The sequence below is a fragment of the Narcine bancroftii genome, chromosome 4 (genome assembly GCF_036971445.1).
Source record: "Narcine bancroftii isolate sNarBan1 chromosome 4, sNarBan1.hap1, whole genome shotgun sequence".
NCBI lineage: Eukaryota > Metazoa > Chordata > Chondrichthyes > Torpediniformes > Narcinidae > Narcine > Narcine bancroftii.
The window spans coordinates 282579923-282652011 of record NC_091472.1 but is presented as its reverse complement, the minus strand read 5'-3'; the positions used below and the strand labels follow the sequence as shown (position 1 = coordinate 282652011).

Here is a 72089-nt window from a genome sequence, read left to right as displayed (position 1 = left end):
AACAGATGCAAGCTTAAGTACGAGAAGTGCATATTTAAAAGTAATCTACTGGCTGTGGTGAGTTTCATATTGCCTTTCATGTCAAAATGATTTCTAAACTAATCTATGTTGTCTCAATCCAATTTGTAGTGAGCCAAAGCCCGCAGCAAAATAAAACCTCTTAATTCAGCACTAATTGGAAATGTTAGTCTGTGGGTGATTGGGTGTGGGAAATGAAGTGTCACATTGATACATATTATTAAGTCATAGTTTCTGTCAGTGATTAGTCATTACTTAAGCCTTTGCCTTCTCAAACCATTTGCTGATGAAGGAAGAAAATTTGATGATAATAATAGGAATGGGTGTTTTTAGAAAATTAACATTTTAAAGTGTCTGTATACTTATTGAAAACATAGCATTCCTAATTGCAATGCTATCAAATTTTCCCAAACACTGACATTTCAAGAACTCATAGGCATGAGTGCAGTGGTTCAATAAGTGTACTATAATGTTCTTTACTAATATGTATCAGTTCACTGATCCTGATGGAACAAGCTGTGTGGATGGTAATAATCGTTAACATCGGTACAATTGGCAGAGTTGTACTAGCTTTATTTGAATTTGTTTAGTTCCTGTCATGAATTGAGAAGTCAGGTGGAATCTTAATGGTGGAACCTTAAACAGTGCAGCAGACCCTTACTATTATTCGGGAATGTCAGGCAAGAATCGTGTCTTCAAGTGCTTGCGGTGAATTAGAACTACCAACTGTGCGACAGCTAACACTCTAATTTCAATTGTTCTGCTAATTCTGGGTTGAGTCGACTGTGACACATTTTGTGAGATGGCATTTCCCTTGGAGCAAGCAAATTCATGCAGAACTGATAGCTTCTTTTAAAATGATGATGCTTTTTTTTCCTCAAATTCCCATTCTGCTCCCCCATTTGACAATAAAAGGCATAATGAGCTATTTCAGAAACCTGACAAAGTTCTTAGGGAATTTTTCAAACATTTAAATGTTAAGTTTTAAAGTAAGCTGATCACATGAATAGTAGCAAGCATTAAATGACAATTTCACATAAAAGTAGGAAAACTTCAGGTAGCCTTTTTAAGATAACTTACATTGATAAAGATATCTTTAACATGGCAGAGCAACCCAAAGTCCTTCCCTTTTGGAGATCTTGATTGCTTCATGTAGCGTGAATAAAAGCTCTCATAACTGAAGGGAGAACAATGCTTTTATTAGCTTATAACTGAGGGTAGGGTCTTACAGTCATCTTCAGAAGGGTTCTGGATGTGGGCAAGAAACGGTTATATGTGAGCAGATGGAGGCGGAGCCAGCCATGAGCAAACACACCACCGGCAAATCCCAGTTCACTGCACTTCATAATTATCCCTTGTTGTTACATTCCAACATAGATCTCCAATGGCAAACTTAAAAAATTATTAGTAAATATTGCACTACATTATTTAAAAGGAACTAACCAAAATAGAAATGGAATCACATGGACTAAATGCAGGAAATAATCCTTGCACATGAGTGAGGTCAATTTGATCATGAATGTCAGGCTTTTTCTTACTTCTCTTGAACAAGATGTCACAGAGAGAACCAACTGAAATGAGCAACTCCTAAGTTTGCATCTTGACAGCAATATGCCAAACTGGAGTGGTTAATCGAGGAACACAAACTCAAAATGGAGGGTGTAGACTGCAGCCTAAACTGATGAGATTGAATCATTGAATTTCGTGGGGAAGTGGATCATCCCTACAGTATTCAATCCAAAAGGCTTATGCCAAAGGAAAGGAAAGCATCAAAGAGGAGACAGTAATAAGTAAGAATTAACAACCTAAATGGAGAGGAAAGGTTCGGATTTTATTTGGTTCCCCAATCCCCACCCCCACTGCCTACTTAATCTTCTACTGTCCAGGTACAAAAGTCTCAGCATCTCCATGTAATTCAATCCCCAAATTCTTGGCAGATTTTCATGAATTGTTTCTGTATAATTTCCAGGTTAATGAAACCTTTCCTGTAGCAGGTTGACCAAAACTATGCACAATATCCCCTATGTGATCTCACTAATGTCCTGTACAATTACATTATGATTTCTCTACTCCAGAGTACCCAATGAGCTGACCAATAAAGGCAAGTGTGCCAAATGCCATCTATATCATCCTGTCTACCTGTGTTGCCACTTTCATGGATGTGCAGACCTTTATCCCCAACACTCTCTGCAGCCCTGCCATTCACCAGGCCAGCTCTGCCCTGATTTAACCTGCCAAAATGCTAAAGTGCAACAAATTCCTTTCCTTAGTCCACTTTCCCAGTCCATCTACATCATGTTATACCCTTGGATAATAATCTTGACTTTCCACACCACCAATTTTAGTGCAATCCGCAAACTTACAAATTATGTGACCTACATTGTTTTCTTCTGTCAAAAACCTTATCGTGTGTATGCATTCACACAATTAAGACTCGGAGATTTGATGCTTTCTCATCCTTTACTTCTATTAGACTAACATGGCTACTGACACACGGGGTTATATATATGGAAGGGCGACATCATGATGTCCAGCAGAGGCCAGGCTTATACCCCACACCTATTACCTCTTGGCCCATCCTCAGGTCTTTCTCCCTCTTCTTTTTTCCCACTTTATATATTTGCTATCTCCCTTCCTACACTAGACTCAATAAAGGATCCTTATCTGGAACTTTGACTTAAAACACAATCTCCTGAAGGAGCTTTGTTGGTCGAGTAGCATCAGTGGGAGAAAAAATAATTCTCATTCTAGGGATTTTTATGGTATAATGCTGCCTTGAAGGTGGCTCAACGTAAATAAAAATGTTGAACTTACCTTTTTATGGAGAAGGTCTACTAGGCGGATCCAGCATTGCTTTCTTGCTGAGCAGCATCCAGAGCTGTCTTTCAGAGCTGAAGGAGATGGGGCAAGTGGTGCAGCAGCCCCGCCCATTGCTGTGATATCATCCACATGCGTCGAGAAGGGAAAGAAGCCTACACCCAAAATGGTGACTGAGGAGAAGGTAAGAGTGCTGGTGGAGATCTGTTCAAGGAGACTTAGGACTCAGATAGATCTCCTGCACAACATAATTAGCTATATTACGGCATATGGGATTTTAAAAAAATCACTCCTGGATCGCGGGCTGACAACATCATGGAGATATTATCGGCCTGCCCCTTCGCACCCACTTTCAGCAGCATTGCCTTCAAGGAGGAGGTGGAGAGAGTCACTCCAACTTTCAGTCTACCCCCCCAGGTGGATCTGAGTCTCCCTCCTAAATCTGCCCTCAGAGCTTTCAACAGGGTAAGTTAAGTGATATAAAGACAGAGAATATTTGCCTTTACATTTGCTTTTTTTCACTATGAAAGGGCCTACTGAGAGCGCAGAGGGGAGAGAGCTAGTATCTTTCACTCGACATTTCTCTCTGCTTGACCAACTATGTCACTCCAGCCAAGGGAGGAGATATTGTGTGTTCACCATAGGTCACTAGTTAAGTGAACTCCAAGGAACTTGGTGTTCTCCACTCTCTTATCTACTAACATATACATGTGTAGTCGAGGTTAGTCATTCCTGGTCCTCCTGAAACCCATGATCACCTCCTTCATTTCATTCATGTTGAGACTCACATTGTTACTATCACAACATAAAATGAGATTTTCCACCTCTTTGCTGTTGTATCATCTGCAAACTTGATGACATTGTTGAAGCTGGATCTGGCGATGCTGTTGTGGGTCAGTAGTGTGAACAAGAGTGGGCTGAGCACACAGCCCTGAGGTGTGCCAGTGCACAGCGTGATGGTGCCAGATAGTTGGAAATTCCAGAATCCAGTTATCGAGAGGGGTTTTGAGACCCATAGTTGATAGCTTCTCTCCCAGACTCTGGGATATGATGGTATTAAATGCTGAGCTGGCATTTCAACAGCAGTCTGGCGAATGAGGTGTCGTTGTTCTGGTGGGTCAGGACAGAGTGAAAAGAAAAGCCTATGGCATCGTCTGTGGAACTCTTTCTTCTACAGGCAAATTGAAATGGGTTCCAGTGTCTCTGAGAGATGTGTTCCATCACTAGACACTCAAATCATTTCACAGTGGTGGAGGTCAGTGCCACAGGGCAGTCGGTAGTTGTTATTGTCATCCACTTGGGTAGTGATGGTGGCAGTTGCAGTGAGGGGTTGAAAATGTCTGTGAAGACCTCCGTCAATTGGTCTATGCAGTTTTTCAGTACCTGACCAGGTATGTTATAGTTAGTGTCGTGCAGTCTGGGTTGATAAATCAGAATACAAACCAACTCATGATATCATAGACATCAATAATGGTGTATAGCCACTGAGGGCTGGTAGGTGATGATTAGATTCCAGCTTCCTACTTGAAGCTCACCTTTAATATTTAATATGATTTGAACATCAAAGAACTACACATAACTTCAAGAACAGGAGGGAACGAATGTAATCGCAAATGTGGCTTGCTCATTAAGACATGGCATTGAACAACCGGGAGCAGACTGCATTTTTCCGATACTGTCTTTTATGGCATTATGGGTAAATGTGTTCCACCCACGGGGATGAGAACGTGGAGATGAAGGCCCAAAACAATGAGAGGGCATGAGAATACTGCCCAGAGCAAACTCAGTATGGTAGAATATGTAATAAGCTCGTGTGACTTAAGATCAGTTCACTAATTGTCAACTGGTATTTCTCAGGATCTGCATTACGAACAGAGTACAAGCCATATTGCTCACTACCAAAATATCTCTATTTATCAGGTGGCAGTGCCTCATCCAGACATCTCACATTTCATTACATGCCATCTGTCTAACCATAATGACCACATCCCCAATACATTGTATTGCATTCATTCATGAGCTTTTCTCTTTTTTGTTGGAGGGAAAAAAAAATACAATTGGCAATGACAACTGCGGATCCACTGCTTAGGAGGAGGTAACATAGTCAGAGCAGATCTGTTGTGGGGCTGAAAACTGTTGAGGATGACAGAACTCTCATTCCCAATCCTCCTGGTGTCCCATCAAAATCTTTCCTGATTTACACATCATTTACATTTTTACACAGGGCCTTCACAATAAACTTAAAATTTTGTCTCGTCCACACTTTCCAAGCACCTCTGAAATGTAACTTGCATTAGAAATTTGAAGATGACGCAGTATCTCTGACGCTTTCAAAAGTTTGCAACTGTCAGCACAGACACTGGCAACTTGCATACTGCAGAGGAATGTGTGGTGATAAGTTTCCTCCATTGTATATCGTTATTGTTGGTGCTGGCCTGCCCACTGATGACTCAAACCCTACGACTCCTCTCCATGGTCTTGGGCCATGAAGGTCGAGCCGCCTCACCCTTCCCTCCATTCCTATACCTGGTTCTTCTGTAAATTAAAGCCTATTGTTCCCTCAGCCTAGTCTTGGTGGTTACTGATAGTGCACAACACAGTGTATAGAGGCATGACCTTCTTGTAGTGAGATGCCAGGCATGTGGCCTACATTTAAGGGGAGAAAATGAAAGGGCACATTAAGTGTCCACTACAGAGAACCTGGTAAAAGACTGCTCTGTGGTAGCATGGAAAAGGCTGATAAGCCCAATGGAATGCTTGAAGCATGGAGAAGACTTGCAAAAGGCTACACACATTCAAGCGGTATTTAGGAACCCAGCACAACATTCTCACATGCTTGGAGCCACATTTTCCATTACTGAAGTGGGAGGCAGTGCCATTTGAACACTGTTGATGTCAGTATAACTGTACAGATGGCCAATGTCTCACTTGCATGGCCAAACTAGTTGTAGCTAGACACAAGTGTTCTGAAGTGAAATTTCAGACTGTTGCTATCACAACTCTAATTACCAGTGTTCAGGGAGGCTTTGAGTGCGTTACCTCAATCCTACAATCTATGCTGCAAAAGACTCCAATGACTACTTGTGGAGGACGAGCAGAATCAGGCCTTCTCTCAATTAGGATAATGCAGCCACAAAGAAACTCAGAGTGCTGATAAAACAACATGTGAAAACAGCAAGCAGAGCAGACAAGAGAGAAGGAGATAAATGTTGACTCTGGAATTAGATACATGTATCCCCTACACAAGAATCTGATATTTAGAAATGAATTAATTAAAACAGATAACGCTGGAAACAGTCAGTGGGTCAGGCAGTGTGCACTCTGCAGAAACCAATAAAAATAATAAATACGTTGATGAATGATAATCCTTTTAAATCAGTGGTTTTCAAACTACACCCCCCCCCCCCCCAACTTGTATTCCACTTTAAGTAATTCCTATGCCTTAGGCGGTCTGTGATTAGTAGGGGATTGCTTAAGGTGGTATGTAGGTGGAAAGAAAAAGTTTGAAAACCACTGTTTTAATCGTACCTAATTGACTCATTTTGTCCATGGTTTCATCACTTCAAAGGAAATGGGCCAATTACCATTTTCTCAAGCAAAATATTTCAGTAACAACTGGGTCTAGAGCAGTGATTCTCAACCTTCCCTTCCCACTCACATATCACCTTGAGCAATCCTTTACTAATCACAGATTGCGTAAGGTGGAATGTGAGTCAAGGGGGGTAGTTTGAAAAGCACTGCTTTAAATAATTCAGAGAGATACCCTTCCTGTGTAAACAATGAGCTCCTGGAGGAACATAGCTAGTCAGCCAGTATTCATGGATAGAAATGGTCAGTTAACATTTTGTCCAGACCCTTAATAGAGAGGAAGAAATATTTCTGCTCCTGAACACTTAATTCTCCATGTAAATTCAACACATGGCATTATCTGCATAAAAAACAAAAATGCCTTCAAACTGATCAGGTCAGTCAGCATCCGTGGAAAGAGAAAGAGTTCAAATTTTACTTCAGACTTCCAGGACAGCAGTTTTTTTTCTCTCTGTGTGCTTTAAATAAGGTGCATTGCAAATATCTAATTTGTCACTGCTTTAAAATTTTTTGTATTTGGTTAACATCAGTTTAAATAATCTCCAAACCTGTCAAGAGCATTAAGAGATAAAACTTTTTCTTTGGTCCAATTTGCAATATCCACGCATATGAACTTCATATGACAAATTGGAAACAAGTCAATACACTCAGCACAGTATGTAGCCATCCCAAAGTATTTATATGTACATATTTTAAATTATATCTTTATGTATATAGGTGATTATGGTTTGTGTGTGTGTGTGTGTGTGTGTGTGTGTGTGTGTGTGTGTGTGTGTGTGTGTGTGTGTGTGTGTGTGTGTGTGTGTGTGTGTGTGTGTGAGAGTGGGGGATGTGTGGGTGCACCGTTTGTGTGTGGGTGTGTGCGTGCACACTATGGGCTGGAAAAACTCTTTCATCTGGTAAAGTTGAACTTGCAATGGTAAGGAACGCAGGAATTAATGAAAATGCAATTTCCCCTCTTCTCTTTTTCAGTCCTCAAATGATCTAGCACCAATCCTGACCAAATGTACAGATTATAAACCCTTTATCTATATGTCCATTTTGATAATATCTTACCATTGTCTGATGTGTGCTGCTTCCAGAGTTAGTATGCATCTGTGATGTCATTTTGCCGAAGGCCTTCAAGTTTTAATGTTTTTCTTTAATAGTTTAATGTTTCAAGTACTATTGGGAAAGGAAACTATCACAGCAAAAAAAAAATAAAAGGCCTGTTTATCTTAAAGGATATGCAGTTTATGTTAGATCTAAAAACTGGATAACATCAATGGTTCGTTATAGTTCATTATGATAGCTATTCATAAAATCCTTTTATGCCTAGCTTCAGCCTTTACTATTTGCTGAATAAATAATGTAAAATGTTATGGTATGACATTCTGGAATGATTATAAAAATTGTGCTTTTCGAGTAGGAAAGAAACATTTTCTATAATTCATCAAAGATGATTTTTCTTTTTCTGGCCGTGTTGTGTACACTGAGTCCAAACTGTTTTCCCATGATATGGCTCATGGGTAATATGAAATTTGGAGTGAAATTGAAATGTTCAGTTGCTAACCTGGCCTGCCTGTTTAGAGAATTTGAAAACAAGCCCTTCTATCACACAGTTGTTGACAGTGTTGGCAGACAGTAATAATTGGCCAGGCTGGAATTGTCTTGCTTTACGTTGACAGTTTAGATATCAACAGCGTTCCACTTTGTTGGATATATGCCAGTGACATTGCTGTACTTGAATAGCTTGCATAAAGGTGTCAATAATTATAAAACATAAATCTTCACCTTAGAGTCAGATATTGGGATTTATGACTTTTGTGAATTCAACTATTCCTTGATATTTAAGTGGACTAAAATATATTGGCTGAAGATTGTCTTTTGAAGTGGAAAGGAGCCCTAGAAATGATAATAAATGGTCCTCTCAGCACTTCACACTGACAGTGATTGCAAAAGCCTTGTCTATAGAACAGAATAGTGCAGCAGGGTATCAATATTGAAATTGTCTTATATCATCAGATTAAATATGTTGAAGAATCTTTGTTGTGGTGCAGAAGAAGTGGAAGATAGAATATTGGCTGAAAGGCATGAAATTGTGGTTATGGCACATGTCAGGTATCTACAGTTGTTGGAGAGAAGAACTTTACAGGGTTGATAAAAAACAGACCTTGTACCCAGCAGACATAGAGTACCTGATGGTGAAATGCAGATCCTTCTAATTGCCCAGAGAATTCATAACCACACTGATTATCGCAGTTTACCTCCTGATGAACCATCAATTACTCAAAGACTGAGGTTAAGAAACAAATAGGCTTTTATTCATTAAAGAACAAAGGCACATCCATACTGCTCAACTGTCCTGCACTGAGGAGGGGACTGTGGAACAGTTACCTTTATACAGGAGCCTGTGGGAGTGGTCACAGGTACAGCCAGCCTATGGATGTGCCTGACCAGACAAATATATACAACAGAGGTTTACCATATTCACCCCTCCTTTTTTAAAGAACCCAGTGAGGTGAAATAGTGCTTACAAAGTCACAAATTAAGTCTCTCTGCTGATCTGGTCATTCATTGGGACTGTTGTAGTACCAGTTGTGATCAACAATGCAGCAATCTCCCGTACATTGTGCTCATCGGTGCTGTGCTGATGGTAAGCGATGAGGGGTCTGGTGTATCCTCTTTTGGGAGAGGCAGGGTACAATGGTTCAAGTCCATCTTGTGTGATCAGGGGTGAGGAGATGTGGGATGATCAGTGGAGGTCTCCAGGGCACCTGGAGGAGCCAGATCCCTAACAAAAACAGTATCCTCATGTACATCAGGATATGCTATGTAAACATATTGGAGTTGGCATGGAGAAGATGGACCCTTTTGATCAGAAGGTCGGACTTATGGATCCTCACATTGTTTCAGAGTAGGACTAGCCCTGGCACCAGGGATGTCAAATTTTGGGGTCCTGTAGGGTATGGGAAAAGAAACCAACTGGTCTTCCTGTCTGGTTGAGGGTGCAGCTAGGGCAAATTCTGACACATCGCTTTCCACCTTGAAAGGGATGGATTCATCCTCAGCATGCATTGTGACCTTGGCAATGTCTGCCTTGATGCGGTTGAAGGCTGTATGAGGCTCCACCATCAGAGGGAAGGATGCGGATTTGATGAGGGGGTTGGCCTTGTCTGCATAGTTAGGGACTCATTGGGCATAATAAGAGAAGAACCCAAGACATCTTTTCTGGGTCTTAAGGCTATGGGAGAAGGGAAGTTCCAGGATTAACTGCACGTGGTCAGGTACTGGGCCAATGGCTCCATTCTCAAATACACAGCCGAGGATGGCAAGGTGGATTGTGCGAAATATGCACTTGGCCTTATTACGCATGAGGTTGAGGAGCATGGCAGTTGGGAGGAATTTCTGGAGGTTGGTGTCATGGTCCTGCAGGTCATGGCTGTGGATGGTGACATTGTCAAGGTACAGGAAAGTGGCCCACAACTCGTACTGGTCTACCATGCAATCCATCTCCATTTGGAAGACAGATACGTTGTTTGTAGCATCAAAGGGGACATACAGGAAATGGTAGAGGCAGCCATCTGCCTCAAATGCAGTGTATTTGTGGTCCTCCAGGTGGATGGGGAGCTGGTGATATGCCAACTTCAGGTCTATGGTAGAAAAGACCTGATATTGTGCAGTTTGGTTCATCATGTCAGCCATGTAGGGGAGGGGTACACATCTAATTGTGTGCACCTGCTGATGGTCTGACTGTAGTAAATGACCATCTTGTTCTTCTCCCCATTCCTCACTCACTACCTGTGCTCTCCAAGGGCTGGTGCTGATTTTGATGATCCCCTGCTTAAGTAAACACTGGGCCACTGCCCAAATGAAGGCCTTGTCCCCAGCACCATACTGTCTACTTTTAGCGGTAATGGATTTACAGTCAGGGGTGAGGTTGGTGAACAATGGTGGAGGAGTTATTTTAAGGGTGGAGCCCACAGGATGTGTGTGAATTTTTGGCCATCTACAATGAAGGGGGGGGGGGGTGGGGGGCGGGTAGAGTGCAGCGGTCAGTTTGAAAATTGATGGTTAGAGACAGTGAGGAGCAGATAAGGCTCATCAAACTCCATCATCAATTTTTTAAGGTGACATTGAAAATCAAGCCCCAATAGCATGGCAGCGCAGAGCTGCAACATTACTAAAGGACTGAAGTCTTTTTAGTCTTTATATGGTTAGAGTTACTATGCAGTAGCCAAGGAGATCTTCGAGGATAAGTGCCAATCCGTGTATGAAGCTCTCTGTGCTCCCACTGTCGAATAGGAAACTCATCATGTGGCCGTTTAACTTAACATTGACCTGGTGAGCGAGTGCAGGCTGTCCTGGTCAAGTGTGATGGAGGCTAGTGTCGGGTTGCTATTTGTTGCTGTTATGGAGGACAGCAGCGTCCAAGATGTCAGCCCCCAGGCCCTGCATGTGGCACTGCTGGATCCCGGAGATGGCGCCTAAGTTGGGCTTTACCACACCTCTGCCTATGGCAAATGAGGGTGAAACAATGAAGGAACTTAATGTTACTATCTGTGAAGCCCAGATGACTTGGCCTTGTGGTTGCATGATTGTAGCTGGTGACTACAGCCATGTCAAAATGAAAACAATTCTACCACAGTTTCAACAGTATGCCAACTTTGCACCAAAGAAAAGAACACCCTAGATCACACATGTCAAACTCTGGCCCGCGGGCCAAATTTGGCCCACGATATAATTATATTTGGCCCGCAAGATCATTTCAAAAATGTATTAGAGGTGGCCCGCCCTGCAGCGAGAGCCGATGCTGTTTTTTGGTAATGTCACCCCCACCATCCTCCCCCTTCATTGCACATCCTTCCCCACTCCCTAACTATCCCCTCCCCCCTAAAACCACCCCCCTTAAAAGATGGCCAGAATATTCTCAAAAAGGAATCCAGAATGGTAAAGTTCCACAAACCTTCTGCTGGGAATCCTAACAACACCCGGGCATCAGATCCACAGGACGCGGAGGGAGCAAGAGTGTTGCATGTTGACCGTGCAAACTTTGAGAACGGGGAAAACAAAATTGTAACACGAGAAGTCTGTCGATGTCATCAGCCGGCAAGCCAGTTGGAAGGCTCCCCGCACAACCAGTCACTTCTCCTGCCTGTCGAGCGGTGCGGCAGATTGGCAGGCATCTGTGATTTCCTGTCAGCGTGACGGACATGGCAGGCTGCGCACGGCCCCCGCTGTTCCGCAAAGGCTGATCGGCAGCGCGCTGGGCCTGAGTGGGTGGGTAAGCAGGGTTGGGCAGAGGGTGTAGGTGAGGAGTAATGGGCAGGGGAAGTTATGGTGGTGCGAGGGGCAGTTAGAGGGAGGAATGAGTAGAAGGAGGGGTGGATAGGGAAGAGGTAAAAGGGGAGGGGCAGGGCGAGTAGGGGAGGGGTGATTAGAGGGTGAGAGACGGGTAGAGGAAGGAACAGGTTGAGGGGAGAGGCAGTAGAGGGGCATGTATAGGATGGGGTGGGTAGAGGCAGAGCGAGTGGAGTGAGGGGTGAGTAGAGGTTGGGTAAAGGACTGGTCAGGTAGAGGGATGGTGGGTCGAGGGTGAATAGAGGCCTAGAGCCTGAGGAGTGAGCAGGAAATGCTGAGTCCTGATGCAGGCCAAAATGGACACAGCCTGTGAATGCTAACTACATCTCCACAGGGACCAAATATGTTTCCCTCAGGTCAAGCAAAGGGTGAACTTGAGCTACCTACTCCTGACCTGTAACATTATCCTCCTAAAGTTATATCCTAAAGTTTAACATTACGTGTGTTGAAAAAAGAGAAAACATGCAGATGTTGTTGAAAATTTTCAATAAATATTTAGTTCGGCCCTCGACTTAGTCCAAGTTTTTAATTTTGGCCCTCCATGAATTTGAGTTTGACACCCCTGCCCTAGATCGAGTATACACCAACATCACTGGTGTGTACAAGGCTTCCCCCTTCCCTTACCTTGGATACTGAGACTACATATCCATCCTACGAACCCCGGCATACTGGCCGGTGAAAAAATGAATGGTCAGTTTGCAGGGAGGTCATGATGTGGTGGAGGTGGGGGGGCAGCAGTCCTACAGGGTTGCTTAAAGACCACAGACTGCAGCTGTTTCAGGAAGGCAGCCACTTACAACACCTTCGTAAACATCATCGAATACACAAGCTCAGTGACTGACTACATCACACATGTCAAACTCAGGCCCGCGGGCCAAATTTGGCCCGTGATATAATTATATTTGGCTCACAAGATCATATCAAATATGTATTAGAGCTGGCCTGCTGGCCGCCGTGCCAGTATAGCGCATGCACAGCTAATACTACAAATCCTAGAATGCTTTGCAAATGCATTGGCGCCGGCCCGTCAGCCCGCTAATCGCCCCCACCTCCTCTCTTTACTTTCATCTGCGACCTGTCACCTAACTCACATGTATAAACCCCTTACAAAAAATGGCCAAACGAAAGACAGAAAACACGACCTTTCAAGACAGGTGGGAGGCAAACTCTGACCCCAGAGTTTGATGAACTTGCATCTAAGAAGAGATGCCAAGTATCTGGTTTAGACCCAGGTGCATCAGAGTAAATCACAGTGTAGCAAGCTAAGCTTGGATTAATATTTTCTTTGGTTAACTTTGGACTGTTCATAGTTGAAAGATTGGATTTTCATTGAAGCAAGTTGTTATTTTTTTGACTTGTTGGCTTGTGAAAAAAAATACATTAAAAGGAGCTTAAAGGCTATAGAGAATTATTATTTATTGAATATTTTATTTCTCATTTGTTAATGCTTCTTCTGGAAAGAGTTTAACCAAAACTATTATTAAACATTTATTTTAATAAGAAAAAGTTTAACATTACATATGTTGAAAGAAGAGAAAATATGCAGATGTTGTTGAAAATTTTGAATAAATATTTAATTTGGCCCACGACTTAGTCCAAGCTTTTAATTTTGGCCCTCTGTGAATTTGAGTTTGACCCCCCTGGACTACATTAACAAGTGCATCGAGGATCTCATGGGGATTATATGCTACATAACCAGGGCTAACCAGAAACCAAGGTTGGATGCAGATATCCATGCGCTTCTCAGTGATCAAGGTGTAACTTTCAGAACGTGAGATATTAGCACTAAGATCTGCCAAGGCCAAACCCTCCCGTACAATCCAGAAGTAAAAGACGGGTATGCACATAAGATCCATAAGCAGCTGTGTGACACCAATGACACGAAGCACATGTGGCAAGGGATCAAAACAATAAAAGATCACAAGACAAACTAGTGAATCAATGACAACAACGTCCCCCTCCAGAGAGTCTGAGCATCTCCTATGCATGGTTCAACAAGAAAAACACACTGATGCTAAAGAAAGCTCTTTCCCTCCCAGAAGAATAGGTGCATAGATGTATAGCTGCATCTGAAGTGAAGACAACCCTATCCAGGGTGAACCTACATAAGGCAGTGTGACTAGACAACATACCTAGCCAAGAACTGAAGTCAGTGTGGAGATTCTCAACACATCATTGTTAATCAATCCATCTTCTCTGTGGATTTAAAGCCACTATCATTCCATCACCAAAGAGGTTGACAGAAACAGGTCTCAATAACTACTGCCAAGTGCACTGACCTTCACGATTTTGAAATGCTTCGATCACCTGGTGATGGAATGTATCAAAGCGCATCTCCCAGAGACTGAACCCAATTCATTTTACCTACAAATGCAATAATTTTTTTCCCTGCACTCTGTCGTAATCCACGTGGAGAATGACGCCTCCCACCTTGGTGTTTAACATGATCATTCCCTAGAGGTTGGTGGAGAAGTAGTCCTTTCTGGGACTCAACACCCCTTTCTGTAACTGGACTCTGGATTTGGAAAGACAACAGTGGACCAATATAATCGATCCACAAATTAACTTGATAGACTGGTGTTTCTTTCATGTGTCCTGTACTTTGGTTTATACTGGGAGGTCCATCTGGTTTAATTCTATGATCTATTGGTGTGGAACATTTGTTTGTTTTCTTATTAGGCCACTTCCATGAGAACCATTGGAAGCACGTATGGGCCACTTGATTTAAGATAGAAGATTTCCTAAAGGACTTAAGTGAACTGGATGGATTTTATAACAGTCTGCTGTTGATAATAACTTTCATTTCCAAATTTATAGAACTGATTTTCAGTTCTTCAGTTGTTGGAGTGGAATTGAAATCCTTATCTCTGGGTCATCAGTCTAGATTTGGCACAATATCTTCACTTTGCTAATGCACCATCTCCCATCTTTTATACCAAGGTTATTTCAAGATCAGAAATATCAGATTATGTTCTATATAAGATTGCATTAAAGCATCCACACAATACAAGCAGGCAGAACATGATGTTTTGAGATTGAAATATTTTCTGAAAAAGATTAATTGAAAAAATGGCTAATACAGTAAAATCACAATGAATCACAGTCTCTGCATACAAGTAGATAATTCAGATAATCAAGCCTGTGAAAGAACAGTCTGTAGTGCACGTTGAAAGAATCAAAGGCTTGTTGATCTAAACCAAGGCTTTTATTAACCAAAAGACTGGAGTGTATCACATGTAGGTCAACTAGTCCAGAATGACCTGGTCTGGCTAGTAGCAACCCTTTAAGACCTGCCAGTAGGTGTGGCTATGCTCTCAGCCAATCACAGCCATCCTGTACTACAATATACACATATATACATCGGAGATAGAATCTGTACTATCATATTCACCCCTTCTTTGAGAACTAACCCCGGGGTGAATGGAGGGTTGTAAAAATAAAAACCGGGGGGGGGGGGGGGCAGAGAGAGAGAGAGAGACTGGTGGGAGGTTAGGGGCTGCAATGGTCGGGGGGGCCTGATTGTCTGGCGTGAACGCCGAGATGCTGGGATTGGGGCCACTGGAGTCATGTCGCTGGTGGGCTCATTGGGTGTGTGCCCCATCTCGCTCAATTCCCCAACAGCGTTGTCGACAGGCTGGTCTGAGTTGTTGCCACTGCCGCTGGTGGGGTGGTGCTGATCACTCTGTTCAATCATGTGACCTAGGGGAGAAGGAGTTGGAGGAGGTTGGGTTGGGAGCAATGCCGGGTCCGATCCAGCTTGTCCTAGGTCCCTTACCGAGACCGTGTCCTCCTGCCCGTCCGGGAACTCAATGTATGCGTAATGCGGGTTCGCATGGAGCAGATTCACTCGGTCAACCAAAGGGTCATTCTTTGAGTACTGGACGTGGCGTCACAGGAGGACAGGTCCAGGAAATGTGAGCCACATCGGTGTGGTTGTTCCCGATTCGTAGTTCCTTGGGAAAGAGAACATTCTTTCACGGGGAGTGGTATTCGTCATGGTGCATAGAAGGGAGCGGATGGAATGTAGGGTGCTAGTGAGTATATCCTGCCAGTGAGCGGTGGGGAGGCCTTTGGACCGAAGGGGAAGCATGACCGTTTTCCAGACGGTGGCGTTCTCTCTTTGGACCTGCCCATTACCATGTGGGTTACAGCTGGTGGTCCTGCTTGAAGCAATACTATGCTCCAGGAGGTACTGCCGCAGCTCACCACTCATAAATGAGGATCCTCGGTCATTGTGGATGTAACTGGGGTACCCTAAGATGGTGAAGATGCTGTGCAAGGCCTATATGACTGAAGAGGCGGTCATGTCCGAGCAGGGCACAGCGAACAGGAAGCGAGTATACTCGTTGATCACCATAAGAATGTAGGTGTTACAGTTGGTCGACAGTAGGGGCCCCTTGAAGTCCACGCTTAGATGGTCGAATGGCCAGGTGGCTTTGATGATGTGGGTGTTGTCTGGGCGGAACAAGTGGGGCTTGCACTCAGCGCACACCGGGCAGGCTCGGGTCATGGAGCGAATTTCTTGACCATGAAGGGCAGTTTGCGGGCCTTAATAAAGTGCGTGAATCTAGTGATCCCTGGATGACAGAGCTCCTCGTGGAGTCTCTGCAGCCTGTCCAGTTGTATATTGGCACGTCCCCCTGGAAAGCGCGTCTGGTGGGTCGTTGAGCTTACCAGGCCAGTACAGTATGTCGTAATTGAAGGTGGAGAGTTTGATTTTACACCTAGAGATCTTGTCATTCTTGATCTTACTTCGTTGGGTATTGCTAAACATGAACGAGATCGCGCATTGTTCAGTCAGCAGCGTAAAGCACCTGCCAATGAGGTAGTGTCTCCAATGACGTACTGCTTTGAATATGGCCTGGGCCTCCTTCTCAACAGAGGAGTGTCAGCTCCCAGGGCCCTGGAGGGTTCTGGAGAAGTAGGCTACCGGCCGGCCAGCCTGGTTCAAACTGGCCGCCAGTGCAAAATTGGATGCTTCGCTCTCTACTTGGAATGGAATGGACTCGTCGATGGCGTGCAGCGTTGCAGCGACGATATCCGATTTGATGCGGTCGAAGGCCGCTCTGGCTTTGGTTGACAAGGGGAAGGAGATGGTCTTGATAAGGGGCCATGCCTTGACGGCGTAGTGTGGAACCCATTGGGCATAATACGAAAAGAAGTCCAGGCAGCGTCTGAGTGCCTTTTTGGTGTGGGGGGGTGGCAGGTCCATGAGGGGACACATGGGGTCAGGGTCCGTCATTACCACCCTGTTCTCCACCACACAACCTAGAATTGTGAGCTGAGTAGTGTGGAAGATAACTGTACTTTTTGAAACTGTAAGTTAAGTTCAGCCGAATCTCAGTCTGAAATTTCTTTTCAAGGTTGGCATCATGATCCTCCGTGTCATGGCTGCAGATGGTGACGTTGTCTAGATACAGGAAAGTAGCTGTTAGCCTATTTTGGTCCACCATCCGGTCCATTACCCGCTGAAAAACCGCGACGCCATTTGTGACCCAAAGGGTACCCTAAGCCGCCCATTCGCTTACAAGGCTGTGAAAGGTTGGTCTTCTGGGCAGACTGGGAAGTGGTGATAGGCCAAATGTAGGTCAATGATGGAGAACATATGGTATTGGGCAATCTGATTCATCACATCCGTGATCCGTGGGAGGGGGTACGCATTCAGAAGCGTGAGGCGATTGAATGTCTGGCTGTAGTCAACCACCATCTGCAGCTTTTCCCTGTTTTTAACAGCCACCACCTAGGCCCTCCAAGGACATGAGCTGGGTTCATCCAGCATCTGCGCACCTCGCTTGTGTTAAATTTCCTGTCTTCGTAAGTATATTGCCAGTTTTTGGTGGCCACTGGTTTCCAGCCAGGGGTGAGGTTTGCGAAGAGTGCTGGAGGAGCAACCCAGAGGGTGGAGAGGCTACACGTTGGGCACCGGGGCGCGGGGGCAGGTGTTATGGACTGTCACTGGCAGGTGGCCTCTGGGGTGGAGTGGTTATAGACAGAGAGTGGCACGTGAGGCCCCCCATAGTGCAGGGAAACAGTTTGGAACTGGCACTGAAATTCCAGTCCCAGCAATATGGGTGCACACAGTTGAGGGAGGACTAACAGTTTAAAATCGGTAAATGTGATGTCCTGGACTTTCAGGGTCACCATATAATACCCCTTTACCCCAGTCTAATGTGATCTGAATGCCAATGAAATCTTTAGGTCAGTGGGGAAGATGACCAGTCTGCAACCGTGGGCCAGGTCAGGACGGATAAAACTTTCGGTTGACCCCAAGACAAATGAACAGTTAGTATGGTGTCTGTGCACTTTAATCAGTTCCATCACTTTTGTGAGAGGATGGGGGCAGTCCTGGCTCAGGGTCTCTGATGCAGCGACCTAAGCTGGGGACAGTGGAGTCTTGCATGATGACGTCATGCGGCTTCGAGCCTGAAGAGCACTACGTGTGCGTGGTGATGTCACAGGAGCAGTCAGGCTGGAGCTGTCGATGTTGAATGGCTGGGGCTGCTGCTTGCAGGTGGCTGGGGCCGTTGGGCTGCCGACGGTAACTACTGGGGGTGGTCGGGTCGTCATCGACGGTTGCGGCGGTGGGTACCATGTCAGTAGCGTCGGTAGCGGCGGCAGGTACCTGGTCGGTCACATCAGTAGCAGCGGCGGTTACCTGGTCGGCAGCATCAGTGGTGGCAGTGGGTACCCAGTCATCGTTGGCAGTAGCAGCGGCAGCAGTTATCAGTCCGGTGGCAGCGGTCATGGCGGCAGCAGTTACTATGTCAGTGGCAGCGGTCGCTGAAGTCTGGGCTGGAGTCAGGGCTGAGGCGATGGTAGCGGCGGCGGGTACCTGGTCAGCAGCAGCAGTGGGTACCTGGTCGGCATGGCATAGTGGCGGTGGGTGCCCAGTCGTCGTCATCGGTAGCGGCGGCAACAGTTTCCAGGTTGATGGCAGTGGTCGCTGAAGTCTGGGCCGGAGTTGGGGCCGGGGCCTGGGTGGCTGTTGCTCCATGTGGGCGGTCCAAGTGGGCCAACATCATTGTGGCGAGGGTGGAGTGTACCTTCCACACTCGGCGCCTGCCCTGTGATGTCAGGCGCTGCCGCACAATTGAGCCCTTGCTCTCATTGGACGAGAGCTCCGATGAAGAGAGATTTGAATGAGGGGATGGCGTTGGGCCTCACATGAGGCACTGTGTTTGGTGGAAGCAATTTTGGGGCGACATACTACAGCAAAGTGAGCGTTTTGAAAGCACTTCTGGCATCTGGCTTTCCTTGCAGGGCACTAGGGCCTGCTGTGCTTGTCCATCCCGCAGAAGTAGCACTTCAGGGTAGAATCAGGCAGGGTAGTGGCTGCAGACAGGCCATCAGTGGGCCGTTGGGTGGTAGGGTTAAGGGGGGCATCCTACTCACTTCATAGCATGGGGTCCAGCCTTTAGAGTAAGCATCCATACTTAAGACCGCATCCTCCATTACCTCTCCGATCCAGGTTGCGCCCTCTACGTTTTCTCCCCCATGCTCCAGCAGGCACTGCCTCGCCTCATTTGATCGGACCCCGGCCACATAAGCATCTCAAATGAGATCGTCGGTGATCTTAGCAGCAGTTCTGTCTGTGCAGGCACAGGCTCTGCCTAGTACCCTTAGTGCTTGGAGGTAAGCTCCACAGGACTCACCGGGCAGTTGCCTCCTGGTCGCTAGCTTGTACTGGGCGTAGACCCTGTTCACAGGTCGTTTGTAGAGTCCTTTCAGCACCTTCATGGCTGCGGTGTAGATGGCTGCATCCTGGATGCTCTTGTAGACCTTCGGGGACACCATAGACATCAATACTAGCAGTGGATGGCTGTCCTCCTCCACGGCAGGGTCAGAGAGTTATAGGTAAGCCTTGAAAAATCTCACCCAGTGCTTGAAGTCATTCGGAGCAGTAGTTGACTGCGGGTCGATGTTGAGGCATTCCGGTCGCAGCAGACGCTCCATCCCTAGAAACCTTTTTGGTTAATAAAATTGTAGTGCACGTCGAAAGAATCAAAGGCTTGTTGATCCAAACCAAGGCTTTTATTAACCAAAATACTGGAGTGTATCACATGTAGGTCGACCAGTCCAGAATGATCTGGGTCTGGTGAGGAGCAACCCTTTAAGACCTGCCAGTAGGCGTGGCTATGCTCTCAGCCAATCACAGCCATCCTATACTACAATCAGTACTATCACACAGTTAATTCCCTTTCTTCTTCTTTTATTATAGCATTGCATCTCCAGAATTATTTTTCCCATTCCAATTAGGGATACAATGAAGTCAAAATGAGGAAAGGAATGAGAAATTTGTACAACATCCACGGTAACAGGAAAGGGGTGTAAATGGCTTTGTTGGAGTGAGCAGTTCACATACACATCCTCCATTCTGAGATAATGATTAATGATCATTAAGTGTACAAGGAAGGGGGTTGATTAATTTCTTTACACCAGGTTTGCTGGAGCACGAAATCTGTTTTCATGAGGCCAAGTTTGCAGCAAAAACATGTTTTCAGCCAAGAACATAGTGGGATCGAAAATTGATCGAGTCCTGCTGTTTATTTTAGTGTTAAATGATTCAAAATGGACTTGTCCTGAGCGACAATACATCAACAACCATTGGTGGGTCCTTTTGTGGCAGTTTGGAAATTCAACTAGACACTTGTGGCATCACATGGTATTCTCCATGCCAGTATTAACAGAGAAATTGAACCACTGTCCTGGGTAAACTTGTACCTCTCACTTTGTTTGTTTTAGATTGGTCACAGTGTTTGAGCTACTGAAAGAAAACAGAGACACACGCCGAGAGCCCTTGAGTTTATACAAATCTTTATTACTAAATCTAAAGCTGATTTCAAACTACAATATCCAAGCCCTTCCCAATTATACTTATCAATGCCTGGACTGGTCCCAACTGCCGAAGCGAGTCAACGACCGCACTCTTGTAGTAGGTTGTCGGGGCGCCGGTAGCAGCTTCTCCACCTCCCCCGACCGGGACGTTGGTTGGACTTTAGAAGTTCTTCTTCTTGCTGAGAGATGTTTCCACCCCTCAGAGAGTCTCAAACTTCAGCAGTGGGACCATGGCTTATATTACCCAAAAATTGCTTACTCATTGCCCATCACCCTGAATAAATGGTTTACTTATCTTCAAGGTCTCCTGACAGTCTCCGACCAACAAAAGACAATTGCATCTCTGGCTTCATGGTGTAAATTAGATTATGTCTACTGATTCATATGTATACATTCTTGTATAAGCTGGTCTAACTCCTCCATTACATCCACATTAGTCTAAGGAGTGACAGTTATGACAGGGAGTTGATATAAGTATTTCTAGGATACACACAGTGCCACCCTTGTCTGGGAGCTAATCAGGGATAAATCTCATGACCTACCTGCTATCACTTGGAATATCTCTGTCAAGGAATTCAAGACCATTGAAAAATATAGCAGTGCAAATCAATCACACGTCGGAGGGCAGATTCATAGTTTTGAATATTGGAGAAATGCAGCTAATTGTGAGCATACAGCAAAGTTTAGCTAAACGAAAACCTTGGAGTAAGAAAATTAGCTTGTTTAAAGCTATATGAGAGGTTGATTATTGCCAGAATAAACTCATATATAAGCAAAGACCTGGATCCACTATAATTTTCTTGATCACCACAATTGCTCCACAGCAGATGCAATCTCACTGGCCTGGATCACTTGGACAACGACAATACCTAGATCAGATTGCTTTCCATCAATTATAGCTCATTTTTCAACATAATCAGTACTGGTTAGCAAATCTCAAAACCTGAGCATCTGTACTTCCCCCTGGCAGCTGGATTCTTGTCTTCCTTATTGGATTGGTAACGACATTGCTTCACTGACAATCAACCCGGGAACACCTCAAGGATGCATGCTTAGCCCACTGCTCTACTCTCTTCACACCCATGACTGTGTGCCTCAACACACTCCAAATGCCATCTAAAAATGTTTGCAGAGTCGTAGAAACCAGTGAGGAGTGAGGTAGATCAGCTAGTTGAGTGGTATCTCACCAACAACCTTGTGCTCTGTGTCAATAAAACAAAAGAATTGATTGTGGACCTCAGGAAGAAGAAGCCATGTGAATAACATCTCTGAAGACCTATCCTGGGCCATCAGAATCAGAATTTAATGTGATGAATTCAAATCACAAAATTTGGAGGGAGCATCATCGTGCAAACCTTCAAATAAACCACCTTACAACAATAAATTTTAAAAAGTGCACGAAAAGTAGGGCAGTATCTTTGGTTCAGTGGTTATTGAGAAATCTGATGGCAGTGGGGAAGGAACTGTCTTTGTGTCTCTGAGTGCTCATCTTTAGGCTCCTGTACCTTTTTCCTGATTGTAGCAGAGTGAAGAGGGAATGGCCTGAGTGCTGGGGGTCTTTGAGGATAGAGGCTTCTTTTTTAGGACACCGCCTTTTATAGATGTCCTCGATGGAGTAAAGTCTGGCATCTGTGATGTCGCAGGCTGAGTTAACAAGCCCGTGTATTTTTTCCTTGCCCTGAAGTTGGCGTGTCTATAACAGGCAGTGATGCAACCAGCCAGAATGCTCTCCACAGTTCACCTGTAGAAGTTTTCAAGAGTCATTGGTGACGTACTGAATCTCCTCAAACACCTCACAAAGTATAGCTGCTGCTCCGCCTTCTTCATGATTCCATTGAAATGGAGGCTCCACGACAGATCCTTGGAGATGTTCATACCCAGGAATTTGAAGTTTTTGACTCTCTCTACTACTGAGCCCTCGATGAGTACTTAGGTGTGTTCCCCTGACTTCCTCCTGAAGTCCACAATCATCGCCTTGGTAACATTGAACGCAAGGTTGTTGATGTTATCTCTCTCGGTATGTTTCCTCATTGTGATTCTGCCGACAACGTTTCCTGCCATTGGCAAATTTTTAGATGGCATTTGAATGGTGGCTGGTCACACAGTTATATTTGTTTAACAAGTAGAGCAGTGAGCTAAACACGCATCCTTGAGGTCCACCTGTGTTGATGATCAGCAAAGAGGAAACACTGTAAAGCAACTCTTTGTGATAACGCTGATGCCGTCATGAAGACCACACATCAGTGGTTAGATTTAATTTGGAGTTTGAGGAGATTTGGTATGTCACAAGAAACCCTTGCAAATTTCTACTTGTGTACCGTGGAGAGCTTTCTGACTGATTGCAGCACTTCTGGTAGAATGCCAATTCACAGAACAGGAACAGACTACAGAGATTTGTGAACTCAGCCACTCAGTTTTCTCTCCATTAGGGACATCTTTAAGAGGAAGTACCTCAAGAAAGTAGCTTCTACCATCAAGAACCCTCACCATCTACACCCTTTCCTCACTGCTACCATCAGGAAGGAGGCACAGGAGTCTGAACACATGCACTCAATGTTACCAAAACAGCTTTTGCCCTCCCTGCCATCAGAATTCTGAATAGACAATGAAACTATGGACACTACCTTACTTTTGCTTTTTGTACTAATTACTTAATTTTTAAATCATGTTTTTACATAATTGATTTTGCACCTTGTTCTGCACAATCTTCTTTCTTTGGCTTGGCTTCGCAGACGAAGATTTATGGAGGGGTAAATGTCCACGTTAGCTGCAGGCTCGTTTGTGGCTGACAAGTCCGATGTGGGACAGGCAGACACAGTTGCAGCTGTTGCAGGGGAAAATTGGTGGGTTGGGGTTGGGTGTTGGGTTTTTCCTCCTTTGTCTTTTGTCAGTGAGGTGGGCTCTGCGGTCTCCTTCAAAGGAGGTTTGCACACACAATACTGCTGTTGCAAAACAACAAATTTCAAGACACATGTTCATGAAAATAAACTTGATTCTGATTCTTATTCTGGTTCTCCTCCAAGGCTGCAGGAACCACAGCTTTATCTCAGTCACTGTTTTGACCTCTCTAACAGTTTCACTCTCTGCAGCTTTTGTTTGCAGACACAGCTTAAAAAACTAAACGAACTTGCCATAAAAAATGAAACTCAGCTTCCATCTTATTTTGAATATTCAAATAAAACATGTTTGATGTCTAAGAAATTTGTTTGCTAAGTTAGACAGGACCCAGGAGAATAAAAATGAGGAAAAAGTTTAACAAACATCACACTCATTTAAAAAATGAGGACAGGATACAGATGGAGTTATAGATTGATTGCAGCATTTGACCCACAAGAGTATCATTTTGGAGACAGTGACCATAAATCTATTTATTTTCATATGGTTATGGGAAAAAAACCAGGAATGGTCCAATAATAACAATTCTTAAATGGGGAAGTTACTTCCATTATCATGAGGGAAGCCCTGACAAAGGTAGATTGGAACCATTTATTTGTAAGCAAATTGACATCTGCACAGTGGGAGGCACTGAAAGAAGAAAGCTCAAGGCCACACTATAAGTATTAGAAAAAATAGATTTGAAATGTCAGTTTGGTTGATGTGCAGAACATTGATGACAGCAGGAAAGAAATACTCTCAGCTGTAAAATTTATCTGCAAGCTTGAACTGAGATTTAAACTCAGATCACTGGATTTGGAGTCCAGTGTGTTAACGATTACACTATGAAGCCTGAAGAAAGGGTCAGGCCCGAAATATTGACAGCCTTTTGTTTTCTACAGATGCTGTATGTCTTCTGTGCACTGTCTCAGCTGTAACAATAAGGCTAGGCATTATATATTTATTGTAGTGGTTCATTTATGGACATTACTTCACCACAATGCTGGTCACATGCCCTTGATTTTTCTTTTTATTGAAATAAAATCAGTGACTCAATTTGTTATCTTACAAGTTCAAAGCTGGCCTTTGACCCAAAAGCAAATTAATGTACCATTGTTCTCAAAACTAGGAAAAATCTGGGGTTAAGAAAAAATATATCGGTTAGGTTCCAGTGCCAGAGTTCACAGAGGAGGAAGAAATACAGGGGGAATATAGCTGCTGATGGACAATTTGGCAACAAGTAAGTGCCCTAATAGACAATAGACAATAGGAGCTGGAGTAGGCCCTTCAGCCCGTTGAACCAGCACCGCCATTTTACAGATCTTGGCTGATCACTACCATCAGTAACCCTTTCCAGCCTTATCCCCAGTGCTGCTGCATGAGCCAGCTACTTTAACAAGGCAAGATGTCCAACATATTCAGAAGGTTATCTTAAATAATATTGAATTAATTTAAAGGTCAGGACTGGGGGAATATAGGAATGCATATAATATGTGTAGTTTTCATCTACACCAGTAGGGATTATAGTGGCTTTGAGGACGAACCTGATGTCACTCTTTTGATCTTTGAGAGATACTCTTTGCGGCTGAGCTCTGTAAAAACCCTGTTTCCATCCATGTGCATTCAGCAAGTATGAAGACTATCATTAAACTTCAATTGAATGAAACTTGCCTCTACCTTTTCTGGATGTTAAAAGATAACAGAGAATAGAGTGGAAATTATAGAAGAGAAGGAGCCACAGTTGATTTAATCCACTTGTTGACTGTTAGGAGGGTCTAATCAAATTCCATCTTGCAGGAATGGGACATTTAAAATGTTTGTGGAACATCAATCCAGGTGCTTCTGCCAGTCTACTTGTTTTGTTTTTTTGCGGAGTTCTTCAAGAATCTGATTTTTTTGTTCCTCCTCCAAATTCCAGTGCCTGTTGTCCCTGCATCTGCCAATAATGGAAACCTGAAGCTTTGAAAAACAATAACATGTCGGATCCAGTAAGTTTCCTCTAAAAAAATTAAAGCTTCACAGAAAGCTATTGTTTATTTTGCTGTATACAGTAAATAACTTCCCTACCAATAACTGCAGATTGGACTAACTGTATTAGTCAAATTAATGCATGGAACTAAAATCCTGGAAGAGGCCGAATCACTTCTTTATCAGTGGGAGTGGACGAACATCAGACCTTCCCCTCCTTATCATCATTTCCTAGTTTCACCTCCACAAGACAAAATTTGAAGTCAGCCCTGTTTTCTAATGCCCAGCTAACAATCATTCAAGGGGAGCAGGACAGAATGGCGTTTGAGACAGAAACCCCAATATTGAGGAAAGCAACCTGAAAACATTATAATTAACAACACATTATCCACTTCCTTCTCTGCCCTCTGCATTTGAGCAAGAGGGCAGAGAAGCAGCAAAATATGTTAACTGTGTTTCTAGAAGACAGCAGTTAATTTATGAATAAATCAATAAGGCATTTTTTAAAATATTTGAACCAGCTACAGGCACAGTGATGAACAAGTGACATACAGAAATATTTTAAAAATATGCAAATCCTTTAATTAATATTCCTCTCTACAAATAATGGTGCTCACATTGTTATCAAGCTCCAAAATATCTATTAACAGAAAAAAATTATTGTTTTCACACTTTATTCAGACTTGCCATTTCCAACACATAAAGAACTGTTTGTTCTCAAAACTTGAAGCAATGAAAAATCACTTGCAATGAAAAATGCAACACACACAGACATAACATAAACTGCATATCCTTTAAGATAAACAGGACTGTTACTTTTTTTTGGTGTGATAGTTTCCTTTCCTAATGGTACTTTAAACATTAAAGTATTAAAGTAAAACATTAAAAGTTGAAAGCACAAAATTTGACTGTCAAAGCCTTTGGCAAAGTGACTTCCCAGATGCATACTAACTCTAGAAGCAGCACACATTAGACTAGGGTGAGATATATCACAATGGACAAATAGATAAAGGGTTTATAATCTGTACATTTGGTCAGGATTGGTGCTAGATCGTGAAATGACTGAAAGAGAGAGGAGGGGATATTGCATTTTCATTATTTCCTGGGTTCATCTTTACTAAGTAAGTGTTTCTCCAACCCATAGTACACCCCCCAACACACACACTCACACGCACCCAAACACACCACACACACACACACACACACACACACACACACACACACACCCACACACACACCCATCCCACACACACACTCTTACACACACACAGACTTAAACATACACACACACCCCCACACACACACACATATACACACCCACCCACACACACGCAAAATTTAAAAAAACAGTGTTATCACATTGGAGTCACTGAGTACAGTTTGTTTCTGGAAGAAATCAGAAGAGCATCATCTTGAAATTCAATTGAAACTCAGATTTTTGGCTAATGAGCAATGATACATTCAATATAAGAATTTTCACACTCTTCTTCTATGCAGATAATATTTTTGTTTTCATAAATAGCCCAGAATATTATGAAGTTTTTGATTAAGTTATTGCACAATTGCAAACACATTTCATAGCAGACCAATGTCTCAGTTTTTATGATTTTTCCACATTGTCTTGCAGAAGTGTTTAAACAACTGTTATTATATTTTATTAATTGTATTATAGTATACCTACCACCTCATTAGCCTCCACAACTAACATATTATCCTCCACAATTCCAAATATAATAGCACCAGCAGACTAATTTTTCCCATCCTCCCCTTTCCACATTCCATATGGACCGCTCCCTTCATGATTCCCTCAACCATTCATCCCTTCTCACTAATCGCGCCTTCCCCGTGACTGCAGGAAGTGCTGCACTTGTCTCTACATCTCTGTCCTCCTCATCATTCTCGCCCCAAACAGACCTTCCAAGTGAAGCAACACTTCATGTGAATCTGCGGTGTCATTTACTGCATCTGGTGTGCTGTTGTGGTGTTCTCTATATCGAAGAGACTGGATGCAGCCTGGGTGATCATTTCGCTGAACATCTTTGCTCTGTTTGCATCAATGGCAGGGATCTCCCAGGGGACAACCATTTCAATTCTGTGCCCTACTCCCTGCACCAACATATCTTGATGATGGCCTCATATACTGCCAAACCAAGGCCACCTGTAAATTGGAGGAGTAACACCAAATATTCTGTTTGGGCATTTTTCAACTGGATGGCATTAATGTCAACTTCTCCAGATTCTGCTAGATCACTCCCTGTTCTCCTGTATCCTTCTGGCTCCTTTGCTCCAGATCTCCATCCCTTGCCTCTCCATTCACAGAGCTAACCCCCCTCTCCCTCTAATGTTTTTTCTTGTGCCCCCTCTCTTTCCCTTATCCACCTCTTGCCTGTAGGCCAGTGCCTCTCTTCCTACACTGCCACCACCATTTTATTCAGACACCTGCTCATACCTTGATGAAGGGTTAAGGCCTGAAATATTGGTTATGTATCTTTATCTTTGGTATATAAAGTACGCTGTTCAACCCGCTGATTTTCTCCCACATTTAGATTTTTCTTCAATTACTGCATATGCAGACATTCTTGTTTCACTCCACTATTGTAGTCATTGCTGGTCACCAGGCATTTTACAACTATGCCCCAGTGAGATGGCAAATAAAACAAGCAAAATCAGTAAAAGAAAACGCAATCAAACACCCAGATTTTATTGAAGGAATTTTCGGAATTTTTCGTACTACTTGACATCAATGATTTACAAGTGAAAGACAATTACCACTGGCCACTTGTACTGAACAATCTTGATAGAAATTCAATTATCCAATGCTCTGCCCCCTATCATTATGCTTATGAATGTTTCCACCCCAGAAATAGGATGTTGATCATTTCTGGGCCATTTCCCATCAATAATCTAGATAATTATGAATGGCCATCAGTTGTACATTCTTTGTGAAATATTTATTTGGACAATTTAGAAAGGTTGCCATGAAAATTATTATTTTTGACCAGGCTGAATTCAGGAGACCGCATTTGACCCTTATTTTAAGGCAAGTCTTTAAACTTATTTTTCATTTGTCTTGTAACTCCGCTGCTCCACCAATCCTCACTCTAACCTATGCTCCAGATCAGGATCTGGGCTACAAGACCAAGAGGAGGTGGGCTGATGGAAAGTCACAGGAGAGAATTAGGAATGGGACAGAAGTGCAGGTATAAAAAGCCAGAGAATGCAAGCATTTAAAATATTACTAAGTGGATCAGGCTCTGATCAGGACCTGCTCCAGAAGCTCCCCTTTAACAAGTGATGATGCTTGACGATTAGTGCAGACATAATGGTCTGATGAGCCTGCTTTCATCCTTTATAACTATTGACTGAAGAAGTGAATTCCAGTGGTGAAGTTAGAATGTGTGCTCTTCATTTAAAGGAACGTTTGTCTCCCAATAACATCAAAGAGCTTGGTAAAACTGAAATCCACAGGCACCAAAGTAAAACATTCAAGTGTTTGGAGTTACTCCTCACATGAAGGAAGATGGTTCCTCTTGTCAGAGATCAATCATCCCAGGACAGCTTTGCACTAGTCCTCAGGGTAGCATCCTACGTTCAATATCTTCAGCTGCTTCATCATATGTATCATTTTTAAAGTGCTGGAATAAAGGGAATTAGGAAACGCTACAAGGGGTGAGGAAATATATGGGTTCTGTTGATTGAATTAAATGGCCTCTGTTGTATAAAACAAAATTGAATTTTTAATAGTCAATCCACTGCTTAGCAACCTCTCTGACACTAAGAAAGCAATTTTATTTAGTTTGTGATTTCCTAAGGTCAATTTATCAAAATACATTTTTTGAAAGTTTGTTTATGATATTTTAATTTCTATCTCAAACTACCAAACTTTTACATTTATATAAAATGTTTATGTAGAAAGAGATTTAAAAAATATATTTTACTCTCTATTTTGTGCCTGAGAGGACTGATCTATGTGGTCGACTGCTTGTTTTCTGTGGGTGAATGTCTGGGATCTTCCTGGCAATAATAGTAATCAGACTTGGAAAAGATGAGGCAGTGCTACATACAGTAGATTGAAGTATGGGCAACTTTCTTTAGAGTGAGTGAATAGAAAGTTGTGAATTCAATCTCTTCTCCTCTCTGTCTAGTATGGATGTGCAAATGCTCAGGACAAGAAAAAGCTCCAGGGGCACCAGATTTCACTCCATTGAGGCCATCTACAAGATAGCCTCAAGAAAACAGTCTCTATCCTCAAGGACCCCCACCACACAGCCCATGCCCTCTTCACTCTTCTATCATTGGGAAAAAGGTACAGGAGCCTGAAGACGAGCACTCAGCAGCACTTGGACAGCTTCTTTCCCGCTGCCATCAGATTCCTGAATGATCAATGAAACCATTGACTCAACTTTTCATTCTAATTTAGGTATACAGTAGAGAAATAACACAACACGTGGCGCCCAATTACACCCAATTGTACAACCCCTGGTATATTTTGAATGGTGGGAGGAAACTGAAGCATGCAGAAGAAACTCGCGCAGATGCTGAGAGAACGTACAAACTTCTTACAGACAACACTATACCAACCCTACCACCCTTACTTTGTCTTTTCCTTTTCATTGCTCTATTTTTATTTACTTTGTAATGTAGTTTATATAAATGTTTGCCCTGTGACATATTCATTTCAATAAATTCTGATTCTGATTTGTCCAATAACATGAGAATGAAGTTAAGTTATTACCTGAGGTGCAGTACTGAGGGATCAGAGAGCTGTCAGAGGTGCCTTTGTGGCAACTGCGGCAGCAGCGCTACCAAGTAAGGAGATGTCCACACAACATGAGGGTGAACCAAAGAATGACCTCATTGGTTTGAATCGCTGCATCTCTGCGCTGGCCCGCCCACTTCCAGTGATGTACCCGCCAACTTCCAGAAGTACGTCATCGCTTCGCGGTGTCACTCTCTGGTGGCAGACCACCACGCAGATGTGGAGGGCTCCTTAGCCCACCCATGGCACTATGGACGGGCTCCTACTTGGCAGTGAAGGGGAGCACACACTATCTTGGACTGGCCGCATGTTGCGGCGATTCAGTCCATTTACTCGCGCTGTTGCTCACCCCGCTACACAAAACCCCGCCCCCCAGAATCACTGCCGCTCTCTGAGCAGTCTGACTTACAGTCTTTGGATGGTCTACCTCTGTGGTTGACCTGGGGGTCCAGGGCCGGCAGGTCGGAGTCCAGGTGCGCAACTTTGAGGCGGTCGACTGTGAATCTGTCCTGTCGGCCACCAATGTCCAATGTGAACAACACGTCATCTCTCTGCAGTACCTTGAAGAGGCCTTCATATGGGCACTGTAGGAGGGACCTTGCTGTCCTCGCATACGAAAATGTAGTGGGTGGACCGCAGATCCACTGGAGGCAAGCCGTGTCGGGAGAGTGGTGGGGGTGTTGTTCTCCCGCTTGCTCTTTCAGCTTGTGCAGGACATTTTATGTGCTGGTCTGTGGGCCAGGGGTGGTGTTGAAATGTATGTCCCCTGGGATGGAAAGCGGTGCGCCGTACACCATCTCTGCGGACGATGCTGGCAGGTCCTCCTTCCGTGCGGTGTGGATCCCGAGCAGTATCCATGGGAGCTCATCCATCTAGTTCAGCCCAGTCAGTCGGGCTTTCAATGCAGCCTTCGGGTGGCAATGGAACCGTTCAACCAGTCTGTTTGCTTGGGGATTTGGCTGATGCAGAATTTCGTCAGGTTGGACCAGAGGGAGGAGGTGATCTGCATCCCTCGGCCCTATGTGATGTGGGTCAGGATTCTGAAATGCGCAACCCAGGTGGTGAGGAAAGCCTGGGCGCACATCTCTGTGTCGCACACAGCCATGGGTATCCCCTCTGGTCAGCAGGTGAACCTGTCGATGGTCGTGAATAGGTACCTCATACCCTGGCTCACTGAGAGGGGGTTGACATGGACATGTTCAAACCTGTGTTGCGCCAGCTTGAAAGTCTATGTGCCGGTGTACCTTGGCATGCTGCCACTGTAAGCAGGTTCAAGCCCAGAGGGTAACGTCTCAGTGGAGCCCATGCCACACGAACTTGTCCAAGAGCGGGCAGACACAGACTTTATGGAGGAGTGCGATAAACCTTGTATCTAGTTGAAAACCCATCATCGCCAGGGCGCGGGAAGAATTGACCTTGGGGACCTGGTGGAGATTTCGCACAGCAGGGTCAGTTCTCCCAGTGCAGGGCAGAAATCTCTGACCTTCAGGCTGGTGATGGCCGTTTGGTATGCCTGGATGTCTGTGTCGTCCCTCTGGTCCTTGGCGAGCTGGGCAACGTCGAGCCCTCCACAGGTTGTTGTGACAGCAGGCCAGGACAACGCATTGGCTACTAGGTTGGCCTTGCTGGCAACATGGCAGATATCCATGGTGAATTCTGATATGTAGGAGAGGTGCCATTGTTGTCTTAATGACGATGGGTCCGAGACCTTGCTGAGCGCGTAGGTCAACAGTTTGTGGTCTGTGTAGGCAGTTAACACTCTCCCCTCTAGCATGTAAAGGAAGTGTTGTATCGCCAGGTACAAGGCCAGCAGTTTGCGGTCAAATGTACTGCATTTAAGTGCTGGTGTTTAGAGGTGCTTACTGAAGAAAGCCAGTGCTCGTCGACCCATTGCTCTAGCATTGCGCCCACCACTCTGTCTGAAGCGTCCACTGTGATGGCCAGGTTGGAGGTGGAATTCGGGTGGGCCAGTATCACGGCCTTCGCCAGTGCTGACTTGGTGGCATGGAAAGCCTCCTTGGCCTCTGGCATCCATTGCAGTATCTTGTCGCCGAGTTTGGTGAGGCCAAATGGTTTGCATGAGGGTGGCCGCTTCCGGGAGGAAAAGATGGTAGAAGTTGATCATCCCCAGGAACTTCTGTAGTCCTTTGATCGTGCTCAGCTTAGGGAAGTTCTGAATGGCCTCCAACTTGTCAGGTCATGGGATAGTGCCCTTTGGGCTGATGTGGTGCCCAAGTGCCCAAACTGGCACTTGGCTGGGATCACTGTGAGCCTGAACTGCTGCAGTTTGTTGAACAGGTGGGTGAGGTGCATCCTATGGGTGCTGGCATCGGGGCTGATGATGAGGATGTCATCTAGATAAACGAAGATGAAGTTGAGCTCCTTGTTGACCACATCCATTAGCCGCTAGAATGTCTGGGCCATGTTTGTGAGCCCAAAAGGCTCATTAATTCATTAAGAATTCAAAGAGGTCAAAAGGTATGATGATGGCTGTGTTCTGGATGTCACTGGGGTGTACCAGAATTTGGTGGTACTCCTTTACGAGGTTCACCTTGGAGAATACCCTGCAGTCCTGTAGTCTCATAGTGAAATGCTGCACATGTGAAATGGGGTACATGTTTAGACATTGGTAGTCACCACATGGATGTCAAACACTGGAGCTCTTCTGCACCGTGGAGCTGGGAGGCCCATGGGCTGTTGGAATGGCAGATGATCCCCAAATCCTTCATGACAGCGAAATTTGCCTTAGCTTGTTGGAGCTTTTCTAGTGGGAGGCACCAGGCTCATGCAGGTTGGATTCATGGAAGATCAGTGCCAATAAAGCCGGGTATTTGGCCAGTAAGGATGCGTACTCATCTTGGTCCAGGGCGTGGATTCCCAGTGGGAGGAAAGAGCATTTCTGCAGGGTGAGGGAGAAAGACTGGAATGTTATGGCATTTACTAACTGGCACCTTGTCATGTCCACCAGCAGTTCATGAGCAAGGAGAAAATCAGCTCCAAGTAGTGCCTGTCCCATGGCCGTGATGGTGCACTCCCACTGGAAAACAGCATCTGTGACATGGATAGTGACCAGGCGGGTCCTGTAGCTGGGAATGGAGGACACCTTGGCTGCTTGCATGGGAAGGCCTTTGGAGTTGTGTCTCACTTCAAAGTACGTGAGCAGGATGAGGCTAATCTCTGCACCTGTGTCGATGAAGAAGTCCCTCTTTGTCCTCTGGTCTCTGAGATAGAGCAGGCCTTACTGTGTGCCAATCTCTGAAGCCATTATTGGTGGGAGGCCTGCCCATTTCCCATCGCTGTGTTGGTTTTGGTGGTGGGGACGAGCATGGGGGGTGTTCCGCTGAGCGTTCCTGCCCCATTGGCGGTAGTAGAAACAGTACTTGCTGTTCTTCTCTGTGTGCCTTTCTTGTTGCCACTGTGCCACAGCTACAGCTGGTGCCTATGGAGGACTGGACGGGGTCGTGGTGCTGATTGCATAAACTGGTTGCATGTGGAGGGAGCTCTGTTGTGTCATGTAGAACAGCCTGTCTTCCTCCTTGGTTATGAGGTGCAGAGCACTGAAATCCATGTCCAAAACTGCTGAGGATATGTGCACTGGTAGTTTGGAGAGGAATAGGGCCTTGAACAGGAAACAGTCTGTATGCCCGTCTACCAGGGCCACCATCTCATACATTAGCTTGGAGGGGCTTCTGTCTCCCAGGCTCTGCATGTTGAGGATTCTAATGGCACGCTCATGCTGGCTGAGCTCTAGGGTGTCGAGGAAAAAATGTCGGAATTGCTGGTACTTATGTTCCATCAGTGAGTTTTCTATGAAGAAGTTTATTTTGGCAGCTGTGGCGGGGTCCAGGGTGCTGACGACATGCCAGAACTTGGTGTCCTCTGAAGCAATTCCCTTGATGTGGAATTGTGACTCAGTGAGCTGTAGCCAGTTCCTGGGCTGGCTTGCCTAGAACAGTGGGAGATATACGCCCACTGTGTTGGTTGCAGGTGCTGTTACTGTGGTTCAGCCGGTTGCTGCATTCTTGTGTGATCGATGCTGGTTCCAAAATGTTGGAACCATCGGAGTCACCACTGTAGCGACTGCTGCAGCAGCGCTACCGAGTAAAGAGACATCCACACAGTGAGAGGATGAATCAAAGAATTACTTTATTGGTTTGAATTCACCGCTTCTCCATACTGGCCCGCCCACTTCTGGTGTCACTCTCCAGCCGGCGGGCCACTACATGGAAATGGAGGACTCCTTAGCCCGCACATGACTGGGCGCAGGCTTCTTCTCGGCAGTGAAGGGGAGCCCACGCCCTCTTGGACTGGCTGCGTGTGGCAGCGGTTCGGCCTGTTTACTTGCACGGTCATTTGGCCCACTACACCTTTTTATTTCAGATGAAATCAGGTAAGAGTACTTAAAATTTGATCTTAGTCAATGGGCTATATCATATCAAACTTTCCTTGCAGCTCTACTGACCCTTTGTGGAACTGAGGGTCCACAGCAACAATGTAAACTGGAGCTGGTTACAAGATGTGCCTCTTGAATGCTCTTTGACAGCTCATCACTGTCAAAAAAGCACTATTTTTCACATCATCAAATAGCCTTAAAATATCTTTATCAAAGGCTGGAATTAGTGTTGGCAAGGGGTAATAGGTTATAATGATCAATGTTGCAGTTTTGACATTTGCAATTTATGGTTTGGATGAAAACACCAGAGACTTGATTATTAATTTTTCTGATGATGCAAATATAGGTTGGGAAGGAAAAATATGGAGGCTACAAAAGGATGCAGGGAGAAGGGAGGAGAAACAGAATTAATATTTTGGGTCCAAGACCCTTGGTCAGAATTTTATTTGATAAAATTTGTTTTATTTTACAGAAGAGACAAATCGGTGATTTAAATTGGCAAAGATCTGGCAAATGGGATAAAACGTGGGAAATATGAAATTATTCAACTTGGCCAAAAGAATTAGGAAAAAAAGGAGCAAATAATCAAATGGGTGGGAGATGATTATAGCTGTGGTACAGGAGAATGAGGGTGGTTTGATACATTATGCATAAAAGGTGGGTTTCAGGAAGTAGATAGAAAAGGTAATAGAATGTAGATATTCATTTACAATGTGAATTGAGCACAAAGGTGGGGAAATTAGGCTTCAATTATACAGAGCATTTTTGCATCATATCTGGAGTCTGTACTGGCCTCCTATTTTTAAATAAGAACATAATATTGAAGAGGGAGTGCTTTTATCTGCTAGACACGAGAGGAACAAGAAATGATTTAATTGCAACATGAATGAGATCCAGAGGGATTTTATTTTGGATGTTTCCTCCGGTGATAAAATCTAGAACTACTATTGTTTAACAAGATGGGGATTTCTATTTAAGAAAAGCACTTTTTCCTCTCAGGACAAAAAAAATTGGCACCGCTGCCAGAGCCGCTGTCACGGCAGCAGTGCCACTGGTGCAGACCCACAGAGAGTGAGAGGCTGGGTCACAGCACTCCCACTGGTTGCAACTGCTCAGTCCGACTGCTGTCAGCTCTATTCAGGCTTTAAGCAGCCTGTAAATGGAGCTGACGGTGGCTTTATTTGAAAATACTGCAGCTGCGGGGTCTGTGCCTAAGACTGCGACGCCTATGATTGGCAGCAACCACAAGGATTTACAGACTCTGGGGAAGCAGAGCACGAGAAATTGGGGAGACCTCCCCCACCCACTCCCCCCCAGTTTGGGAAGAAGCAGAGGAGATGACTCATGGGTTGATGACCATGATGGGGGACCAGTAAGGGGCTCTAAGGCTGAAGAAACACACAAGTGGCAGGCTGCTGGCCACAAGAGATGAGGAACCCATCCAGGCTGATGGCGACTGAGTTGTGGACTGCTGGATACTGGCTGAAGGGGTACCTGGTATTGGAACAGGAATGTGAGAGGATGCTGAGAGCGCTGAAGGGCTCCTAATTGTGTCGGAGGTTCGGATCTGGAGCTCGGACCGCTATTGATTTGGACTGGACTCTGTGTGGCTGCTGGGGCTGCAGGAGTGCTGTAGGCAATTCCATGGACATTCAAAAACTCTGAGAGGACTCTCTTTTGCTTCCCTTTCTCTGACTGTATGAGGCACTTCAGGCTATTTTTGCTGACAGCAAGTTTGTGTAATATTGCACTTGTCTTTATTACTTGACAATAAATGTAATCTTGAACCTTGGTATCTTTGGAAATCTTTTCCTTACATGATACTGATAATAAGTTTACTGTCAAATATGCTGTGCAATGTACATTTGCTCCAAAATGTTTACTTGGTGCAGCTGACCTGGTACTTCATTGAAAAAAGTGTATAGTAGTATACATAATTGAATTAAAAAGAGACAATTAAAAAAAAATGATATATAATCAATATTCGCAGTTATTCAAGTGCAAGAGAGAAAAAAAGTGGTGTGATGGCATAGGGAGAAGATGTGGAAAACACTTCCCCCTGACAGAACTATTCAAAACCCATTTTAAAGCATTTAAAAAAAATTTTGAAACTGTTAACTATATTGTTGAAGTGCTTTACCAGCAGCTATGAGAAATATTAAGGCTCCAAAGGTGAAGAAAACAGCAACGAAACAGCCTGGAGATGTGGAAGAAACTCTGCCTACCGGACAAATGGAGCCTCCAGCATTGATTTCGGCACAGCCCCGACCACAGCAATCATCGACAGGTAGGGTCCATACCACGCCAGTGCCAACTTTGCATACCACTACGCAAGATGGCACCGGCGACCAGCATTGATCTCCTCCGGAGCCAACTGTGCATATATGAATTGGCCCAGGCTACGGTGGGACCCGACCTCCCTCAGCCCAGTGACTCTGGGCTGATGGGGTGTGTGTGGGGTGGGGGGGGGGTCCCTGCACTGGTAGCTGTGCAGTCCTGACTGATGGAGGATTAAGAAGAAGATATTGCTGCATTGGAAGAGGACAAGGAACACCTTTTGGAGGAAGCAGAAGGTTTGGCTAAGGGTAGACTTGAATTGGAAAGAACTTTTAAGTTTAAATCAGATCTTTCATACTCTAATGCTGCCTTATCTGATAGATCTAAACAAATGGAGAATTTGGCTAAACAGATGAGCCAAGGATTTTCAGTGGTCAAGGAGCAATCGACTGAGATCAAGGGTGAGACGTCTGACATGAAGTGTGAAATGCCTTCTATTAAAATGGATTTTAATAAATGTCTGAGAGCCATCGACAAGGTTCAGGATAAATTTTAAAAGATTGAAGATGCATTTCTTGATTGTAAAGATGATGTGGAGCAATGTAATGAAAAGATGGAGCAGATGGAGGATTCGTTTACTGGTTGGGAGATTCGGAAGAGTGATTTGTTGAAGATTGATGTTTTGGAAAATCAGAATTGGAGAAATAATGTTAAAATTGTTGGTCTTCCAGGAGATTTTGAAGGCTTGGATCTGGTTCAATTTTTCCGAAAGTGGATTCCCGTGGTCTTGGGAATAAATAGTTTTCTGAATGACTTGGAACTAGACAGAGCTCACCAAGCAATCAGAAGGAAACCACTTCCAGGTCAAGCACCACGATCCATTCTGATTCAGTGACTGTACTACTAGGATCAAGAGTTGATTTTAAGACTTGCAGTACAGAATGCTAGATGCAATCAGGATCTTTTGATTGTTAAAAATAATAGTTTCTTTCTATGCTGATTTGAGCCAAGCTGTTATTAAGCATCGTAAAGAATTTAATTTGGCTAAAGCTGTTTTGTGGAAGAAGGGTTATAAGTTTGCTTTCTGTCACCCTGCTGTATTAAATTTTTTTATGGGGATTATCAGGCTCAATTTTTTTGATAATGATGTTGAAGTTCTTCCTTTTACTAATTCTTTGCCTGTTAATAGGCAGGGACAAAATCAGTTTGCTCAGCAACTTGATTCAGTTCTGAAAGGGAAGAATGGAAAGCGAGAGATGGAGACTCCACAGCTGATTGATATTGGCATTGACGATGATCAAGTTAACCATCACTTGGAAGCAGTTTACCATACTTGACTTGACTTATGTTTTTATTGTTTGTTCTGTTCAGGGGAAGTGGCCCACCTGCCAATTCTTCCCAAGTCATCGGCCACCTGTGGCATTGGTCACTCCTGCGTAATTGAGGGAGGTACTACAGTTATATTGTTGTAATTTTTTATGGGGATCTTATTTTTCCTTTCTTTGAAGGGATCTTTGTTTATGTTTGCAATGAGCCATGGGGGCAGTGGGTATGGGGGGAACATATAGTTTATTATGGCTAAATTAAATTTTCCCACGTTTAATGTTAACGGGCTTAATAATCTGATTAAAAGAAAGAGGGTACTAGCTTATATTAAAAAGCTGAAAGTTTACATTGCATTTTTGCAAGAGACCCATTTAAGTGGAAAAGAACATCAAAAGTTCAAGAGAGATTGGTTTGGGTAAGTTATAGCTTCTTCTTTTAATTCTAAAGCAAGGGGTGTAGCTATTTTAATTCATAAAATTTTATCTTTTACTTTGGATTCCGTTTTTGAAGCTGTTGGAAGGCTGTTGATCGTTAATTGTGAATTTTTTTCTGAGCTTGGACTTCAATGAATGTTTATGCTCACAATGTAGATGATGAACAATTTATGGTGGACTCTTTTTTTGAATTTGAATCAAGCATATGATAAAATATTCATTGGAAGTGACTTTAACTGTTGTTTGGGTCCATTGTTACATAAATCTCCAAAATTGGTAGTTAGAAAAAAGACGGCTAAGCAGTTAATGGCGGTAATGAAGGATTTGAATTTGGTAGAGATTTGGAGGAGTTTGAACCTGACTGAGAAAGACTTTTCTTATTATTCACCTAGGCATGATTCTTATTCTAGAATAGATTTATGTTTAGTATCAGTACAATTGCAAGGAAGAATTTTTAAGGCGCAATATAAAATTAGGATTTTGTCTGATCATTCTTTCTTGTTAATTACTTGTACTGGTTCTGAGATGGTGGAGAATGTGTATCAATGGAGATTTAATTCAATGCTGTTGAAAAATCCTGATTTTATTAAGTTTTTGAAGGACTATATACAGTCATTTTTGAAAATAAATGTGGGTTCAGTTGATAGTAAATTTGATTTGTGGGACACATTGAAAGCTTATCTGAGGAGACAGATTATTAGTTTTACAGCTAGAATTAAAATCAACATTTGGCTGAGGTGAATAATTTAGAGGATAGAGATTTTAGAGAAAGAGGTCCAGCGAGATGCCATGGAAATTAAAAGTTTGTTTAACTAACTTGAAATTGCTGTATAATTCATTACAAACTTATAAGTTTGAGAAGTTATCACAAAGGACTAAACATTGTGTGAGACAGTGAAACCTTTTTGGAATAGAATTCAGGAATTTCTGGAGGGTTTATTTCAATTCATAATTGTGCTCAATCCTGTGGTATTTTTATTGGGTGATATTAAGAAATTGAGTTTGGAATTGAAATGAGGTAAGTTTCAAATTGCTTTTTTGAGATTGGCGTTAGATGTGGCAATAAAATATTTGGCAATTGTGATAGTACAGATTCTATCACAAATGTGTATATGTACAGATGGTAGTGTAGGATTCGGCTCCGAATCATGGGTCCTCTACCGGCATCACCTACGGCTCCTAGAACGCTTCCACCAGCGTTGTCTCCGCTCCATCCTCAACATCCATTGGAGCGCTTTCATCCCTAACGTCGAAGTACTCGAGATGGCAGAGGTCGACAGCATCGAGTCCACGCTGCTGAAGATCCAGCTGCGCTGGATGGGTCATGTCTCCAGAATGGAGGACCATCGCCTTCCCAAGATCGTGTTATATGGCGAGCTCTCCACTGGCCACCGTGACAGAGGTGCACCAAAGAAAAGGTACAAGGACTGCCTAAAGAAATCTCTTGGTGCCTGCCACATTGACCACCGCCAGTGGGCTGATATCGCCTCAAACCGTGCATCTTGGCGCCTCACAGTTTGGCGGGCAGCAACCTCCTTTGAAGAAGACCGCAGAGCCCACCTCACTGACAAAAGGCAAAGGAGGAAAAACCCAACACCCAACCCCAACCAACCAATTTTCCCCTGCAGCCGCTGCAACCGTGTCTGCCTGTCCCGCATCGGACTTGTCAGCCACAAACGAGCCTGCAGCTGACGTGGACTTTTACCCCCTCCATAAATCTTCGTCTGCGAAGCCAAGCCAAAGAAAAAAGTGTAGGATGACTGTGATTGGCTGAGAGTGTAGCCACACCTACTGGCAGGTCTTAAAGGATTGCTCCGAGCCTGACCAGGTCATTCTGGACTGCTTGACTGACTTGTGATATGCTCCAGTCTTTTAGTTAATAAAAGGCTTGGTTTGGATCAATAAGTCTTTGGTTCTTTCGACGCGCTCTACAGCAATCACTTGGAAAAATTAGACTGATTTAAGTATTCAGCATTTAGAAATGAGACCTTGTATTCCGTTGGAAAAGATAACGTATAATTTATGTAATAACTATTCTTTTTTTGTTAAGGTTTGGAGCCCATACATGAAACAGATAGGTTTGAATTTGTAGTAGTTTTTTTTTATGTTCTCCCACGGGCGTTGGGGCTGCACCAAATTATGGTGACATTTGATGATTGTTATGTGATTTGATCTCCTCTTTTGTTTTCTACTTTCTATTCTTTTCTCTGGGGTAGTTTAGAGGGGGGTTGGGAGGGGTGGGGGGGTTAGGGTTGGAGGTGGGGGATTATAGGGGGGAAAATAGTATGTATACTTGTATTTTACTTTTGATTGCATGATTTATTTTGTGTAATAATTTTTTTTTGAAAAGGAAGGAGGTGATGGATATTGTGGGTAGATGAGAGCAGAGTTATAACTGGAGCAACCATGATCTTATAAGATGATAGAGCAAGCTTGAAAGCTAAGCAGCCAACTAGAAACATTTGTACATTTGTACATTCTCCCCATGTCTGCATGGATTTTGCACAGGGGATCCAGTTTCCCTTCACCGTTCGAAAAGTACCAGAGGTGTAGGTTAATTGGGTGTAAACTCGTAGGCCAAAATGGCCTGTTACCATGCTGTATGCCTAAATTTAAAAAGAAATTTAAATTTAAACTTTAAATTTAAAAACTCTTGGTCATAATTTGGTGGCACGTTTAGCGTAGTGGTTAGTGCAACACTAATGCAACACCAGTGACTCAGGTTCCAATTCGATGCTGTCCATTAGAAGTTTACACCCTCTTACCTTGTTTATGTGGGTTTCCTCTGAGTGCTCCGGTTTCTACCCACCCTATAAACATATGAGGTTGTAGGTTAATTAGGGTATTTAGGTGGCATGGGCTAGAAGGTGAGAAGGGCCTGTTACCATGCTGTACATCTAAAATTTAAAAAAAAACAAAATTGTATGTTCCTATGTTATTCATCATAAAATAGGAGGTGGTTGTATGATAAATGTCAAAAAAAAGGGTAGGCTAGCTATAATTGAGGTAGATAAATAATAAGGTCCCATCAGACCTGAGATAAATTATCAGGTCTAATTGGGATGCATCCCAGATTGATGAGGAATGCATAGATCAAAATTGCAGGGGTTTTGGCTGTGATTTTCCAATCTTACTTTGATACATGTGATCCAAAGTATAAGAAAATTGCTTGTGCTCCATCTTTGTTCAATCTAGGGTTTAAAGAAAAGCTGATCAATTAGTAGAAGCTTGCTTTAATTTCAGTGGTAAACGATAAATGGAGACAAAATTAGTTGCTATTTGGGCAAGAATAAATTAAATCCGATATAGATTTGTTAAAGAGGAATTATGCTTAACTAAAGTGATTGAGTTTTTGGAAGAATTAATACAGGATTTTCAATGTTGTCTATATGGACTTTCAAAAGACATTTAATAGAGTATCACATCGTAGTCTTTAATTACGTTGACCAGTCAATGAAATTAAGAAATAGCTACTGAGAGGACAGATACAAAATTGTGACAAGAATAGGAAAGGACATGGTGAATCGTCTTTCTGTTTGACTGTAAGAAGGTCCAGTTTGCTGTCTTCCAAGGGTCAACATAAGACCACTGCTTGATTTGATATACATCAATAATTTGGACTTGGGCGTGGGTCAAAATTTGGAGTTGACACTATTTTTAGAAAACAGGAAAAGATTAAATGTAGTTATAGCCTTTAAGAGATCATAGGCAGGCTAGTGGAATCATGGCCATATGATGGTGATGAGATTTATTGTAGAGAAGTATGAAGTGATATATTTTAGTAAGAATATTGAGAAAATTGCAATCATAATATAAAGATAATTCTTAAAGAGGTACAGGGACAGTAATGTAGCTATAGATACATATATATTTTTGAAGGTGGCAGAGCAGTTTAAATAAATGACTAGAAAGAGAATATGTCCTTGTGTTTATAAATAGAGGTTTAACACAAACACGAGGGGATTATTTTGAACCTTCGTAAAATGTTAGTTGCATGCAGCTATAGCATTAAGCTTGTTCAAAATGATCAGGATTTTTGGAAAAAAAAAGGGACAGGACGATTGTTTCTTCTCCCAGCTAATAATCATGATCCAGTCAGGAAATTTTACCTGCATATTCAAAAGGGAATTGAATGAATAATTGGCAGAGAACAGAATTTGAAGGTCCACAGAGAAGAGATTTAAATAATGCAAACGATGAAAACATAATCTGTTCTTGTTCTAATTTCCTAAAATTGCTCAGTTTTGACGTTATCCATGGATGCAAAAATACATTACCTCTTGTGGCAAAAAAAAGATTTTTCCTAAAATGTTAATTCTGTGTTGATGAGTGCCCTGACACAGGTTTCTGTGGTGGTATCAGCCAGCAGTACTGCTTCAGGCCACCTCGTGGAGTCAAGAGGCATTTTGGTCCATGGGAAATTGGTAACAGCCCCACTGTGCCAATGGCTGAACATGCGCCGCACTGGTTCAAAAGTCTGTGTGGGCACTCTTGTGTCAACCTGCACTTTGGAGGACTGGCAGTTCGTGCAAGTTTTGGCCCACTGACTGACCAGCTTATGGAGGCCATGCCATACAAACCTGCTAGCCATCATTTTGACCATGGCTTGGATTGCAGGGTGTGCCAGGTTGTGCATGGTATTGAAAACCTTACACCTCCATGGAGCCAGAATGATGGGGCGAGGGCTGCCGGTAGAGACATCACATAGCAATATTAGATTACCTGGGCCAACAGGGAAATCTTCCACCCTGAGGCCGAAGATGGCTGTCTTATACGCAGAAATCTCAGGGTCCTGCTGCTGTGCTTTGGCAAGAGCCATATAGTCGACCCTTGGACAGAGGGAATGTACCAACCTGATTGTGGGGCGTGACAGAGTGTCGTCTACTATGTTGCTTTTCCCCACAATATGCTGTATTGATACTTCATGGGGTTGATCATCAGCCCGAACACAGTCAACCAGGTGCTTAGATCTCTCAGGTGGGTGGTGTGGTCTTTGCAGCTGCGACTGGTGATGAGTATATCATCCAAATAGATGAACGTACATGGGAAGTCCCGGAACCCCACGCCCACCTGCTGCTGTAAAGTTAGTGCCATGTTCTTTTGACCAAAGGGTAGATACGCGGAGAAATTCAAACAAACCAAAGGGTGGATATAATTATGGTCTTGGGAATGTCCTGGGGGTGAACTGGGATTTGGTGGTACCCTCAGATGAGGTCCACCTTGGAGAACACCCATGCCTCGTACAGGTTGGTGGCAAAATCTAGGAAATCTACAACCCTTGCCACTATTCCTTATCATGATGTACAAGTAGTGGGTGTCATCAGCAGTGATGTGTTGAAGCTGGAACTAAGCCTTGGTCTTCTCGAAATACATGTGTAGTTGCGACACCCAAAACATTGGCAGCCTGAATGAGACCATGTGGATGGTTGCAGGCTGCACTTGATCCGTCATCTTTGGGTCCAATTGCTGTTTGCACCTGTCAGGGTCATTAATGTAGCGTTCATGCTACGTGAGCATGGAGATGAATGACACACACATCAAACCCTTGGAAAATGAGATTAGTATATTGCTCTAGCTGTTGCGCTTATATGAGCCCCCAGCCGCTGATGTCAGGGCCCCGCGTTATCGGAACACTAGCCTGGGATTGGCCAGCATTCCCGCCAGAGTTCTGCATCTTCCTGCTGTGCGGGAGGTCACCTGGGATGATGGGTGGTCTTTGCGGTTACCACATTCATCAGCCATTTTGTGTGCTGGTTTGCATCTCCATGCATGGGCTGCTACAGTTAGTTCTTAAGGTTGTCCTAGACATGAACTTGCATCTTTCCCAAGCTTCATGCCTATCTCTCTTCAAGTCACTCCAACCTCTTTGCCATGTTGCCCACGTTCCTCAAACCCATTGTCACTGTCAGCTGACAACTCTATATGTCTTCCCAGCCCTTTTTCTGGCTAATATTGTTAACAATTCTGAGGATCTGTCTTTTATCTTTCAAATCAGCAGACACTCTCATTCTTTCCTTCCAAAAATATCCTTCACTCCTCGTCCTTCCAATGTACTGCCCTGCATTCAGCACCGCTTTCCTCTCCAAAGTCCTCGTAGTCTCCCAAAATGTAACCATTCTTCCTGAATTACTTGTGTGAATCCCTGTATTCTGGGAGATTGTAAGAAAGATAACACATCCCAGAGCTTTCATCCTCTTGTCCACCATTTGACAAAATCCAACCTCCGGCATGGATGTTTCTTTATTGCCATCAAGCTGAGAGTGGTTATGCGCACTTGCAGAATAGAAAAGTAGAGAGAAACAGTTCCTGTGGCGGAGGGGTCAAGCATTTGGAGATTTATAAAGAAGATGATGGGCAAAATAATCAAAAGCTGAACAAATATTTTTTTCCCCCCAAACAGAATGAATTGAATGCACCAAAAGAAGTGGAGGCTGATTAATTGTGATATTTGGGAGGAGATGGGTAAGTATCTGGAAGAATAGGAATTTGTGGGAATATGAGAAAAGGGCAGGAGTAAGAGGGAAGCTGGACTCGACAGGCCAGATGCCCCCTTTCCATGTTATAAACATTTTCTGATTTTGACTTTAACAATAGCCAGCAAATCCCCTCCATAGGCTTCTCGTCCTACTCCATTTCTCTTACAAATTTATTCTTGGTCCCCACTTATTTCAATCAATATTCTGGCCCTTTGCAGGACCATTACAGTCAGCTTCACCTCGGCCCTCATGGGATCCCTCCCAGTTTTAAATGGTTGAATTGTTTGTCCAACTTCTTTGGAATTTAACAATGGGAAGACCAAACCTATTGACTTAAATATAGCAACAAAGTAAATGGAAGTAGACCCTCTGAACCATTTCCCTAACTAATCTGATCTCAGTCAATAGTAAAACATGTAAGTCTGCAGACATCATAGTTGGAGAAACTCAGCAGGTCAGACAGTGTACTTTATATAGCAAAGATAAAGATATATAACCAACGTTTCAGGATTGAGCCCTTTATTGTATATTAATGAGTTAATACTATATTAATCATACCCCAAACAGCTTGATGTCTTTTTTATTTAGAAATCTATCCTCCTAAATATATTCAGTGAATTGGCCTCCACTACCATGTGTGGTAGAGAATTCTACAGGTCTGTCTTCTCCAGAATTTAGAATCAGACATTATTGTCATGCACATGTCATAAAATTTGTTGTTTTCCATTATAGGTGTAAAATGGCTATAAATTACATTAAAAATAAATTAGTGCTAAAGAAAAATGAGGTCATGCCTATGGTTTATTGTCCATTTAGAGGTATGATGGCAGAGAAGAAGTTTTCCTTGTGCCATTTGCTGTTTGTCTTCAGGCTCCTCTTCCTCCTTTCTGATGATAACAGAAAGAGGAGTGCATATGCTGGGTGTTGGGGATCCCTGAGGATAGAGGCTGCTTTGCTGAGATACTGCCGCTTGTAGATGTCCTCAATTGAGTGTCCTTAATGTTGACCATGTTAGCTTTGCTCATATCCTTCTATGCTCTTCTGATCCACATATCTGTCCGAAGGCCTTCTGCTTCTATAGTTTCCTCTAGCAGCTCACTCCAGATGTGGACAAGCTTCTGAGGGATAAAGTTGCCCCTGAGGTTTCTCTTAAATTGCCTCCCACTAACTCTACACTTCCTTCTAGTTCAAAAATCATTTACCCTGAGAAAAAGACTGACCAAATATTTATCCATGGCCTGATTGAAAATATTTCTCATCATCACCATACTAAATATCAAGCCAGAGTTTGAGATTGTGATCTGAGATTCTAGTTTTCTCCCAAATAAAGAAAACTTCCTTCCTACATCTATCCCACCAAGTACTGGCAGAATTTTGTACTTTTCAATGAAACTGTCTCAAGACGATCTAAAATCTAGTGAATTCCTGACTGGTTGATCATATCTCCTGTCATCCCACAATTCTGCACAACAGAAAGCAGAATGTTGATCACTCACAGCACCACCTCTGTAGCAAGTATATCCTTTCTTGAGTTAGGAGATGTAAACTGAACACAGTACTCCAGCTGTGATATCTCACGGGCACAAAATATCATTTACCTTTGTTATGAATTGAACATAAGGACCAGCAATAGACAATGAATCAGACAGATTCATTTATGATTCATTAGTGTTTTAAATTTAAAACACTAATTTGTTATGTCTCTGCATTACTTGGGAAGCAAGATTCAATTAATAAAAAAGGACACTTTACTTACTGATGCCTTCCACCATCTCAGGAAACTGTTCACTCACACACACACACACACACACACACACACACACACACACACACACACACACACACACACACACACACACACACACACACACACACACACACACACACACACACACACACACACACACACACACACACACACACACACACCAGAGTAGTACACTACAGTTACTACAGTGAGAAGAGTGTATTCTTACAGTTACAAAATAGTTCACATTTTCCTGACTCTATAACATCCCTCTTTCTCAAGATAAAGAAAAACGTAGTGTTCTTTACCACTTTCTTTCCAGTGTAACTTAAGTAACTGAACTTGTACACTAGTTTATTTACACAACTATTTTAAAATAGTTCTTATTGATATCGCACTGGCGCCTGTAAGTTGCTTCACCATCTTGAGGATTTGGCTGTGACCATTGGGCTCTGTGTAGTTGGTACACGTGTAAGCGATGTAGCTTGTGCTTCACATGACAACTGCTGTGTTGATGTTTCAGTATTAGTGGTTGTGGTCACTTCATTTGATACCTCTCTTAATATTGGCATTGCAGGCTTTGCTGGTGTTAAAGCTTTCTGCTTCATCACATCTTGTGTCACCTGGATGTGAATTCTGTTCCTCCTCAGCTGATAGCCAGAGTCTGTCTCGACAATGTATGATCTTGGTGTCTCAGCTTCTCTGATGACCTTTGCTGGGGTCCATGCTTTCAACATTGGCTCTTGAATATGCACATGCTGCCCTCTGAAGAGTTCTAGCAATGTTTGTGCATGTTATAATGCTGGCATCCTTCATCTTGCCTGTCAGCCAGTCTTCTTCTGGTTTCCTCCTGGTCTTCTGGAGGGTGTATTTTGCTTGGCAGAGTTGTATATCTCCTGCTATTTAGAAGTTCTGCTGAGGACTTTGTGTCAGCCCTTAAAGGTGTTGCTCGTAATGATAGAAGAGCTAGATATGGGTTTTCTTTTGTTTTGTGACACTTAACTAGTGTGCATTTCACAGTTTGCACTTGTCTTTCAATGAACCCATGACCTTTGGGGTAGTATGGGGATGATGTAGTGATAACAAACACATACTTTGCACACAGCTTTCTGAATTCTTGTCACATGAACTGTGTTCCATTGTCACATATTACTTGCTCGGGTATTCCTTGTTGAGCAAGGAGTGCTCTTATTTCTGAAGTGATAGTTGATGCTCTCAGGTCGTTCACCCTTTTGACGAATGGAAACATAGAGTAGTAACAGGCTACTATTAAATACCACTCTTGATTCTCAGTGAATATGTCTGCTTCCATTGTGTGTTATGGCCTGGCAGGTACTTCTGTGGAAATTATTTCCTCTTTTTGTTGTGTGTTTCTGTACTTATGACATATCTTCTTTGACTGAATCTCATAATTGACAGAGATCAATTGCAATTCCCGGCAGATATCTAGACATAGAATTGCAGGTCCGTCTGCCTCTTCCACGTAGAACGTATAGAGGATGATCTTTCCCTTATGGCAGTCATTGATTTTAGCTCTCTCTAGCTGCTTGATCATAGGTCCACCAGAGGCCGTTAATGTGATATTTTCTATTTCCAATGCACCATCTTTTGGATACCCTTTTATTATGTTCTCTAGGAATATCTTGTGGTAGAATCTGAGTGGAAGGACATTGCTTTGTGATCCAGTATCCAGCTTCACCTTTAGGTTAAATATCATAGGCTTGTTCTGGATTGTCCTCTGTATTTAGATCCTTGTGTGCAACTTGCGTCCTTCTTTCATCTCACCCAACATCTCGTGAAGGTGTATGGATTCGGTTGATTATCTGGGTGTCGGAGTCCTCATTGTTGTTTCCTTTTATGTGGTGGATCTGCATAGATATGGATTTCATTTCCATTCTCATGGCTTCGAAGGCTCTGGCTTTTTCGATAGTTTCGACCAGCTTCAAGCTATCCTTTCCCTGTAAGAGACTTTTGCACTTCGGGATGGACACTCCCCCATATTACTTGGTCAACTAATCTTTCCTCTATATCCTTAAATCTGCATTTTGCAGCAATAATTTTTAGTCTAGTAAGGAAATTATCGACAGTTTCATCAGTCTCTCACATTAAGCCTTGAAATTCATAGCGTTTAATTCTATGATTAGACCTGGGTTCAAGGTGAGAAGCAAACTTTGCAATTATCTGCTCTGGATCATTTTTCTCCACCTCTGTAAACTCCCAGCTATTAAATAAGTCAAGATCTTGCTCCCCATATTCAGAGAAGTTTATAGCTGATCTTTTCCTCTGCTGTTGCATTTTTAAAATAGCTTTTGAAGCTAAATTTAACTTCTGCTGAAACTTTTTAAATGATTCAACAATATCTTCAGCAACTTACAATCAATTGTATGGCTTTATTCTTGTTCTCTTATACAGCTGCCACCATGTTATGTCTCTCTGTCACTTGGGAGGCTTCTTAAATAACTTAGAGATGCAAAATTCAAATAACAAAAGAGACTTTACTTACTGATGCCTTTCACTATCTCAGGAAACTGTTCACACACTCATATATACATATACATACAGTGCACTACAGTGAGAAGGGTGTATTCTTACACATTTACCAAATAGTTTACAGTATCCTGACTATATAACACCTTTGTTACGAACCATCCATGTCGACTAGCAATAGACAATGAATCATATAGTGTTTAATTTTAAAACAGTCATTTTACTTCTAACTCTTAAACTATAGTCTGAACTTTTAAACTATCCTTAACACTAAATCTATCCCCAATTATATACAGATGTTCTAGTGTGCGTATGTGTGCACGCGTGTGTATGTATGCACGCGGGCGTGCGTGGGCGGGCGTGCGTGGGCGGGCGTGCGTGGGCGGGCGTGCGTGGGCGGGCGTGCGTGGGCGGGCGTGCGTGGGCGGGCGTGCGTGGGCGGGCGTGCGTGGGCGGGCGTCTGTGCGTGCACGTCCGTGCGTGCGCGTGCATGTCATATACCAAACCATTACTGTCCACAGGCTGTGTACAGCCCCTCACCCCAAGTCCAAAGCCCGCTGCACAGCTCAGACGGCAAAGTCCTCCTCAGCGACAAGATCTCCATCCTCAACCGATGGTCTGAACACTTCCAATCTCTTTTCAGTGCCAACCGCTCAGTCCAAGATTCCGCCCTGCTCCAGCTCCCTCAACAGCCCCTAAGGCTAGAGCTGGATGAGGTCCTCACCTGGGATGAGACATATAAGGCAATTGAACGACTGAAAAGTGGCAAAGCAGCAGGTATGGATGGAATCCCCCCAGAGGTCTGGAAGGTTGGTGGCAAAACTCTGCATGTCAAACTGCATGAGTTTTTCAAGCTTTGTTGGGACCAAGGAAAACTGCCTCAGGACCTTTGTGATGCCATCATCATCACCCTATACAAAAACAAAACAAAAACAGGGGAATCACGCTGCTCTCCATTGCAGGCAAAATCTTCACTAGGATTCTCCTAAATAGATTAATACCTAGTGTCGCCGAGAATATTCTCCCCGAATCACAGTGCGGCTTTCGCGCAAACAGAGGAACTATTGACATGGTCTTTGCCCTCAGACAGCTCCAAGAAAAGTGCAGAGAACAAAACAAAGGACTCTACATCACCTTTGTTGACCTCACCAAAGCCTTCGACACCTTGAGCAGGAAAGGGCTTTGGCAAATACTAGAGCGCATCGGATGCCCCCCAAAGTTCCTCAACATGGTTATCCAACTGCACGAAAACCAACAAGGCTGGGTCAGATACAGCAATGAGCTCTCTGAACCCTTCTCCATTAACAATGGCGTGAAGCAAGGCTGCGTTCTCGCACCAACCCTCTTTTCAATCTTTTTCAGCATGATGCTGAACCAAGCCATGAAAGACCTCAACAATGAGGACGCTGTTTACATCCGGTACCGCACGGATGGCAGTCTCTTCAATCTGAGGCGCCTGCAAGCTCACACCAAGACACAAGAGAAACTTGTCCGTGAACTACTCTTTGCAGACGATGCCGCTTTAGTTGCCCATTCAGAGCCAGCTCTTCAGCGCTTGACGTCCTGTTTTGCGGAAACTGCCAAAATGTTTGGCCTGGAAGTCAGCCTGAAGAAAACTGAGGTCCTCCATCAGCCAGCTCCCCACCATGACTACCAGCCCCCCACATCTCCATTGGGCACACAAAACTCAAAACGGTCAACCAGTTTACCTATCTCGGCTGCACCATTTCATCAGATGCAAGGATCGACAACGAGATAGACAACAGACTCGCCAAGGCAAATAGCGCCTTTGGAAGACTACACAAAAGAATCTGGAAAAACAACCAACTGAAAACCTCACAAAGATAAGCGTATACAGAGCCGTTGTCATACCCACACTCCTGTTCGGCTCCGAATCATGGGTCCTCTACTGGCATCACATACGGCTCCTAGAATGCTTCCACAAGCGTTGTCTCCGCTCCATCCTCAACATTCATTGGAGCGACTTCATCCATAACATCGAAGTACTCGAGATGGCAGAGGCCGACAGCATCGAGTCCACGCTGCTGAAGATCCAGCTGCGCTGGGTGGGTCACGTCTCCAGAATGGAGGACCATCGCCTTCCCAAGATCGTGTTATATGGCGAGCTCTCCACTGGCCACCATGACAGAGGTGCACCAAAGAAGAGGTACAAGGACTGCCTAAAGAAATCTCTTGGTGCCTGCCACATTGACCACCGCCAGTGGGCTGACATCGCCTCAAACCGTACATCTTGGCACCTCACAGTTCGGCGGGCAGCAACCTCCTTTGAAGAAGACCGCAGAGTCCACCTCACTGACAAAAGACAAAGGAGGAAAAACCCAACACCCAACCCCAACCAACCAATTTTCCCCTGCAGCCGCTGCAACCGTGTCTGCCTGTCCCGCATTAGACTTGTCAGCCACAAACGAGCCTGCAACTGACGTGGACATTTACCCCCTCCATAAATCTTCGTCCGCGAAGCCAAGCCAAAGACTGTCCACACTGAAATCTAGACAGTACTTCAAAGTTCAGTCTTTCAAATTCAGTTTTGAAGTGCAGGCCTTTGAAATTTGATGCCCTGAATTATTGTTGAACTGATGGGACGACTGGAGTCGTGGCTGCTACAGACTCATGAATTCTCCTTGCGTTGCCTTCCATCCACATGGGCTGCGGTTATAACACTCCTGTCCTTTTTTAGGCACTGGTGTCTCCAGGTAACTTCACTGCTCGTTACACTTAAAATGAAGCTGTTTCTCCAAGTGACCTCCACTGTTAGTTACAATCAAAATGAAGCACTTTTCTTCCCCAAAAGACCCTCCTGGCACAGGTCAATCCATTGAAAAGGCCCACAGTCATTCACGGAACATGCTTTGCTCTGAATTCCACAGGATGGCTGGTCACAAGAGCTGCTTCAAAAAGTTGCTTTCTCTCCAGCAGTCAGCATGGTTCTCCTTTCCAAAATCACAATGTCTTTGCAAATGTATCGAATTCTGGAGCAGACTGTGACAAACCTTTCCTTAGTTCTTCCAATATATCGAATTGTCACTGGGCTGTGACTTGTGTTGTGATTATGTAAAATGCTGAATATTATCTGTGATCATTCAGTCCCTCCTGTCTATACTTTCCCTTATACTGATAATCCCATTGTTCTAAAACTGAGCTCGTAATACCTTCCAAACTGTTTGTTGCACATGTGTTTGCATTCACCTATTGATTTAAAAGACATGTCCAAGTCCATCACTAATTATATGATACTCTGCATTTAGATGTTTCTTATCAAAGTGGATAACAACCTCTATCTATACTATACAATCTATACTATCTATACTATACAATACTTTAAAAGATTGTCTTCAATCTTTGTTCCAAACTCAGTTCCCCAGTCATCTCTCCATGATATGCACTTGAAACAATTAGTGTGGCAGAAGTACTCACTGGCCAAGGCAGTATCAATAGAGAGGTAAACAGAATCATTTTTGGTGTCTTATTTGCCCAAAACTTTGAAGTACAGACCATGACTAAAACAATTTAATTCTACATTCATAAAAATACTGGGCAGGAATATCAGGATCTCGTCTGTTGGTGACATTGTCCCATTCATATCTCTGTGTTCTCTTGAACACATCATCCCTTATTCTATTCATAAGTTTCTGGCTATCATGCTTCACTACCAATGTCCTATCTCAAAGTGAATCCTCATACAAACATGAACACTTTTCACTTACCAGGTTGCAAATTTAATGGCGCCATCACACACACCTTGCCTACAGCTATTCTACTTCTTCCCAGTGAAATTTATAAGTGTTATGTTTAAAACGCCTATTGTCTCCAGCTACCTTTGTTTGCCTGAGAATTAAAAACCTTGAATAGATTCCAGCCTCAAGGACACTGAGTTTCAGACTTTGAAAAGATTACTGAAGAATATTCATTAAAGTTCAGAAAAATGTTCATTATTTTACCATCTGTGGAGGAAAGAAGAGCAGAATTTCTCCCCCACGGTTCCACAAATGGCTTGCAGGCCATAATGATGCTGGCTTACCCCTTTAGATCCCCTTTGCCTCTTCACTGATCTCCATCACTGGCCCTTTCTTTCTGCATTATGATCTCCAATTGACATCCACAGCTTGACAATTCATCAAACACTGTGGTTTTTCTTTCATTCGCTCTCCCTCTGAGACCCTGACAGTTCCTCTGACTACATCGTCCATTTCACATCAGAAAGTGAAGTGAGTGATTTTCTCCTTTATTCATCCCTGGTGATTCGAGTCCTAAGAATTGTTATTTCTATATCAGTCTTCACGATTTTAGCCACATTGCAGACATTTGCAGTCATAAAGAAACTAAAAAAAATAATGACACTCTCTGGAGAAATATGCAATAATTAATGTATAATATCCAAATTAATAAGCATTAAACAGCATATGAGTTTCAGAGAGAATGCTGATCAAAGAACTTATTTGCATTTTTTTAAAGTATGCCTCTGAGACCCAATACTTCATAAAAAAGTTTTTTGCAGAAACATTAATCAACTATTTATTCCGTTGGGAAGCATTTAAACAGCACTGCATTTTTCTCAGGTTGTTTCAAAGGTGAACTCTAGATTATCATATATCACCTTGCAACAAAAGTGAATGAAGCCAATTTTCAGGTTGGCAGGTAAATTTTCCAACACGACAAGATTTTCAGTAGCAGTTGCAGCTCGTGTTAGAACATTGAAATTATAAATGTAGCATACTCTTCACCTTGTATTCTTCTATAAGCGAAGGAAGAAAAAATGCTGAGGATACTCTATAAGTCAAACACCCTCTGCAGAAAGACATTCCACCCTGGTGATGCCATGATTGTTGCTGGCGACTTCAATCACACCAACCTGAAAATGGTCTTAACACAGTTTCAACAGCATATCAACTTCACCATCAGATGATTGTACACCCTGGATTGGATGTACACCAATGTCCCTGGAGCATACAACGTTGCATCTCGCCCCTACCTTGGTTACTTAGATCATATACACATCCTGCTAACCTTGGTATACCAGACCTCTGGCAAAGCAAACTAATTCAGATTGCAGGGAGATCAGCACATGATGAGGGGAGGGGGCCACAGCAGTGTTATAAGATTGTGTTGAGACCATGGACTGGGACTGTTTCAAGGAGACCGCCACAATGGTCATGTAAGTATCAAGGACTACATGAGCTCAATGACTGGCTGCATTAGCAAGTGCATTGAGGATGTCACTGGGATCAAATGCTTCACAACCAGGGCTTACCTGAAACCATGATTGAATGCAGAGCTTGTGATGCTTCTCAGAGCTTGTGATGCTGCCAGCATAGGGTACAGGATGGCACTAAGATCAGCCAGGACTGAATTTTCTTATTCAATTCTGAAGGCAAAGTGGGGGTATGCACAGAAGATCCACAGACAGTTGTGCGACACTGACAACATGAGGTATATTTAGCAAGGGATCAAGATTATAAGAGATCACAACTAAACCTTGCAAATTAAAGACAATACCTCCCTTCTGGACAGACTGAACATCTTCTATGCACGTTTCGATGAGAACAGGATGACACTGAAGGAAGCTCCATATCCATCTGATGAATGGGTCCCCTGCATAGCCACAGCCAAGGTGAGGAGAACCCTATCCAAGGTGAACCCACACAACCCTCACAGACAACGTACCTAGTCGGGTACTGCGCAGACCAATTGATGAAGGTCTTCATGGAATCTTCAACACCTCACTGCAGCAATCCATTATTCCTGAAGGATTCAAGACAACCACCTGTACCCAAGAGAGCAAAAAAAAACAGGCCTCAATGATTACCGCTCAGAGCCATTTATCTCCACTAATATCTGGTGATGGAATGTATCAAAGCGCAGAAACACTCGACACATTTCAATTCACCCACAGACTGAACCATTTCACCCACCTGAAGAAAAACACCTCATATGCCAGGCTGCTATTCATTAACTTCAGCTTGATCTTTAATCCAATCAAATACAAGAGGATATTGGAGAAATTGTCCTTGCTGAGATGAAACACCCTTCTCTGAACCTGGATTGTGGACTTCCTAACAGAAAGACTACAGTTTGTCCGGGTCAGTAGTAGAACGTTGAGGACCATCATGTTGAGCATTGGTGCATCTAATAGCTGTGTGCTCAACCCACTCCCATTCATGCTACTGACCAAAAACTGCATTGCCAGGTCCAGTTCGAACAGTGTCATCAAGTTTACAGATGACGTCACAGTAGTTTGGCTCATCAGCAACAATAAGTTGCATTACAGAGAAGAAGTGGGAAATCTTGGGATATACTGTGAAAGTAACAACCTGAATTTTATCATCGACAAGATGAAGGAGGATCAAGTCAAATTTATTGTCCTCCAATTGTAGAAGCACAACCCAACAAAACAACATTCTCTGGTCCAAGGTGCAAAATGGGCAGTCACACAGCCAGACACAACACACATAAATACAAGCAATACATATGCAGGACACGTATTTCATCTATATAAATAAATATTATTTTGTATATATCTTGGCTGGTTAGTGTCAGCAGTTCCTTTGGTTGTTCAGCAATCTCACTGTCCATGGAAAGAAGCTGTTTCTCAGCCTGGTGGCGCTGGCTCTGATGCTCTGTATCTCTTCCCTGATGGGAGGAGTTGAAAGATGCTGTGTGCAGGGTGGAAGGGGTCCTCAATGATTTTGCATGCCCTCTTCAGATAACAATCCCAGTAGATCATGCTGATGGGGTGAGGAAGACTCCCATGGTCCTCTCTGCCACTCTAATGGTCCTGTGGATTACCACTGATCAATTTCTCTGCATCATCCATACCACACTGTGATGCAGCTGGCCAGAATACTTTCAGTAGAGATGTAATAGAAGGTTGACATAATGGTGGCCTGTAGCCTTGCTCACTTCAGTCTTCTCTGGAAGTGCAGTCACTGTTGTGCCTTCTTGACAAATGAGATGGTGAGTGTAAATGATAGATTACTAATTAAGTGAACTCCAAGGAAATTGGTGTTCTTCACTGCCTCTACTACATAGTTGTGGATGTGTAATGGAATGTGGTCAATCCTACTCCTCTTGAAGTCCTCAATCATCTCATTGTCTTGTCCTTTTTGAAATTATTGCACCATTTCATAAGATTTTCCACTTCATCTCTGTAGTGCAACTCATCATTGTTGCTGATGAGGCCGACGACTGTTGTGTCATCTGCAAACTTGATGATACTGTTGGAGCTGGATCTAGTGATGCAGTCGTGGATGTGTAATGTGAACAAATGTGGGCTGAGTATACTGCCCTGAGCTATGCCAGTGCTCAGTATGACAATACTTAACGTTCTGTTACCAACCTGGACAGACTGTAGTGCTTCAATTAGGAAGTCCAAGATTCAGTTACAGAAAAGGGTATCAAGTCCCAGCCAGGACAGCTTCTCCTCTGTGGAATAATCATATTAAATATTGAGCTGAAGTCAATGAACAGCAGCCTGGCATATGATCATGGACATCAAAAGAACCAAGAATGGCCACCCTCCACTATATATCAATAAATCTGCAGTAGAGATTATAGAGAGCACTGAGTTCCTTGGAATTCACTTAAATGGTGACCTACATTGGACACATACACCTTATCATTTGTTAGGAAGTGGCAACAGTAACTGCTCTTCCTAAGAAGAATGAAGCAGGCCACACTACCATGAACCTTTTACAGGAGCTCTATCAGGAGTATCCTGGCCAGCTGTATCACAGTTTCTGTAGAGAAATGGATTGGAGGTCAATCCACAGGACCATAGGAGTGGCAGAAAGGGTCACTGGAGTCTCCTTGCCCCCTTCCATTGATGTGATCTAACGTGTCTATATGTCTGTTATGTCTGGTTGGGTGCTTGCCTATAGTCCAGTGAGGACTGGAGAACCCAATATCATCAGGTTGTATATATGCAATCGGATGATAATAAACTTGACTTGATATTAGATTTAGGCAAACAATAAAGTACAGGCCATTTCGGCCAGTGAGTTCATTTACACATAATCAACCTACACCCTCCACTCTACCCCGTACATTTTGATTATTGTTATAATACTTTTATGCTATCCACAGCCACATCTGGCAATGCATAAGTTCAAGTTTATTATCATTTGATTGTACATATTAATCCAGACAAATCAGTGTTTCTCCAGTCCACGGTGCAGGCGCACAATACATGACGCATAATGTAATAACTTAATATAATAATGGGAGTATTTACTTGGTTATAGGATACTGCTCAGCATTCCCACAACCTGCAGGAAGCAGCAATTTCCCAGCCTGACAGTCCTTATTTTGATGCTCCTGTACCTCCTTCATGTGTTCAAGATACTGTGTGCTGGATGGAATGTGGCCTCTCTGATTCGTTGAGCCTCATTTAAGCAACACTTCTGGTAAATGTCATCAGAGGAGGAAAGGGAGAAACCCAAGTGACAATCTTGGCCTTTTTGAAGATGCTCTGTATAAACAACAAAAATATCAAGTATCTTCTTTCCCTAATCACCAGTAACACTGTGAAACTCTTATTTTGACATTCTGATGATGCATACTTCAAATTAATTTAAAAAAAAGGCAAATCAAATGGGACAGTAAATATAATTACATACTTTTTAAAAAGCTCTTTGAATGGATGACATTTAATTAGGACTACAAGAAAATAATTTGGAATTCAGGATTGCCTGCAAGAATAAGAATCTCTTTTTGTGTCTGTTTGACTTTCTGAGTTTTGAAGGTTCTGACAAAACATTGATCTCTTAAGAATAATAAAACTATGTTAAGAATAGCTTGTTTCATTTGCTCTGACCTTCAGGAAAATGCTATAATTCTGATGAATGCCCAGTATTCTGGCAAACTAGTCGCATCCACAAAATTAATTTGTTCATTTCAGCTAAAAAATAAAATATTACTATGCACCATATTGTGCCCATAATTGTATTTCCTTTTTATTACTTTCTTCTGCTTCTGTTATGAAACATACATATTTAGTATATAATACGCAATTGTTATGATTTATGTTTTGCTTCCAATGTAATGGCATTACGCTCTGTTCTTTTCATTTACTCAAAGCTCTCGAGCATCAAAGATTTCAGAATCAGAATTTATTGTCATGAACAAGTCACGAAATTCGGTGTTTTGTGGCACCATTGTAGTGCAAATATTCAAATTATGAATTATCAGTGTTTTTTAGGCAGCTTTACATAGATGAGATCTTTTTGCCGGGTAATACACAACAATAAGTGGGCACATTTAGAGAGATACTGGTATCCATTATAGAGCACATATTGCTAAATATGCAATATATCACATATTGTATTCCACTTCTAAAATTCCGTTTTGACTGAACCAAATTTTGCACACTATTACAGTATATTTCACAACACATTGCTGACCTGAGAATGCATTTCTATCCCCAACGAATAACATAATAGAGCAGAAGAACCTTGTTCCACAGAAATAGGGATCCATCATCTACATTAAGTCTTTTAAAATAGAGATCTTTAAATCTAGACATACAGCATGGTATGAGGCTCTTTCATCCCATGAGCCCATGCTGGCCAATCACACCCAATTGACATATAACCCCAGTACATTTTGAAGGGTGGGAAGAAAGTGAAGCACCCATTGGAAACCCACGCAGACATGGGTAGAACTTACAAACATCTCACAGACAGCACTGATTTGAACTCCAATCACTGGTGCTATAGGGTGTTGTTCTAACAGCTATGCTAACCATGCAACTCTGGCTCCCATAATAAAGGACCTTAAATTAATGAATACAACCATAACCATACAACCATTTATAGCACAGAAACAGGCCAGTTTGGCCGAACATCTACCATCTAGTCCCACTGACCCGCATTTGGCCCATAACCCTCTACACCTCTCCTCTCCATATATCTATCCAACCTATCCTTGAATATTACCATCAATCTTGCTTCTACCACCATTGCTGAAAGTTCATTCCATATCCCCACCACCCTCTGCGTGAAGACATTTCCCCTTATGTTTCTCTTAAATTTTTCCTCTTTTAATCTTAATCCATGCCCTTTTGTTTGAATTTCCCCCATTCTCAGTGGAAAAAGCCTATCCACATTGACTTTATCTGTCCACCTCATATTTTTGAATACTCAATCAAATCATCCCTCAACCTTCTATGCTCCAAAGAATAAAGTCCCAGCCTGCTCAACCATTCCCTGTAACTTAAACCCTGGCAACATTCTCATAAATCTCCTCTGGACTCTCTCTATTCTGTTTATATCCTTCCTGTAATTCAGTGACCAAATCTGGACACAATATTTCAAATTTGGCCTCACTAATGCCTTATACAATTTCAACATAATATCCCAACTCCTGCATTCTATACTCTGATTTATGGAAGCCAACATACTAAATGGCTCCTTCACTACCCTATCCACATGTCATACAACTTCCAGAGAATTATGGGTGATGACTCCTAAATCCCTTTGTTCCACTGCACTCCTCAATTGTCTACCATTTTTAATGTGTCCTATTTTGATTAGTCCTACCAAAATATAGCATCTCACATTTATCGGTATTAAACTCCATCTGCCATCTTTCAGCCCACTCTTCTAACTGTCCTACACCACCCTGTAAGCTTTGATAATCTTCCTCACTGTCCACAACACCGCCAACCTTTGTATCATATGCAAACTTACTAATCCAATTTGCCACCCTATTATCTAGATCGTTAATATATATGACAAACAGCAGTTGACCCAGTACAGATCCCTGAGGCACTCCACTTGACACTGGCCTCCAATTCGACAAACAATTTTCCATCACTACTTTCTGGCATCTCCCATCCAACCATTGTTGAATCCATCTCACTACTTCATCATTAATACCTAATGCTTCCACCTTCCTTATTAACCTCTTATGGGGATCCTTACCAAAAGCCTTACTAAAGTACAAATAGACAACATCTACTGCCTTCCCCTCATCAACCTTTTTAGTAACCTCCTCGAAAAACTCTATAAGATTTGTTAACAGGTAAAAAATGATAAGTCTCACCATATTCGAATAAAGTCCAAAATAAGGGGATCTCATATTAACTATGACTAAACTTAAACCAAACAAATTTTAAAGACTTTCAATCAATTCAACCCAAAGTAAAATGGACATATCTGGTGATATATTGATAGTTATCTGGAAATTCAGTGTATGGCTTTGTCCATCAAAAATAATATAGATGCAGTTATGTTGTGATTTAGAGTTTGATGTCATTGACCATCCATGGAATATTAGAAAATTGTTGGTTTACAATAAATATAATCTAATCTGTGTCTTTTAACCAAAATGTAAATTTTAAAGTCTGTGCTTAGATCATTTTAATTTTACTTGAAATATATTTTTATTCGAGTGTGACATAATTTCCTCTATTAATTACACAGTGAGTTAATAATTAATTTATTTCATATTAGAAGATTAGTTGACCATTTGATTAACTCTCTCATAGTGAAGGATCATGTCCAAGAAATTGGATCAATTTATGTCCAATTTATATCTGCAAATCACCAATAACAAAAAAAAAATGAACTGTAAACTTTAACCATCTTTAAGTAAAATGACCCAGGCTGTTAGCATCAATTTTTTTTCCCATGATCAGACTTGCATCTCATGACCTCTTACACATGACAAATGTCCTCCTTTATCAACATAATAAAACAAGAAATCAAAACCACAGTCTAATTTTAGGTCCAAATTAAACCTTTTGTTGCAGAGAGACATTATAACTAGGAACACATGAGGCTATATTAATGTCTATGTTGAATATTCTGCTGATATTGGGACCCTTTACCATTCAGACACCTTCCAGGGTTTATGGCACATGCTACAGTGAGCAAAATGTGCTTTCTACAGCACCGAGTAAAATGGTGACACTGCAGGCAGAATTGTATCACTAGAAGCTCTGGCAATGACTAGACTTGGAGGATGATTGGAAACTGATGAGAAGAGACAAAAAAAAACATGCCCATTAGCCATGAAATGATCCTAAAGGTGCCTTTGGAGAAATAATGTCCTATTTAGATTTCTCCACTGAACATTGCATTCACGGACTCTGGTTTTCTGAGGCTGCATAAAATTTTGCAGTGGGACATTTGGCTATGGTCTATTCCCTTCATAACAATCAAGCTCATGTTAGCTTTCAATTTTACCAAACCTTTCAAAGCAACTGCAGCAGATTCCAGTAATTTGATGTACACTGAAGCATCAAAGAGGTAAGCACAGCACTAGTTTTGTGTGGAGATGGTTTTATTTCCTCTGATTTTCATGAGGAACAGGTGTTAGCTCGGTCATCAGCATTTACCAACATTGCTGGTTTCTCCTGTGTTCATCAACAATCCAGACCTTTTCAGCAATGGGAAAGATTTCACAGCCTCAAAGTTTAGGCAATTGTGCACTTATTACATTTTCCTCATGTTTAATGCTCTATTTTCAGGAAGAAATTGCTTTAAGAACCACAAGGATGTGGATGGTCACTTTTTGACCCCCTTCATCCTGGTCCATGTGGTGCTCCCTTCCTCAGCAAACATAAGGACCAGCATTTCCTTTTAGACTATCAGTAAGTATATTTCCAATCTAATTATGAAATTTTCATTACATATTTGGTTGCAACTTCAGAGGTTTTTTGGACTAAAAAAAACTTGCCTTGGCTAATATTATTATCTTAATTATTTTTTACACCATCCTTTCTTATTAGGATGATTAAATTAATTATCTCTTTTATAAGTTTATTCACTGAAGGTGATTTGATGTTTTTTGAACAACTTTCTACCAAATATAATTTTAGATATCTACAGATTAGAAATTTACTGAATACAGTAATGTCTAATTATCTAACATTACAACAACCAGATTTACTTGACACTTTTTTCGAGTTAAACCACTTTCTGAAGGGTTTAATTGGTACTGTTTATATTCAAATTTGAGATCAGTCTCCATGGATAAGATTCAACAAACATGGGAATCAAAGCTTCAACTAACATTATTTCCTGAAACATGGGGAAGAATTACTTCATACTTCTTCAATTTGTGCTCATAATTCCTTAATATAGTTTTAAATAGTTCATGGAGCTTATATGTATAAAGATAAACTTGCTCATATTTTTCCTAATATGAGCTCAACTTCTGATAGATGCAATGATAAGGTGGCTTCATTAACTCATATGTTTTGGTCATGTCCCATGAAAGAAAAAAATTGGAAAGATATTTTTAAAGCTCTATCAATGATACTAGTTATTCAACCTAACCCCTTAATTGCTCATTTTGGAATTACAAATGCAGGTTGTTTACCTAAAGTCTGCATATTGAGTTATAGATTTTTCTACACTATTAGTTAGAAGAGCTATTTTACTTAAATGGATAGACTCTAATTCTCCTACATTGTTTCAATGGCTTTCTCATGTTATGTCCTTCTTAAACGTAGAAAAAAATCAGAAGTCATAGTTCAGATACTACTAAAGAAACATGGAAACCATTTATTGATACTTTCATGTGATATAACGGGCATTATTCTATGAATTAACTCTTCCTTTCCAGACATAATATAATCCTTGCCATTTTTGTTATCTGTAGATGTGAACCAGAGCTATGTTTTAAACTGTTTGACAGGTCCTCGGGATAGACCTCTCCGCCTCTTGCTTCCCAGCTGGTGGGACTCTCTGGCCCTGGTTGAGATTAATCTATAGTCTTATCTCCTTTATTTTGACTGCAGTGGGTATCAACAGGATTACCTGGAGAGATCCAATTTGCCTGGGTTGTTTCCACTCCTTCTTAATCCTCGTCAGGTACACTCAGTCTCTGAAGTTCACTTGCAGTTCAGTCTTCCAATGGAGGTTCTTGTGCTTTCTGTACCTGGGAGTAAACAGATCTGACAACTAATGTTTGACCTTTCAAGCACTTTCCTAGTTCTTCTTTCATTCTTCTAAACTTTCCTCATTGATACGGGGCTTGGTCATTGGCATTGACATCACCCTCCCATTAACTATCTCATGCAGAGTTAAATGAGTACATCAATTTCTACTGTTTCTCATGGTCATGGGTGCTAATGGTGGTATACCCAATTTAAGCCTGTCTGACTGAAGAATTTTGCCAGTTTAGCTTTCAAGCTACCATTACATCTTTGTACCATGCTAGCTGATTGTGCACAAGATAATTTATTTTCTAATTCACACAACTTTACACAGTGCATCTGTTAATTCTTTTGTAAAAGGAGACTGATTGTCACTCCTCAAAGTCTGATGCACTCCAAATCTCGGGAAAATTTCATTCGCAAGCGCTTCTGTTACTTTTTTAGCATCCGCATGCATAATGGGAAATGCTTCAACCCACTTTAAGAATGTTTCAATTAATACTAGGCAGTAGGATTTTCCTTCTGCCTGTAGACCATTACTAGGTGAGAAAATGGACCCATTGGTGGCAGCTTTGTTTCCTGAGAAATTTGGCATGTCAAGATTGTGTTGTTCAATTTCAGAATAAACAAACAGTTCTAAATTTTATTCATTGTCTTCCACCCACCCCTCTCATCCCCCTTTGCAGAGTGACTCACTCCATGAGTTGCTCTGCAAATTTCCTGTATTAATGAGCTCACCACCACAATTTTTCCATCATAATTTGTCTCCACAGGCCTTCTATTTTATCCAGGGTGCACTTTGCTTTCCTAATCTTGTTTTTCACTAAATGTTGTAGCCTGTTGAGCTTCAATCAAATCCTGCCAGAGGTATTTTTTTACATCTACCAACACTGCTTGATTTGCCTGAGGCGAGAAATCCTGCCAGTTATTAAATCTTTCGGCTGCTCTTTTCATGGCCTTGTCAGCATGGACAACTATCGATGGACATTGGATTGGTGCCTCAAGTGTGCTGCACATTTTACCCCTGTCAATTTGGATGGTAGTTTCATAGCCCCAAGGAATTCTTTAATTTCATGCACATTTTGAACAGATGTTCCAAAAACAGCAACAACAGAAATTCACCAAGACAATAGTTATTTAAACAAAAATGTTTTAACTTTTTCATACATAATAAGATCAATATTTAACTTATTACTATTAATTTAACCTAACTTAACCCCCTTCTAATTCTAAACACATGTGTATATAATGTTTATGTGATCAGCAAAGTTCTTTGTTTCACTGTTGAATCATTCACTTTTCACTTCTCCAAGTTCACTGGTATCAGGCAATTTTCCACACTGTGCACAGAATTTAACATTTATTATCTTCACCAGGCTCTGGTGCTTTAACTTAAATTGTTACCACTCAGGAAGGTCGTTGATGGTTGAAGAGAGAGATTTGGACACACGCAAATGGATCTCCTTCAATCAGCTGAAGGAGATCTTGCCCCCTCATTGGTTTTTCCCAAAGATAACCTCTTCTTCCAGATTACCACAAAGAGTCTTCCTTTTTCCTCTATTTCAGGTCAAACACATTAACCAACCACAGCCTCTTGTAATTGACTACAAGGGTTTAGAGAAAGCTGAACTCGGAACTCAAATCCCATCTTGAAATGGGGTCTTGTAGCAGGTCTGCAAAACTTGCAGTCTTCAACACCAACTACTGCAGTAAACTGTTTCTTTCTCTCTTTTTTTTCTCTCTCTTCCCCCCCCCCACCCCCCAAAGAATAGCATGATTTTTTCTCTCTGTTTGCAAAACTACCTGACCCATCCTCGAACAGCAGATTTCATCTAGAAATTTAAATCACTCTTAGCAATTTAGCAAATAAAAGATTAATCCATTTCTGAGCCTGGACATCTGTTCAACCATGCTATTCCTTCAAAGACAATAGTCCATTTCAATTCTACAACATCAGTCCAATTAATACTTTCTTATGAAGTCTTCACAGGCATTCTTCATGGTTTCTGTAAAGTCAATGGCAGACCTGGAGTCTACATTTAGGCAGGGCTTTTGCATTTCAAATGAGATGTTTGTGAAATGTAACTGAGATATCTGTTTGTGAAGTGTGATCTAAACTTAACACCCACAATCTATAACTTTTTAAAGATATATTTTATCATAATTTTATTAACCAATTTCATAACAGTTATATGATTTTCTTCAACAATCCAATAATCCCAGATATCTGTTCAATTGCATATCTGGTCTTTCTCATTCCTGTCCCAAGAAAATTAACCTGGGAGAGAAAGGCCACTCAGAAACAAGTTAAGGTGGACATTTCAGAATGCTCCCCACCCCTCCCCCCAGTAACTGCAGCAGATGTGGATTGCAAAGGATAAGAGGATGGGTGGAAGGAGAGTTAGAGAGAATCACAAACAAGTGAAATGATTAAATTCAGAAGAATCTTTTCAGAAACAGCGAGTGGAGGATCATCACTGGCATCCAGCTCCCCTATTTTTTATTTATTTTGTTAAGTGGTTTATATAAATGTTTGCACTGTAATGCTTCCTCAAAACTACGAATTTTGTGACATGTTCATGACAATAAATTCTGATTCTAGGCACATACCATTTGTTAATGTTACTGTGGTTACCTTGAGTAGCTGCCACTACCATCGCTCTGGCACTCAGCTGAGTAGTATTCATTTTCTCCTTCGCCATACTCGTCATTCTCCTCTCACTCTCCCAGGAACTGCCACCCCACCTTCAGTTGCCGGGACCACTGCCGCTGCCTCTGGTCTTCTCGAAGTTCTCCCACCCAAATCTCACTCGTGCCTGCAGCACGTCTTCTGGGTTATCAAGAGTGACGACGTAGAAACCACACAATGAATCTGCCCCACATTTTTAAAGGCACAGTCCTCTGCAATCTGTTAACCCGTAATAGGTTAACATCAGCTTCTTCATTGTGAAAGAATGTTTTTGATAATTGTTCTGAGTTCTCATCAAATGTAGAGTTATAGCTATTGGAAAGGTTCTTATTTTATTGCTGGTGGGACATGGCGGTGACAGCATTCTGCAAGTTTGCGACCCTCCCATGTCCAAGTTGATAGTGCCAGAGCAACTACGAGGCAGCTGCATTGTCGGCCAAGTAGGCTTCCATATTCTGGAGGGCCACCTAGTGTGTCTGCCAGTTCAACTACCCTCAGCAAATTGAGCTCACCTTGCACCAACAGTCTCTGCCAAATGTAGTTGGACCTGGAGTGCTGGATATACATGCTGAACTTAATGGTCCCCCTCTGGCTAGGGCATGGACTTTTGTCTATGATTTCCAGGTTTCATTGTCTGGCCTGAAAGATGTGTCTTGTCTGCTCAACAGGGTTACCTGTTCCGAATATCATTCATTCTGAAAATGGCCGGAATGCTTCAACAATTCTTACTTCATCAGCCCGAACTTACAATTGGTTCTGCGAGGCCCCTTAAACTCTTAGATTTCTATTTTGTTTACTTTTCTTGTATTATTCTCTAAAACTATCGCCTTTTCTTCTTTTTAATTAAAAAAAAATCAGGTTAACTCATAGCAAAAAACTTTGCAGAGGATGACTTCTCATTCACAACTTCTACTTGTTCCACAGTTCCCCTTACTCATTTTCTTATAAAACTGTGTTAAAACATAGCTGCCTGGACATGCCCCTTTGGCTGACTGTACCTATGGCTCCTCCCACAGACTCCTAAATAAAGGTAACTGTCCCACAGCCCCTCCCCAATTCAGGACAGTCGACCAACGTGGACGTGCCTCCATTCTATTGCTGATAAATTTTGATAATGGAGCAGATCCTAAAACCAGAGAAGTTGGAAATTGACCCACAATCACCGGAAGGCTTCAACAACTTAGAACTCTGGCTGTATTGGTTTGAAGTGTTCCTTCAGGTATCATCTACTATCACTCGATTATAGAACAACAAGCTGCAGGTGCTACATTCCCAGGTCGGGCCCCTAGTATATTGGATCATACCCAGAGGCAATGGACATCCTGAAAGGCCAGTACCTGAGGAAGGTAAACAAGTCACCTTCTGGCTACTCAAAACCAGCTACCTGGGAAATTGAGTGCTGAGTACCTCCAGGCCCTGTGAGCTCTCGGACAGGCCTGCGACTGCAAGGCTGTAATGGCCGTAGTGAACACAGAGCACCTGATGAGACACGATTATGTCATGGGCATCAGGTCCAACTACATTTGGCAAAGACTGTTGGTGCAAGGTGAGCTCAACTTGCTGAGGGTAGTTGAACTGGCAGACACGCTAGGTGGCCCTCCAGAATATGGAAGCCTACTTGGCCAACAATGCAGCTGCCTCGTAGTTGCTCTGGCACTATCAACTTGGACATGGGAGGGTCGCAAACCTGCAGAATGCTGTCACTGCCATGTCCCACCAGCAATCCAACCACAGCCGCTGTACTCTGCGAACACTCAAAGTGCTACTTCTGTAGCCTGAACAAGCACTCGAGGAAATGCTCCTGGACAAAAAAACATGGTTTTCTCTAACTGAGGGAAGAAAGGACATTACGCGAAAATGTATAAGTCCAAGTCAATCCAACCCAGCAGTGCCACATGTGGGCCTTGGGAGTCTGCCATCTTGGACACTACAGTCTTTGAAATCCAGCAGCACTGCATGTGAGCCAAAGGGGCCACCATCTTGGGATCGAACACTGAACACTCCACTGCATCTTCAGACAGTGATCAAGGTAGTCCTCACCAACTTACCAGATGGATGATGGACATCCAGGTAAATGGCCATGAAATGAACTGCCTGTTCGATAGTGGGAGCACAGAGAGCTTCATCCATCCTGACACAGTGCAGCATTACTCCCTCGCAATAAGGCCAGTAAGCTACTAAGTCTCTTTGGCCTCGAAGTCCCATGTGACTGATGTTCGTGGCTACTGTGTAGTGACTCTGACGGTGCAGGGCACAGACTACAAAGACTTTAAACTCCTGGTGATGTCACTGCTCTGCACTGCCATGCTACTGGGGCTGGATTTTCAATGCCACCATAAAAGTGTGACGATGGAGTACGATGGGTCGCATTTCCCCCTCACTGTCTGTAACCAGCAATTATTAAATGGTCCACTATGCTCCACCAGCACAAAAAATCCCAGCCTCTTCCCCCACTGTTTTCTGCTAGTAACCCGAAGATTGCTCACTGTGCATGTTTATGTGAAGGGAGACGGAATGAAGAGACAGAGATAGGAAAAGGCAACTGGGGAAGAGGGGGTGATTTAACAAAAGCCAGAGAAGTTGATATTAATGCCATCTGGTTGAAGGGTTCCCAGTCAGAAGATGAGGTGTTGTTCCTCCAATTTACGAACGGTTTCAGTCTGGCAGTGCAATGGATCATGGACAGACACGTCAGCAAGGGAATGGGATGGAGAATTGAAATGGGTGGCCACTGGGAGATCCATGTTATTTCAGCAGCCAGAGCCGAGGGGCTCAACAAAGTGATCTCCCAGTCTGCGTCCAGTCTTTCTGATGTGGAGGAGACCATAATGGGAACAATGGATGCAGTAGATGACCTCTGCAGATTTACAAATAAAATGTTGCTTCACTTGGAAGAACTGTTTGGGGCCTTGAATGGTGCTAAGTGAGGAGGTGTGGGTGTAAGTGGAGCATCTCCTGCAGTAACAGGGGAAGGTCTCAAGGGGACAAGTGGTGGGGAGGGAGGAGTAGACAAGGGAGTCACAGAGGGAATGGCCCCAACGAAAGGCAGAGACATGAGGTGAGGGGAATATGTGTCTGCTGTTGAGATCACATAGAAGGTGGCAGAAATGATGGAGGAGGATGTGTTGAATATGGAGGCTGCCAGGGTGGTAGGTGAGGACAAGGGGAATCCTGTTCTTGTTGTGCATGGGAGCAGAGGGGTTCAGTGCAGATGTGTGGGTAATTCAGGATATGCAGCTGAGTGCTGAGTTGATGGTGGTAGAGGGAAAATCACTTTTATTTGAAGGAGGAGGATATCTCTGATGGCCTGGAATGGAAGTCCTCATCCAAACTGTAGATACAATAGAGAGAGAGAGGAATTGAAAGGATGGAATATGTTACAGTTGTATTATATTTTATATTATATATAAATATATTTTTAATAGAGATATATTGTGGGGGTTTAGTGTAGGTCACTTCAAGAACAGAGTAACACTACATCTCAATTAAAATGCAAGAGCTTGGCTGAAGCCAGACATTCAGGCCCCAGTGGTTTTGCAAAAGACAATGGAACTGCTTTGGAAGGGGCAAATGGATAATGTCCACACTCAGAGGTTGATAAGATATTTCAAAGATTTGATTTAGAGCCCTGCAAGGAGTTATGATTTTTACAAGCAGAGAGAGGAAAAACTGACAGGGAGGGAGAGGGAGAGGGAGAGGGAGAGGGAGAGGGAGAGAGAGGGAGAGGGAGAGGGAGAGGGAGAGGGGGAGAGGGAGGGAGAGAGGGAGAGAGGGAGAGAGGGAGAGAGGGAGAGAGAGAGAGAGAGAGGGGGGGGGTCAGTTCTGCTTCTGAGGCTGCAACATGGCAAACTGGCAGGCTTGTTGAAAACCCCATTTGAAGACAGGTTGTGAGTTCTGAGTTCAGCCTGTTTAAAACCCTTGTAGTCCTTACAAGAGGAAGTAGCTGGCTAGAGTGTTTTTCCTGAAATAAGGGAAACAAGAGGAGCTCTGTGGTGACCTGGAAGAAGAGGTTCTCATGTGGAAAACCCATGATGGGGTAAGTTTCTTTGGCAAGACACTGAAGTGACTGATTGGAGGAAATTAATTTGTGTATGTCCATTGAGGAACAAATATCTCTCTCTGAAACTAACAAGGACCTTCCTGAGTGGTAACTATTTACCTTTAAGCACCAGAGCCTGGTGAAAATTCATAAATGTTCAATTCTGTGCACAGTATAAGAATTGCCTGATACCAGAGAACTTGGAGAAGTGAGAAGTGAATGGCTGGACTATTAAAGCAAAGAACCTTCTTGAACAAATACACATTACATACACATGCACTTAGAATTAGAAGTGGTTTAAATTAAGTTGAGTTAAAATAATAGTAATTGAAGTTTGATCATGTTTTTATGTTTAAAGAAAATTAAAAGCAACTTTTGTTTAAGTATTCATTTGCCTAGGTGAATTTCTATTGCTGCTGGGTTTTGGGGTCCTCTGGGCTTGTACAAGATGGAATCCTTACAAGTGACAGGGTGGGAAGAGATGTTGTCAAGGTAGCTGTGGGAGTTGGTGGGTTTATCGAAGATGTCTGTCGAGAGTTTGACTCCCGAGATGGAGGCAGAGAGATTAAGGAAAGAGAACATGTTGCTAGAGATGGACCAACTGAATTTTAGGTGAGGTGAATGTTGGCAGAAAAGTGTATGAAGTCGATAAGCTCATCGTGGGTGCAAGAGGCAACTCCAAAGTAGTCATCCATGTAGCAGAGGAAGAGTTGAAGGGCTTTACCTGTGTAGGCTTGAAGCATGGATTGCTCCACATAACCAAAAAAAAAGACATTCATAGCAGGTACCCATGGCTACTTCTTTAACCTGGAGAAAGTGGGTTGACTCAAAGGAGAAATCATTCAGGGTGAGAACAAGTTCTGGCAGCTGGAGGAGTGCGGTGATGAAGGAGGATTGGTTGGTTCTATTGCCCAGAAAGGGACAAAGGGCATTAAGGCCTTCATTATGGGGGATGGAGGTGTATAGGGATTGAATATCCATGAGGTGATCAAGTTTAGGATATTAGATTTCTGTATCTAATCATGTAATTATGGTTGTAATTGTAATTGGTTCTCCTCTTGTTGGTTTATATCCGTTATGTATATAAAGTACATAGAAACTCAGTTAAAAGCTGTGAAAATTAGCATTTTGAAAAAAAATGAACACAATGAAATGGTTCTACAGAACAAAGTACTATTGATCACTCCTGGATTAGCTTCTGACAAAACAGTGTAACAATAACAGTTTGAGATTCCACCATTATGACTTCAGAGAAACAAATCTGTCTATAATGAAGTGCAATGATGAATGATTGTTGAAAGAGGGCCTTTAAATGCTTATCAATTGCCATTCATTAGATATAAATTAATTGTGCTGGCTTCACGATAAATTAGGCATTGATTTCTTCACTAAGCCAAATACAAGTTAAAAACCTCAGGCAAGAGAAAATATTGAAGATTTCTTTTCTTCAGTAGATTAGGAGTATTCTGAAAACAACTCCCATGTCAAAATGAGGTAAAGCTTCTGCAAGATAAATGGATACATGTTTAATTCAGGATCATAAATAAAAGCATGAACACACAAGATCAAAAGCTCTGCACATGTTATTTGCTGCCCATGACACAATGGTGACAGAAAAAAATAATCTCTACAGCTCATGGACATGCTATCATTTTAAACAATGTACATCTGATGAAGGATGTCATACCAAACACCATTGTGGTGAACAAGTAATGCCCGTTTAAAGTTTAGAGACTGGACAGATTGTGTATACTGTCATTATAGATCAGAACTCACTCATCACACTTTGGATTATTCTTGCAACACCAAAGGATGTTCGTCAGCGCTACTTGCATGTTGGTGGCAGGTTCATTTCTATGGGCTGATACAACTTCACAAGCATTTCTAGAGTTTCTAGGTTTTTGCCATCTTCAAATTCATGCAAGTTCACTGGAGAGGTGTGCGAACACAAAGGACATGGTCTTGACTTCAAGCTCCTCCCAGTTGAGGATGTATTTATATGTGTTTCCCCTTGAAGTAAAGCCTAACTGGAGGAAGGATCGGGGCAAATTCCGAGCAGGGCAAGTTGGCAGATGGAGAAGGAAAAGGAAGTGGAAGAGGAAGAGGAAAGGTATCAAGACAA

The 72089-nt window shown here is 42.7% G+C and overlaps 1 long non-coding RNA gene across 1 annotated transcript; it reads right to left on the bottom strand.

Annotated features, from left to right (window-relative positions):
- Window positions 1-25312: 25312 nt before the first annotated feature.
- On the bottom strand, window positions 25313-55501 carry LOC138760144 (uncharacterized). The gene is made up of 3 exons (XR_011355462.1): window positions 55270-55501; window positions 55022-55121; window positions 25313-25431 (listed from the first exon to the last, which is right to left on the bottom strand). It is a non-coding gene; the product is annotated as an uncharacterized lncRNA (long non-coding RNA).
- Between the last annotated feature and the right edge of the window lie 16588 nt (window positions 55502-72089).